The 72,089-nt window shown below is 38.9% G+C and overlaps 3 protein-coding genes and 2 long non-coding RNA genes across 7 annotated transcripts; 2 read left to right on the top strand and 3 right to left on the bottom strand.

Annotated features, from left to right (window-relative positions):
* Nucleotides 1-10,047: 10,047 nt before the first annotated feature.
* LOC141655930 (jasmonate-induced protein homolog) lies at nucleotides 10,048-11,116 on the bottom strand. The gene is made up of 3 exons (XM_074462922.1): nucleotides 11,041-11,116; nucleotides 10,562-10,894; nucleotides 10,048-10,432 (listed from the first exon to the last, which is right to left on the bottom strand). The coding sequence occupies exons 2-3, from the start codon at nucleotides 10,886-10,888 to the stop codon at nucleotides 10,241-10,243; spliced, it is 519 nt and encodes a 172-aa protein (XP_074319023.1). The 5' UTR covers nucleotides 10,889-10,894; nucleotides 11,041-11,116; the 3' UTR covers nucleotides 10,048-10,240.
* Nucleotides 11,117-27,281: 16,165 nt separating this feature from the next.
* Nucleotides 27,282-28,299, bottom strand: LOC141655929 (jasmonate-induced protein homolog). Its single transcript, XM_074462921.1, has 3 exons — nucleotides 28,251-28,299; nucleotides 27,775-28,107; nucleotides 27,282-27,644 (listed from the first exon to the last, which is right to left on the bottom strand). The coding sequence occupies exons 2-3, from the start codon at nucleotides 28,099-28,101 to the stop codon at nucleotides 27,453-27,455; spliced, it is 519 nt and encodes a 172-aa protein (XP_074319022.1). The 5' UTR covers nucleotides 28,102-28,107; nucleotides 28,251-28,299; the 3' UTR covers nucleotides 27,282-27,452.
* Nucleotides 28,300-41,633: 13,334 nt separating this feature from the next.
* Nucleotides 41,634-42,998, bottom strand: LOC141655928 (uncharacterized). Of its 3 annotated transcripts, XR_012548248.1 has the most exons (4): nucleotides 42,751-42,998; nucleotides 42,009-42,105; nucleotides 41,816-41,884; nucleotides 41,634-41,692 (listed from the first exon to the last, which is right to left on the bottom strand). It is a non-coding gene; the product is annotated as an uncharacterized LOC141655928 (long non-coding RNA). The 3 variants fall into 3 exon arrangements; XR_012548246.1 differs by lacking the exon at nucleotides 42,009-42,105; XR_012548247.1 differs by lacking the exon at nucleotides 42,751-42,998 and having other exon boundaries at nucleotides 42,009-42,220.
* Nucleotides 42,999-48,393: 5,395 nt separating this feature from the next.
* LOC141656801 (jasmonate-induced protein homolog) lies at nucleotides 48,394-49,413 on the top strand. Its single transcript, XM_074463854.1, has 3 exons — nucleotides 48,394-48,438; nucleotides 48,582-48,914; nucleotides 49,044-49,413. The coding sequence occupies exons 2-3, from the start codon at nucleotides 48,588-48,590 to the stop codon at nucleotides 49,233-49,235; spliced, it is 519 nt and encodes a 172-aa protein (XP_074319955.1). The 5' UTR covers nucleotides 48,394-48,438; nucleotides 48,582-48,587; the 3' UTR covers nucleotides 49,236-49,413.
* A 21,049-nt stretch (nucleotides 49,414-70,462) lies between these two features.
* LOC141656798 (uncharacterized) lies at nucleotides 70,463-71,485 on the top strand. Its single transcript, XR_012548567.1, has 2 exons — nucleotides 70,463-70,515; nucleotides 70,662-71,485. It is a non-coding gene; the product is annotated as an uncharacterized LOC141656798 (long non-coding RNA).
* The last annotated feature ends 604 nt before the right edge of the window (nucleotides 71,486-72,089 follow it).

Raw genomic sequence — 72,089 nt, 5'->3', positions numbered from 1 at the left:
TAATGAGTAGATAGTGACCGCCTCCCTGTCGAGATCGACCCTACTTACCGCTGACTTCTGTTAGTAGTACTTAGATATTTATTTTTGGTACTGTAACGACGGTATCAAATTTTTTCTCCTATATTAACATAAATCTGATATGTTATTTTGTAGTTACTAATGTTTTAGAAATTAATAATATTAATAGGAAGGCGAAAAGAATTGGGAGGTGAAGGGTTTCCTTTTTCCGAAACTATGATATTCGTTAATACATCGAAAGGTATAAAGTAAGAATATGTGGTCAAATCTAATTTCGTTTCAATTCGATTTCGGTATGATTCATTTTAATTAGACACCTTAATCCGGTTGTCCTATTTCCAATCGGTGATTGGGTCGGGTCAATAGTCGATCAAGCAACTTCTGGGTCATCGTTTAGGGGTTAATGATTTTCTTCAACATTCATTATCATTGTTAATTCAAACGTTTTACCTTAAATTCGTGCAACTAAAATACAATTAACGAGAAAACTCATAACTAGGCGTCCTTGTGCAAGAATCAAAACTTCTGCAGTGCTTGTCAATTTGTTGAGTTAGACGTGTTGAAGTGTATTAGATGACTTACCTTGTTCCTACTAAATTAAGTCACTAGTGAGTAGTCCATATCTTGTGACAAACGTGTAACAATTAATGGTATGCCCAAAAATAAATTTTGCTTTAGCAAACTTTGTACAAGAAAGGAAATTAGCCTTGATCATGGCATGAACACCTACAACATATGTAATACCCCGTATTTTATATATAATCGATTAAACGGATATTATTATATATTAGCTATTATACATTTTATATTGGTTGCATCGTAATATCGTGAATGTTATTAAGTCGGGTTTATATCGTATATGTTGAGTCGGGTTACATCCGTATTTTATATCGCTAATTGAGTCGAGTTAATTGTTTAGTCGTATTGATATCGTAAAATCGAGTTATTCGTAAACTTGTTGAGACGGGTTTAACTGAACGAAGTCACGATAACTAGTCCTTTTACCAACCACGCTGACCCATGTCACTTACCCTTTTACCCAGGCACGATTACCCATGACCCATTTACCATCTAACCTAATTTTTTAACCTAATTTTACCCTAGCACTACAAAACCCTACTCCCTCACCCGCCTCCCTCATTTCATCGGCATCAATCTCAACCTTCACGCAAATCGAGAGAGAGAGAGAGTGAGTGTGGGTGTTGACGGCGCAGCAAGGAAGAGCATAGGGTGGTTGTCGACGCTGTGAGGCGGCCTTGGTGGTGGTTTACGTGGCGGTTTAGGTAAGCAGTCACCTTTCTTTTCTTTTTTTTTTTTAGTTTGTCGGGTTGTGGTTGTTGTCACCGTGTGTCACAGGGAGGTGATAAGGGTGGTTGGTGTCGGGGAAATGGTATTGGGTGGTTTGACTCGCCCCTATTGGTGGCGGTTAGGGAGGTGTTAGGCGGTGGAAATGGCGGCAGGAGGCATTGTCGACAGAGACAATCAAACGGGTTTAAACAGGGGTTTTCAGGCGGGTTTAGATGATTAGAATTGGGGTGGCGCCACCGTGGACTCGGGGGAGGTCGAAACGGCGGCGCCACGGCGTATGTGTGCTTTGTTTGACGGCGAGCAGAGTGGTGGTGGTAGCATAGGAGGATGTTGACGACGGTGGTGGCTATAGGGTTGCAAAGGAAGGCTGTTGGTGGCGGCAACCCCTGATAGGCGGTACAGCCCTGGTTCGACTCGCCGACGGCAGTCGACCAGGTTGGGGTCGGTTGTCGGTGGTTGGGTCGAACTGGGGAACGGGCCTGGTGGTTGTCGTGGTAGTTCAGGCGGCGCGTTAGGGGTTTGGGCGAGTGTGAAGTCTCGGGTTGTGGGAGTCGGGTTGTGGGGATTGTTCTATGTTTGTTTCGGTTTTCTTAATCGTATAATTCGTTAATCTTTTATTTATCGTATTAGTTATTAAATTTAATTCCCGAGTCGTTTAAATAATTAGAGACGGGTTTTGAGTTGGGTTGGTTAAAATGGAAAACTGCTATATCGGGGAAGTTTTCATTTAAGGAAACTTTACATGTTAGTGAGTTTCTATTTTTAGTAACCTTCTATTTTGGGAACGGGAATAGTTAAGTAATCATTTATCATTTATTTACCTTTCAGAGGGCGAATTTGTTTGGAATATTACTGAGCACCGACTATTTGACTGCAGTACTGAGGTAGGGAAATATACTTGACTTATCAGCGTTGTTGTTAAATTGTGTTGACTTGTTGTGTTTCATATGACCAAGCTGTGAACGTTGACTTGTTACGTGGTTGTTGATTTATGTTATGATTCATATACTGGAATGTGGATGACTGAATTGATCGTGTTGAGTATGTTATCACAACATTTGGTAGCTGGCATGATTTCATTCATTGATATACATATTGTGTTGCATTGATTACTGTTGAGCATTTCATATGCATTGGAGTTGGAGGATGGTGTGGTAGTGACGATGTTGAGATACGATGTGATGTTGTGATAAGGCCCAGGCTGGTTCTGCAGGACTTGCCCTGGTGTCCTCAGCTGTTGAGCTGGTATATCGACGACGGTCGATTGTTGTGCCTGCCGGGGATCGGTATGGCCGGGCGTTCCGGGTTATGAGATATGAGTTGAGATGGAGATGGAGGTGACGGAGGAGCATGCATATCATATTTTGTTGTTTCCTTGTATTCCCTACTCAACCTCGTGGTTGACCCTGTGTATTCGTGAACGCCTGTGATGATCCAAATATTGGTGAGCAGACTTGACAGGTTTATGAGATAGGATGGGAGCTTGATGGGCGTGAGACACTGGATCAGAAGACTTAGTAGCTAGATCATTATTTAGAAGACTTTCACTTTTATTTATGTTAGTTCTTGTAATTTGATGTAAAAGAGGTTTTGTAATAATTAAGTTAAAGTAATTATATAATTCGCCTTGGAGTTTAATTTGTTATTCACTACCTCGGGAAACCGAGATGGTAACAGTCCGGTTTATTAGGGAATGTCTTGCTAAAGGCTCCTTCATAAATCGGGGTGTTACAAAGTGGTATCAGAGCGAACGATCCTCAGGCCTAAACCAATGAACCCAATGAACATAGGATGTGTCTAAATAAAATGAACCCCTGGGTAGGAACTGTTAGGAGCTCACAGTGCGGTTAAGAAGGCGCCCTTAATACGTGCTCTTTTGCCCTCTCAGTTTTGAACCAGGTAACCCGAGAGAAATTGAGTGAATGGGGTAGTTAGAAGGAAAACCTTGGATATAATCGAGTAGATGTACACCTTGAGACCCATATATTCTAACCATGCTGCAGGACAATGCTACGGTAAGTATTTTGTATGAATGATGGCGTGATCATATGATGTTGTGGAGATGAGAAATAAAATTTTCGTGTTCAGGTTGATAATCAATGAAGTGTTGGATTGTGGTAATCGCGAGCGTGAAAATAATTGCGAATTGATGATATTTATCTGGATGGATGTTGAATGATGTGTTGATAGTACTATTACGTCTAGTGATATGCGGTTATGTGATCCCGAAGCCATGCTAGTATAGTATTGTGATAGTAATGAGAAACACTATTGAATTGCATGTTTCTAGTCATAGCAATCGTGATTTAGATGTAAGGAGTAGATCGAGATACGAAGGGATTCTATGGGGTAGATGTTACGAAGGTACACAGTGTGAGATTTAAGTTAGGATGGGTTAGTATCGATAGTGTGGTTGTAAGAGCTTGGAACATAGTATATGAATGACCTAGTGCTGAAACACGTTTTGTTTGATTTTACTCTCTAATTGATCTTACTGCCATTCGTTTTCTGTTTATCGCCTATGGATGAAAATTTTATGGGAGGTAGCCTGGTGAGTTAGCTTTCATTTGGCATTGGTTTCTTGTTCATAGGATATACGGTTAGGAGTAATAAACATTTTAGTGGTCTATGGCCAGAAAGTTCCTGTACAATTATGTTTCGACCAACAATTTTGTAAAATTTCTCATTTAATTTGTACTCATGATTATTGCATAATTCCAATTGGAGTGATTAGAATACTCGCACGTGTTTTCAGATTGATAAGCCACGAAAATTCTTGATACTTCAATATTAAAAGGTAAGTTTTGCAAACTGACCCAAGTTTCGGACCAATTGTTGTTACATGCTGTTTGGACCAACGGAGTTTTAAAATGCCTTAAAAAATTGAATTCTTGAGCTTTGGACCTCATTATTTCTCTCACGTATTATTAACTCTCTGTATGTTATAAAAAGTAATATAACTCAAGTTTTCGTTGAACGGTTATTTATTCGTTATTTTTGGAAGTTACAACGTGAATCATAACTTTTAGAATGTGAATTCTATGTTGAGTTTATTTCATACAGTTGTTTGATTATTTCATGAGCCTTATTAATGTGAATTTATAATGTTCTTATATGATGATAGTAGCACACATATTCATTGGTTATGTATCTTAACAAGTGATAAAAATTAAAGTTTAGGTTATAACATTGTTGGCATGATAGTATGTGTGAAATTGAATAGCTGAATATGATTCTTAATCAAAGGTGACATGTTTTATACGAGTTCAGTTGTTTGCGTACCTTAGATGTTGTCATGTCGTAATGTCTCTTGTTGTTCATAATCTCTGTAATGGCCGGAATATGTACATAAATACCTATGTTGTCTTATCTTATTAAAGTTAGTGGCAGGTAAGCATTAAATCCAGATATTCTAATATATGTTTCTTGATTGTTATCATCGTTATTTTCTCTTGCATAGACAATATATGCTACGGATGTTGGTGGAAAGCTGGAATCGCACCTGATAGTTGGATGTTGCCAATTTATTGTTGTTTCCGCATGAATGTTTTATGATAATATTAATCATGTTTAAATGTTTACACACGTATGGTAGTAATGATTTATGTGTAACTGTCCACACATGTAGTATGCCATCTGAGTTCTAATGTCTTTCATGTGAGTTTGTGTGCCCATAGTTATATTTATTACCTTCATCGCATTAAATTATTTCAGTTGAACCTAAACATATGACATGATAATAAACAGTGTTGTTATTCCTTATTGGATATGTTCGTTATTATATTGTCATAAAATGCTAAAGTGATTCTTGCAATTGTATGGGCGTGATATAAAGGAAACTGTTTGATGTAGCACGACATTTGACATATCTATATTCTCGAGTCGTTGCTATCAATTATATTCTAATGAAGATTGCTTATGATAACTATGTTGGCAATTATAATGGGATAACCCTTTGATGATTCACATGATATGCGTTGGTTTAAATGATAGTCGTTATAGTTACGTTTACTTGAGCCTACGAGTTGCCTAATTATTCAAATCGTGCAAATCAGAGAAGTTGTTCAAGTTGCTAATCTTTTACATAGATAATGTTCTACAAAGTATATGATGGCAAATGTATATGTTTAAGCTATTTATGCGATATCTTTTGTTTTGCTAAAAATGAGTTATACTAAGTTGCTGGACACGATTGAATGATATGGTTGCTAAAATGTTAAACACATGTGTGATATGGAAGTAATGTTGTCGTTGTCATGGATCATATGTTGTTACTTTTATTGGGAAATATGTTTTCAGAATTGATATCGTGCAAACAATTTAGATAATTTAAAATATGAATTATGAGTATGTTGTTGATTGTTTAAATTCATCGGTCTAATTCGTGACCTAAACCAGTGAGTGAGTAAATGGTTGTATGGACATGTCAATAAGATCCTGTGATTGTGATGGATAGTAGAGGTAGATCTATTTTTTGTGATATGTTTACAAATGTGAGAAGTTTCTTAAATTGTTTTGTTATTTTTACTCTCGCTCGTTCATGGTCTATAATTGATCATCAAATTTGCTTAATTACATACATGTCCATTGCCCTCGTGCCTACTCTATCCCAACACCAACTTTGATTATGAAGACCATTAGTTAGTGAGCTATTTTCGTCATATGCGAGGACGTGGTTGAGTTTTATTTTCTTTATCGAGGTAACACGATATTACTGTCCCTAATACTTTTATTATTGTTCGGGGTTGTATGTGTATGTGTCATTATTTGTCATCGTTTTATGATATCAATTTATACATGGTAATTGTGAATTTCTGATGATTGTCATTATTTCGGTTTGCAATTATATAAGTACGTATTATATATCTTATTGTCAAGAGGGGGATTTTGGTGAGATGGGTTTGGTTAGATTGAATGACATATATGATTGGTTGAGCACAAGGATTGGAAATCTATAAGTTTGTAAAGGAAACAATTAGATTTGGTAATGGTTTGCAGTAATGGCTTTTCGTTTGGTTGCTAGGAGATAATGGAAGTACTACGTATTAACTAGGATTGTGTTGTGCTATTGATTCTCATAATATGGAGCTTAAGTTATACTACGATATACCGTGTGGACTTTGGCCTTGAGTTGAGCCTTATTTTATTCGGATTTTCATATATTGATTTTGGTTCGTATTGTATTTAAATTGTCTAATCTTTGACCTGACTCGTGGGTGAGTAGCTTAGAGTTTTACTCTAGGTGTTGAGCACAGTTCTTTGAACCTTTGACAATATCGATATTGAAATTGAGATGGAAAGATGACGGTGTTCTCAGGTGGTTATTTAGTTGTTATACATTTGTGTTCTCAGGTAGTTATTAGTTGTAGTTAGTTGGGCTAAGTGAAGATGAGTTAAACTTCGGGACGAAGTTTATTTTTAGGAGGGTAGAATGTAACATTTCGTGTCTGTTATATTTAATTGATGTGTTAAAAGTGTGTGTTAACTGTGTTAGAAATGCGTGATGTCCGTATGTACGATATACAATACCCCTTTTGATGTTTGAGTACGGGAGCGAACTTCGGGACGAAGTTCATTTTAAGGGGGGAAGACTGTAATACCCCGTATTTTATATATGATCGATTAAACGGATATTATTATATATTAGCTATTATACATTTTATATTGGTTGCATCGTAATATCGTGAATGTTATTAAGTCGGGTTTATATCGTATATGTTGAGTCGGGTTACATCCGTATTTTATATCGCTAATTGAGTCGAGTTAATTGTTTAGTCCTATTGATATCGTAAAATCGAGTTATTCGTAAACTTGTTGAGACGGGTTTAACTGAACGAAATCACGTTAACTAGTCCTTTTACCAACCACGCTGACCCATGTCACTTACCCTTTTACCCAGGCACGATTACCCATGACCCATTTACCATCTAACCTAATTTTTTAACCTAATTTTACCCTAGCACTACAAAACCCTACTCCCTCACCCGCCTCCCTCATTTCATCGGCATCAATCTCAACCTTCACGCAAATCGAGAGAGAGAGAGTGAGTGTGGGTGTTGACGGCGCAACAAGGAAGAGCATAGGGTGGTTGTCGACGCTGTGAGGCGGCCTTGGTGGTGGTTTACGTGGCGGTTTAGGTAAGCAGTCACCTTTCTTTTCTTTTTTTTTTTTAGTTTGTCGGGTTGTGGTTGTTGTCACCGTGTGTCACAGGGAGGTGATAAGGGTGGTTGGTGTCGGGGAAATGGTATTGGGTGGTTTGAGTCGCCCCTATTGGTGGCGGTTAGGGAGGTGTTAGGCGGTGGAAATGGCGACAGGAGGCATTGTCGACAGAGATAATCAAACGGGTTTAAACAGGGGTTTTCAGGCGGGTTTAGATGATTAGAATTGGGGTGGCGCCACCGTGGACTCGGGGGAGGTCGAAACGGCGGCGCCACGGCGTCTGTGTGCTTTGTTTGACGGCGAGAAGAGTGGTGGTGGTAGCATAGGAGGATGTTGACGACGGTGGTGGCTATAGGATTGCAAAGGGAGGCTGTTGGTGGCGGCAACCCCTGATAGGCGGTGTGTCAGGGCTGTTGGCAGCCCTGGTTCGACTCGCCGGCGGCAGTCGACCAGGTTGGGGTCAGTTGTCGGTGGTTGGGTCGAACTGGGGAACGGGCCTGGTGGTTGTCGTGGTAGTTCAGGCGGCGCGTGAGGGGTTTGGGCGAGTGTGAAGTCTCGGGTTGTGGGAGTCGGGTTGTGGGGATTGTTCTATGTTTGTTTCGGTTTTCTTAATCGTATAATTCGTTAATATTTTATTTATCGTATTAGTTATTTAATTTAATTCCCGAGTCGTTTAAATAATTAGAGACGGGTTTTGAGTCGGGTTGGTTAAAATGGAAAACTGCTATATCGGGGAAGTTTCCATTTAAGGAAACTTTACATGTTAGGGAGTTTCTATTTTTAGTAACCTTCTATTTTGGGAACGGGAATAGTTAAGTAATCATTTATCATTTATTTACCTTTCAGAGGGCGAATTTGTTGTGGAATATTACTGAGCACCGACTATTTGACTGCAGTACTGAGGTAGGGAAATACACTTGACTTATCAGCGTTGTTGTTAAATTGTGTTGACTTGTTGTGTTTCATATGACCAAGCTGTGAACGTTGACTTGTTACGTGGTTGTTGATTTATGTTATGATTCATATCTTTGGAATGTGGATGACTGAATTGATCGTGTTGAGTATGTTATCACAACATTTGGTAGGCGGCATGATTTCATTCATTGATATACATATTGTGTTGCATTGATTATTGTTGAGCATTTCATATGCATTGGAGTTGGAGGATGGTGTGGTAGTGACGATGTTGAGATACGATGTGATGTTGTGATAAGGCCCAGTCTGGTTCTGGACTTGCCCTGGTGTCCTCACTGTTTGTTGAGTGGTATATCGACGACGGTCGATTGTTGTGCCTGCCGGGGATCGGTATGGCCGGGCGTTCCGGGTTATGAGATATGAGTTGAGATGGAGATGGAGGTGACGGAGGAGCATGCATATCATATTTTGTTGTTTCCTTGTATTCCCTACTCAACCTCGTGGTTGACCCTGTGTATTCGTGAACACCTGTGATGATCCAAATATTGGTGAGCAGACTTGACAGGTTTATGAGATAGGATGGGAGCTTGATGGGCGTGAGACACTGGATCAGAAGACTTAGTAGCTAGATCATTATTTAGAAGACTTTCACTTTTATTTATGTTAGTTCTTGCAATTTGATGTAAAAGAGGTTTTGTAATAATTAAGTTAAAGTAATTATATAATTCGCCTTGGAGTTTAATTTGTTATTCACTACCTCGGAAAACCGAGATGGTAACAGTCCGGTTTATTAGGGAATGTCTTGCTAAAGGCTCCTTCATAAATCGGGGTGTTACAACATAAGTATGAGTTTAACTATCAACTAAAAGAGCTGAGTAATGAGTAAACTCATCCATTCAAAATGAAATAGCTATAACAAAGGCATATCTCCTCGGAGACGGAGCTCTTCCCAGGTCCGCTTTGCCATGGCCTAGGCAAGAGTGAAAAATTAGTCAACATTATTTTTGATGGATTCTATTTTAAAAATCATTATGTGATATTTGCTTGTTAATTAATGTCATATTAGATGTCAATGCATAATAAATATAATATCATATTTACAATTAGTCTACATTTATTTTAATTAGGGTTAGGTTCCCAATATGCATTTAATTTTGTTGGAATTAGCTACTTTGACTTGCTATTAGTGACATACGCTCTTCTAAACAACATCACTTAAACAGACGTCGTAGAAATATATTGATATTAATATTGCTCGTTGAAGTTTGTTACATGGAACACTACATCAATAGTTATGTCCCTATGAAGGAAGATTGGTAAAACATTAAACGAAATTGATGATAAATTTCGGCCCTAGCTACTATTTGTCCCATGAGTACATGCTCTTATTCATATATTGTGGTTTGAAACACTATAGATGTTGAGATTATGAATAAATGAAAAATTGCGGAAATTGTTTTTTTTTTAACTTCTACGAAAAAATTATTCGTAGGCCACAAATTTCTATACTTGTAGTCTCAAAGGGGGCCATTATTGAAAGCCAATCAATTAGTTTAAGGCTATATACGAGCGTTGGCTTCAATATCGCAAACTCATCCTCATGCGTTCTTGTACAAGTAACTAGGCTCGCAAATTTGACAATGTAAATAGACTACAATAAAGTTTATGGTCATAATTATTACTCACTTTACTGATTTATTTAACCTTCTTAATAGGTAATAGTATTAGCAACCAGTGTACATGCACCGGAAGCAAACATGAAGGCATAGATTACACGGTAATTTTTCGACCCTTTATTATTACAGTACTTTATATATATGGACAACTATGGTCCATGACTTTACTGGATAAGTTTAAAGTCCGCGATAAGAGTAGCAATGTCTGGGACTGTGTCACTGATGTTGCCGTCAGCACGTGTCTTCGTAGCTGCGTCGGTGGAAGTGTCAAAAGTTAATGCAGTGTCCAACTTTTGCTGAATTTGATCAAAGGTCAGATTGGCAATGACTTGTTTTGCGCCACATACAACATACACCTGCATTTAAACCAAGTAAAAAAAATTAAAATGATCCAAGGAAAATAAACTACAACCTAATAAAATGATTAATCAACTTATCATCACCAATATAATTACGTGCGTGCGTTTAAAATAATTCATATTTACCCTGTTAGGAGTCTGAGGTGATGTGTTATCTGCAGGTGCATGCCATGCCAAAACCCATGAACAATCCCCGCCTGATGCATTTTTCCCATTATACACCACTGCCGCTTTGGAACCAAAAAAGTTTCCCTTCAGGTGGGTAAATATGGCACTGTTATTGGGAAAAATCTTCTCCGGAAAAGTGCCAACCGGAGCGCCTGACCAGTTATGAGATCTAGCTAAGGTCATAGCAAAATGGGTCTGGTTATTCATGGTGGCTTGGGTACCATTTTGTGGCTGCTTGACTTTCTTCTCGCAAACCGCGACATTTTGTTCTTGCATCGTAGCCATATCGAGCTTTAATGGTACATATTACACAAGAATCTTAATCACTTAGTTTCATTCAAAACAATGAAAGTAATAAAACCAAATCAAATAGCATGTAATTTATTTAAAAAATAACAACAACAATAATTAGTTTCATGCACCAAAAGTCTTCATACCTTGAAATTTGTGAAGATGCTAATAATTTCAACGTTGCGTCTCGCTTGCCCCAACCATACTACCACCTAAGCTATTTATATAGTATTCGAAAACATCTATGCGCAATAACGGATATAAAAAAAAGTAGATTCATTATTCTAATTTACACCATAGCGTAAGAATTTTCCATCACCTCCTTTAAACAAGAATCATATTCTTCGTTTCTTTTTTTTTTACTAAAGAGACTACTTTATGATAATCGTAAAAAAATGGGGACTCAAGTTAAATAGCTAACACTTATTTTCTACATACTTTTGTAAGTACAATACAAAGAGTTGTGCAATCATTAAACGTGGTAATCCCTCCATCCCGATCATTTGCTACCTTTGAAATTGGCACAAAGACCACGGAAAGAGTAGGAGACTATTTGTGATAGAACTGGGAATCAATAAGAACTGAATATATAATACATTGAACATGCATGAAAGCAAAATTGTTGTCCAAAGGAAAATCCTATAGCTAGCTGGTGGCTATTAATTTGAATGTTCATGAAAACTAAACAGAAAGATCATCATAGGCTTATAAATCATCTATGTTCCTAGTTATCGCATACAGGTCGGTTTTATCCTCTTTTTAACAGGATATATTTTGTTTTGTTTCATAATGTGATAGTTTTTGCATATGTATTTTCTTTTCTAATGAAATACAATGATTATTTTTGAAAAAAAAAATTGTACATGACAACATTATTTATACAAGCTTGACTAACAAAGCTAAGAGCCTAAGAGACCTAAACCTAGCCTCAACAAACAATCAATAATGGATATTGAGTACAAGCGAATTACGAAAAGTTATATGGACATGAATTATTAAAATAAACAAAAAGATATGAATAGATAACTCAGAAGATAATGAAGATATATTTTGAATAATTTGTGGGTATTATTATTGAGTGACAAGTGGACAATAAGTGGTGAGGGTGATCACATTACCCTTCATAAATATTTCTAATGTAGAAAGATAAATAAATGAATGAAACACAAACAAATGAAATAATTAAGTAAATAAATGACTACGACGGATAGCATATTAATCCAATTTTAAGATAAAATGAACTTCGTTCATAAAAAATAGAGTTGAAAATTTGTTAGATAAGTTACCCTCGAATTTAAGAAAAAAGAGTAAAACATAACTCTCTGGAAAAGGATTGTGGTGGTGTGTTGGTGACTTGGACTATAACAAGCAAACGCTTGTATAATTTTAATTAGGACATCCGATCCGGACTATTCTAAACCCACCTAGTAAAACTCAAAATTTGGTTGAGTAAACCGAAAGGACACGACTCCAGGTTAAACTTATATCTGAATTAATTTTCTTTGTACCAATCAAAACAAAACCTAAATCAGCCAGCGACACAAAATTGATTCACACGGATGGATTCCCCGATAATGCATGAATAGGACTAACAATGGTCTAAAGTTGATCTTAATTGTTAATTAAGGGGTGTTTAAGGGGTCTTTGTAATTTGGTAACCCCTCTAAGTACGGTTACATAAATCATGTTGTGTGTGCGATGAACTGATATATAAAAAACCAAACGACACATGCAAAGATAATATACTACTCTAAGACGTTAAGTCTACCATTAATTTGGGACTTCATATATATGACGTGGACCTTTTTAGGACCTTCGTAGTTATCTTGAAGGTATAATTACATCCACGTTTGATGACTGTTGCATCTAGTTTGTTGATGATGACAAGTCCTTCATTTTTATATCCCGCCTAATTAACAGTATATGCTAGACATGTGTATGACAGGTCCAAAAGTATTTCATACGGGCTCGGAAATGAAGACGGGTGGAGCGTTGGATGAGTCTTGGTCCGTGTCTAGATAAATTGTAAGAATATATATCTTGTGCTTATTCTTATTCGGTCCGATAAAATTACGGCTTATCTTTTGGACAAATTAATTTCCAAGATAAAATATTTTTGCTAAATAATTGTTTTTGGAAAAATTTATTCCGTTGGAACTTCCTATATTTGCTCAAAATAATATCTTAACTTTTTGAGGAGTTTGTGTCTTTGAAGGCAACTAAATTACCACAGTCAAAGATTTTGTTGAAAGTTGGTTGCTTGATTGAAAAGATTTGATTTATTCAATATTTGAATATCTATATAAGACGAACAAATCTTGGCTGCAAATATACACAACAAACACACGAGAATATTTTTGAGTGCAAAACTTGTTTTTCAAAGTTTGAGGAAATTGCTTTTGTCTCATTTTGTTTCTGAAAGAAGCTTTTGCAAAATTGTTTTTCTGCGTAAATTTTTCAGTTTGCAAATTCTTTTTAAAGCCGTGATTGTGTATTGAGTTTTGAGTACGCAAGTTATATATTCATAAGGCAGTTTTTTGTTCTCCATTGTTCCTATTGTTGAACCATATAAGGAGACAAATCTTTGTGTAATTTTCACTTTGTGAGAGAGAGTTTTTGGGGTACGAGGTTGTACTCGAGTAGCACGATCGGGGTTGATCGTGGGGATTTTCTTTGTAATTGAGTTTGATTATAAAGAAAATATTAATAAGAGAGAGGTGGACGTAAACCTTTAGAGTGTAGGTCGAACCACGTTAAAAATCTTGTGTCTCGTGTTTTTATCGCTCTTTATTTTGTTTGGTTTTAGTTACTTCATAACTCGTTGCAATCAGAACAGTACAGCACGATTTACTTCGTTTAAACAGACATCGCGACTGTTTAATTAGCCCGAGTACTGATTCTTAATTAAACGAGTCTATTGCTTCCGCTTGATTTTTTAATAGGTACTTAATTCACCCCCTCCCCCTTTTAAGTACCGGGTCAATAAACTCAACAAGTGGTATCAGAGCCTCGTGCTCTTGATTGCCTTACCGCATAGAGTTTGATCCTTTGAGTTTATTTTCGTCTTCAAAATGAATTCCAAATCTGTCAAATGTCCTGTCTTTGATGGCACGGACTATGGCTGGTGGAAAAATCGCATGATGCACTTCATTCAAGGAACAGACTATGAATGTTGGGTAATCATTCAGAATGGTCCTCTTGCCATCACTACCACTAGTGCTGCCAATGTGGTTAGTGCAAAGGATCCAAAGGATTACACCTCTGATGACTATAAAAAAGCAGAGAAAAATTCAAGAGCTATATCACTTCTGCAATCTGGTATCGGCGAATCCGAGATTAGCCGGATTGCGGGGTGTAAAACAGCCAAAGAAATTTGGGATAGTTTAGAATTAGCGTATGAAGGAACTGATAAGGTCAAGAAACAACGCATTGACATTCTTATGACAAAATATGAGTCATTTAAAATGAATCCAAATGAGTCTATAAACAGTATGTCTTCACGTTTTTCAAGCATTCGTAATGAACTTGCAAATCTTGGTAAGACTTTTGAAACTGAGGAAATTATCAGAAAAATCTTAAGAAGTCTTTCACAGAAATGGTTACAAAAGGTCACGGCCATTGAGGAGGGAAGAGACTTTCCCACTCTTACCTATGAAGCATTGATGGGGAATCTTATGGCACACGAGTTAAAACTTGAAGGACATGCCGATGAGGAACCTAAAGCTAAGGGAATGGCCCTCAATGCCTTCTCAAGTGATAATGAAAGTGATCCTGAGGAGGAAGTAGCTCTTGTTGTCAAAACGAATTGCTAGAATTATTAGAAAACAAAATCAAGGAAAAGTTGACAATTTTAAATCAAGAAAGTCTGGCTCTTCAAATTTTTCAAATTCTTCTTCTTCTTCTTCTACCTCACGATCTATCTCTAGAATGGGTTGTTTTAAATGTGGCGATCGTGATCACCAGATCCGAAATTGTCCAAAAAGGGATGAAGAAAAATCTAGAGACAAACGTGAGAGAACTAAGCAGGAGTACAAACGTGCTATGATTGCTGCTGTTTGGGGTGAGTCCGATTCTGAGGACGATGAACCTCCCAAAGAAGAAAAAGAAGATAAGTTTTACCTCAGGACTACGTACAAGCCGAGATCACAAAGAAAGACTCAAAATGACTCTCTAAGATGTCTAATGTCTAATTCAGAAGCATCAGATAGTCAATCAGATGATGAGGTAAGTCTTTCAAATCTTAAAGTTCAAATTAGGACCTTGTCTAGAAATCAAATTATAAAATTATTAGATGAGACACTAGACACTAATTATGAACAAAGTAGACGTCTTGATGCTATGCAAATTGAAATAGAGAGTATTGCGAGTGAGAACATTGATTTAAAATACGATCTGAAGAGTATGTCGAGTCAAACAGTTGACCAGTCTGTCCATGATAAGCTTTCTGCAGAGAATGAAATGTTAATCAACAGAATCCACGACTTAACTAATGAACTGAATGAGATTAAAACTCGAACAGTCGACACAATGTCTCCCGAACAAACTTTCTGCAGAAAATGAAATTTTAGTCAACAAGATCCGCAACTTAACTAATGAACTAAATAAGATTAAAGCTGTACATGTTACAAGTTCAACCACCTACTCTGAGATTTGTTCCAAGTTCGACAGACTTAATTCTGATTATGATGCTCTTCTCATCAAAAACAAAGATTTGCTATCTCGAGTAAGTAACTTGGAAGTTGATTTGAAAAATGCTCGTAATGTGGCTGCTAAATGGGAAGGAAGTGGAGTGGTGTTAGATTTTCTAGTAAATCAGTCTAAAAACAACAAGAAGCTTGGATTAGGCTATGACTTATGTTCTGATTCCACGCAATACGATCATCAACATCGTACTGTTTGGGTCCCTGAACAGAAAGTAAACACTTCTCGTGAGTGTTTAGAACAGAATGACTCCTGTTTCGCTAGCATCAAAAGACCTAAACCATATGAACGAGACTTTCGCAAACGTAAATATGTGGGCCTGCCTGAATATATTCTTTGCAAATTTTGTGGTAAGACGGGACACGTATTTAATGCTTGCGAAAAACGATGGCACTATCTAGATCAGAACTTTAGAGTCGTAAAGAAGATATGGATTAGGAAAGATGTCTTGGATTTGGTTCGTCACAAGAAGGGACCCAAACTTGTTTGGGTTCCTAAAACCTCTAACTAATTTCTCTTGTAGGGCCCTAAGAGAGGAAGCAGCCGTTGGTATCTAGATAGTGGTTGTTCACGTCACATGACAGGTAATAGAAACCAATTTCTCTCTTTATCGGCCTATGACGGTGGAAATGTGACATTTGGAGACAACAAAAAGGGTGAGGTTATTGGTATTGGCAAAGTCGGTAAGTCTCTTTCACTTTCCATTGATGATGTGCTGCTTGTTAGAGGTCTAAAACACAATTTAATTAGTATTTCCCGATTATGTGACAAAGGAAATAAAGTTGAATTTCATGCAAACCTTTGTTATGTAATCAAAGAAAGTACTAATGAAATTGTACTTCAAGATAAGAGAGTAAATAACATTTATGTGGCTGACTTAGGAAGCACTCCTAGGGAAACCATTAAATGTTTGTCGGTATTGCAAAACGATCCTAATTTATGGCATAAAAGGTTTGGACATGTTGGCTTTTCATCTCTAAACAAACTTTACAAACTCGATTTAGTGGAAGGCCTACCTTCTATGAAGTTTGAAATTGACGGAGTTTGTGATGTTTGTGCTCGATGCAAACATGTCCGAAGTTCTTTTAAATCTAAAAGGGTTGTTAGCACCACCAAGCCTCTAGAACTCATTCACATGGATTTGTGTGGTCCGATGAGGATTAGAAACCGAGGTGGAAGTCTTTATGTATGTGTTCTAGTGAACGATTATTCACGGTTTGTTTGGACTTTATTTTTACATGCTAAAAGTGAAACTTTTGAAGAATTCCACGTTTTGATTAAGAAACTCCAAAACAAACTCGGTCACAAATTGATCTCCATTAGAACCGACCATGGAAGAGAATTTGAGAATGATTCGTTTATATCTTTTTGCAGGGAACATGGTATTGATCATAACTTTTCTGCTCCTAGGACACCGCAACAAAATGGTGTAGTGGAAAGAATGAATAGAACTTTGGAGGACATGACCAGATCCATGTTACTTTGTAGCGAGTTACCTAGAAACTTTTGGGCCGAAGCTGTGAACACAGCTTGTTATATTCGTAACCGTGTTGCTATTAGATTTATCCATAAGAAAACGCCTTATGAGCTTCTATATGGGCGAAAGCCAAACATTTCACATTTCCGCTGCTTTGGATCAAAATGCTATGTTCATAACAATGGCAAAAATAATTTGGGAAAATTTGATCCAAGAAGCGATGAGGCGGTTTTCATTGGATATTCAAACGAAAGCAAGGCCTATAAAGTTTACAATAAAAGAACTATGTGTTTTGAGGAAAGTGTACATGTTATTTTCGATGAAACTAATGTGCTTAACGCTGAATTGCAGGATGATGATGACTTTGAGATTGGATTTGTAAGAGATGATCCACCTGAACTAGAGAAGGAGCCTTCATCGTTGGAAGGAACAGGTGCAGAACAGTCCACGAATTCAGGGGAAATGAACAGAACACAGAACTGTCTAGTCCTGGAAAATCACCAAGTTCAGGCGTCTCTGAACAGACGGCTGCACGGTCTAATGAGACAAATCAGGCATCCAGTAGATCAGATACGTCGAGAAAGACAAATACAGATGTTGAGCAGAATCGAACATAACCCAGTACTGTTCAGTTTACAGATACAAATGTCGAACAGAATCGGACAGAATTCAGTACTGTTCAATCTACACTAGAAACATAAACATTTGTTCCTCGACGTTGGAAGCATCAAAGTTCACATCCAATGGATAACATTCTGACTGACATTCATGAGGGAGTCAAAACTAGATCTTCATTAAGAAATTTTTGTGCTCATTATTCATTTTTATCAGAATTAGAACCTTCTAATATTAATGATGCTTTAACTGATCCTGATTGGGTTATTGCTATGCAGGAGGAGCTTAACCAATTTGAACGAAGCAAAGTGTGGCACTTGGAACCACGTCCAAGAGATCGTTCTGTCATAGGAAATGAAATGGGTATTTCAAAACAAATTGGATGATGCAGGTGTGATTGTGAGAAATAAGGCTAGACTTGTAGTGCAGGGATACAATCAACAGCAAGGGATCGATTACGATGAAACCTTTGCACCAGTGGCGAGACTTGAAGCCATTCGTCTCCTTATTGCTTTTGCCACTCATATGGGTATCAAACTCTTTCAAATGGATGTTAAGACCGCGTTTCTTAATGGCTATTTTCAAGAGGAAGTGTATGTTGAACAACCTCCCGGTTTTTTAGATAGTAATTTTCCTAATCATGATTATAAATTAGATAAGGCACTTTATGGTCTTAAACAAGCACCTAGGTCTTGGTATGATAGACTATCAAAGTTCCTTATTGAAAATGGCTTTCAAAGAGGTTCAGTTGACAAAACACTATTTCTAAAACCGGTGAAAGAGGACTTATTAGTTGTTCAAATTTATGTAGATGATATCATTTTTGGAGCAACTAATGATGTTTTATGTGCATATTTTTCCAATCTTATGCAATCGGAGTTCGAGATGAGCATGATGGGCGAGCTAGGATTCTTTTTGGGTCTTCAGATAAAGCAAACCACACATGGCATAATGATCCATCAAAGAAAATATATCAAGGAGATGCTAAAGAAATTTGGTATGACTACAGCTAATCCATTTCCTACACCTATGTGTTCCACACTCAAGCTTGACAAAGATGAAAAAGGTAAAAGTATAGATGAAAAGGTGTATCGAGGTATGATAGGTACACTCTTATATCTCACAGCTAGTCGTCCGGATATTCTTTATAGTGTTTGTTTGTGTGCCCGGTTTCAATCAAATCCCAAAGAATCACATTTAACAGCTGTCAAGCGCATTCTTCGATATTTGATTGAAACTCAGGACTTATATTTATGGTATCCTATGGATTTCAATTTCACTCTCACGGGGTATTCAGATGCAGATTATGCAGGTTGTTCAGTTGAAAGAAAGAGTACATCTGGTATTGCCACTTTTGTAGGACCGTGTCTTATCTCTTGGGCTTCCAAGAAACAAAATACAGTTGCTCTATCTACTGCTGAGAGTGAATATGTCGCTGCTGCTCAATGTTGTGCCCAAATCCTATGGGTAAGACAACAACTGCGGGATTACGGTATGATTATTAATTGTGTTCCCATTCTTTGTGATAACACTAGCGCAATTAGTATTTCTAAAAATCCCGTCCAGCACTCCAAGACAAAACATATTGACATTCGTCATCACTTTTTTCGTGATAACGTGGAAAAAGGGAACATAAGCTTAAAATTTTGTAAAACAGAAGATCAGTTGTCGGATATTTTTACTAAACCTTTAGCTAGAGAACAATTTGAGAAAATTCGGTTGGAATTGGGTCTTCTGAATGATAGCTCGTAGTCTATTTGTCCTAAAATTTATCTTCCAATGATTGACTAATTTGGAGAAGTCGTGATTAAGTGTTAGTAATTTGTCCTATGTTTTTGAGGTCAAGGTGCAATCTACTTACTCTAGTCGTTTCTATGTCTCATATAGATTAGTAGCGAGTTGACCATAGTGGAATATTGACGTATCTGTCTTATGCATTTTTTTTGTGCAAAATAAATCCCTATTTAACTCATCTTAAATACCCTCCAACCGTCCCACCTCATAAACCCTCACCTAATACCCGAACCCTCATAACTCACCTTCTACCTTTCCCTCATCAAAGCAACCCCTACCAAATTACCCCCAAAATCAATCATAAACCCTTATTCCCTTCAACGGCGCCATGGCTAAAAAGAAAGCTCAATCCACCATTGCTAAAGCCACGACCACCCAAAAATATGCTACCACCACCAGATCTAAAGCCGTCCTCACCAAAACTGCCAACAACACCTCACCCTCCGACAACCCCGAAACTCCAACTGAACCCGCCACCAACCCTTCACCAGAAAACGACACCATACCCATCAACACCTCTCCCAAATCCAATATCCCACCATCAAAACCCAACCCTTCACCCTCCGTTATATCCACCCGCTCTAAAAAATCGCATGCAATTAAAACTGAGCCACCGGTCACGGAAGTCGAGGAGCCGTCTGCTGCTGCACTAGATTCGAGGAGCACTATGCCTATAGTCACAAAAGCTAAGCGAACTCGGAAAGGGGCAAGCAAAGGGGTTATCATCAATGAACCCAATGAGCCCGAGAACCGAAAGAAAGATCCGATTGTGTTGGGTAAAGGGAAAGGAAAACTTGTGGAGGAAGACGATATTTGTGATGATGATTGGGATGAGGAAATAAATGATGTGGTTAAAGATGATTTCAAAGAAAAGGGTCGGTCTTTAAAACGAAAGAGGGCTAAAGATGATTCGGATGATGATGATGTTTCTGCTACTCTTGGCACCTCGATTGATCAAGACCGAGTCATTGAAATTCTAAAGGGTGTGGGAATGTCAGAGACGGCGCTACAACATTGCATTCGCCTAGTTGAGCACTCTATTCTTCCGGGTCGCTATTACCCGCAACATTGGCTACAATCTAAAAAGGCTCTAAATTTCTTCTTGGAAATTCTTAAGGCTCAAAATTGGGTTGGTATGTTCTCTGTTCATTCTGTGGTTTTTGTTCCTGAAATTATACAATTCTATCAGTCTGTTACTGTTCATCACTCTGGTGAATTATTGATCGCGGTGGTGAATGGGAAATCGTTTATGGTCAGTACTGATGAGGTTGCCCAAATGTTCCGTATTCCAAATGAGGGTCTTGAGCTGTCTGATTCGAATGGTTGGCCTCCTATAGACGGTCTTGGTTCTCTGGTTGTTTTGCGATATTTTGACCCGTCTACTACTACGGACACCCATATTCCTCCTAGTCGCTTGGATGGACCACATCAGTTCTTATTTAATTGCATTCGACGCACTATTTTACCCCGCACACACTCTCGCGGTTATTGTTCTATTCCTGATTTGTTGGTTCTGTTCTGCTTGATGACAGGGCGTCCTGTGAACTTGGCTTCTCTCATGCTCTTCCACATAAAGGAAGTTGCGGCCGAGGTACAGACGGGTGTGATTGCTGTCACTAAGAAGAAGTCGAGAAAGGTGACTCAGACTAAAAGAGAGCTCCCGTATGGTATGTGGTTGTCTCACATTATGTGGCAGAAGAAAATATTGCCCTCTGATGGTTACTGTGTCTCAATGAAGGATTGTATGACGGATGGGTTGCTGGGTCAAATGCATCTTCGCATTGTTGATGATAAGCTGGTTGGGTTGAGTGGTGATGGCTATGCAAGGGCGGGGTGCAGTGCTAGTACTATTCGTGGTATCTCGTCTCAGTTGAGGGCTCTCCATGACATCTTGACTGGTCGCTTGGGGACACTTGCAGCTGATGTCGAGCTCATCAAATATGTCCTTACCCCACTTATCGCTTTACCTGACCTTATTGAGCGCCTTATAGCTCGTCTACCTCCTCCACCTTGATTTGACCTGACCTGACCTCACCTCTTTTATTTTGCTTATGTTATCTTTTGCTAAGACTGTATGTTTAATACTCTGTCTCATGGTCGGTACTAGCTATAATGATGTCTATTTTGACTGTGTCCGGTAGTTGCATTGAGGCCTCCTTGACTGTGGTACTCTGCGCTAACATTTTTTTTTTGATCGTCTCTCTCCTTTTGATGATGTCAAGAGGGGGAAAGATTTAGGACCTCTAGTACGTAGTAGCTATCTGGATTTAGACTTATGATTGCGACGATCTTTCTCACTGTGTTCTAAACTTTGGTTTAGTTATTTTACTGATCATGTTTGTTTCCTATTTCTATTGTTATTACTGTCTTGGATTTTGTGGATGTTTGCAGGAGTATTCCATTATTGAGGGAGAAATTTTATTTAGGGACTTGCCATCATCAAAGGGGGAATTTGTTGCATCTAGTTTGTTGATGATGACAAGTCCTTCATTTTTATATCCCGCCTAATTAACAGTATATGCTAGACATGTGTATGACAGGTCCAAAAGTATTTCATACGGGCTCGGAAATGAAGACGGGTGGAGCGTTGGATGAGTCTTGGTCCGTGTCTAGATAAATTGTAAGAATATATATCTTGTGCTTATTCTTATTCGGTCCGATAAAATTACGGCTTATCTTTTGGACAAATTAATTTCCAAGATAAAATATTTTTGCTAAATAATTGTTTTTGGAAAAATTTATTCCGTTGGAACTTCCTATATTTGCTCAAAATAATATCTTAACTTTTTGAGGAGTTTGTGTCTTTGAAGGCAACTAAATTACCACAGTCAAAGATTTTGTTGAAAGTTGGTTGCTTGATTGAAAAGATTTGATTTAGTCAATATTTGAATATCTATATAAGACGAACAAATCTTGGCTACAAATATACACAACAAACACACGAGAATATTTTTGAGTGCAAAACTTGTTTTTCAAAGTTTGAGGAAATTGCTTTTGTCTCATTTTGTTTCTGAAAGAAGCTTTTGCAAAATTGTTTTTCTGCGTAAATTTTTCAGTTTGCAAATTCTTTTTAAAGCCGTGATTGTGGATTGAGTTTTGAGTACGCAAGTTATATATTCATAAGGCAGTTTTTTGTTCTCCATTGTTCCTATTGTTGAACCATATAAGGAGACAAATCTTTGTGTAATTTTCACTTTGTGAGAGAGAGTTTTTGGGGTACGGGGTTGTACTCGAGTAGCACGATCGGGGTTGATCGTGGGGATTTTCTTTGTAATTGAGTTTGATTATAAAGAAAATATTAATAAGAGAGAGGTGGACGTAAACCTTTAGAGTGTAGGTCGAACCACGTTAAAAATCTTATGTCTCGTGTTTTTATCGCTCTTTATTTTGTTTGGTTTTAGTTACTTCATAACTCGTTGCAATCAGAACAGTACAGCACGATTTACTTCGTTTAAACAGACATCGAGACTGTTTAATTAGCCCGAGTATTGATTCTTAATTAAACGAGTCTATTGCTTCCGCTTGATTTTTTAATAGGTACTTAATTCAATTCCTAAGTACCGGGTTAATAAACTCAACAATGACGGTTATCAAATAGAACAACCGATTTCGTATAAGTGGTATGCCCTTATTTTCATACACAAAGATAATAGCTAGTGTGAATACTAGCAAAATAGTCGAAATCCGTGGTTTCTTTAAGTGAGTTATATATTTTTACTTTATTTTGTTTGATTTTATTAAATATATATCGTTGCTCATTTAAGACGCGTCTTTTTAGAAGAATATTTACTTTTTTTGTTCGTATTAATCAAGAATTTTTATCATTTTGGTGGAGAATTTATTCCCTATATGGCCACTGACAACCAATCTACGCTTAAAACATATCCACACCCGTAGTAATGCATGGTAGATTCAATCCCTTTTGAAACAAATAGTAAATCCACTCGTATGGCACATGATTCCGAAATGCCAAACACTTCATTCATTGATATAATGTGTTTTGCCCAAAATCCACTTGTGATGTTGTCACATAACACGCTCGCGAGAGATGGTACTATAAGACGGTCTCACGTCGTGAGACGGTCACTTTTATAAAAACGTTATTTATTTATTATTAATAAATGGATTATCTTTTTACATAAAGGAAAGTCTCATGTGTGACACGGTTGTACACAATAAAAATGTGGTTTTAGTTATTCTACTCATTTATATAAATCCGTATATTAATTTGATAACAGAGTTAAGAATTTTTTTCTCCTATATTTACATAAATCTGATATATTATTTTGTAGTTACTAATCTTTTTAGAAACCAATAATTTTAATAAGAAGGCGAAAAGAATTGGGAGGTGAAGGGTTTCCTTTTTCCGAAACTATGATATTCGTTTATACAACGAAAGGTTTAAACTAAGAATATGCGGTAAAATCTAATTTCGTTGCAATTCGATTTCGGTATGATTCATTTTAATTAGACACCTTAATCCAGTTGTCCTTTTTCCAATCGGTGATTGGGTCGGGTCAATAATCGATCAAGCAACTTCTGGGTCATCGTTTAGGGGTTAATGATTTCCCTCAACGTTCATTATAATTTTTATTTCAAACGTTTTACCTTAAATTCGTGCAACTAAAATACAATTAACGAGAAAACTCATAACTAGGCGTCCTTGTGCAAGAATCAAAACTTCTGCAGTGCTTGTCAATTTGTTGAGTTAGACGTGTTGAAGTGTATTAGATGACTTACCTTGTTCCTACTAAATTAAGTCACTAGTGAGTAGTCCATATCTTGTGACAAGCGTGTAACATTTAATGGTATGCCCAAAAATAAATTTTGCTTTAGCAAACTTTGTACAAGAAAGGAAATTAGCCTTGATCATGGCATGAACACCTACAACATAAGTATGAGTTTAGCTATCAACTAAAAGAGCTGAGTAATGAGTAAACTCATCCATTCAAAATGAAATAGCTATAACAAAGGTATATCTCCTCGGAGACGGAGCTCTTCCCAGGTCCGCTTTGCCATGGCCTAGGCAAGAGTGAAAAATTAGTCAACATTATTTTTGATGGATTCTATTTTAAAAATCATTATGTGATATTTGCTTGTTAATTAATGTCATATTAGATGTCAATGCATAATAAATATAATATCATATTTACAATTAGTCTACATTTATTTTAATTAGGGTTAGGTTCCCAATATGCATTTAATTTTGTTGGAATTAGCTACTTTGACTTGCTATTAGTGACATACGCTCTTCTAAACAACATCACTTAAACAGACGTAGAAATATATTGATATTAATATTGCTCGTTGAAGTTTGTTACATGGAACACTACATCAATAGTTATGTCTCTATGGAGGAAGATTGGTAAAACATTAAACGAAATTGATGATAAATTTCGGCCCTAGCTACTATTTGTCCCATGAGTACATGCTCTTATTCATATATTGTGGTTTGAAACACTATAGATGTTGAGATTATGAATAAATGAAAAATTGCGGAAATTGTTTTTTTTTAACTTCTACGAAAAAATTATTCGTAGGCCACAAATTTCTATACTTGTAGTCTCAAAGGGGGCCATTATTGAAAGCCAATCAATTAGTTTAAGGCTATATACGAGCGTTTGCTTCAATATCGCAAACTCATCCTCATGCGTTCTTGTACAAGTAACTAGGCTCGCAAATTTGACAATGTAAATAGACTACAATAAAGTATATGGTCATAATTATTACTCACTTTACTGATTTATTTAACCTTCTTAATAGGTAACTAGTTTTGGCACCCGTGGAAATCACGGGTTTTTTTTTTTAAGTATTCTGTGTTTGTAATTTTTTGTTTGGGTTGTTTTATAACCGTATTTTAGTTTGTTTGTTTTTGAGGTTTTTTTGGGGGGGTTTTGCCATGGTTTATCGTTTTACTTTTTTATTGTGTTTTTATATGGGTACTATACTCGTTTGGTTTTTATTTATTTTTTCTTTTACTGCCGACGGTTTAATGTATATATGAATATGATATGTTCCGGTTTTTTAGTTGTTGTTTTGGTGGGTTGGGTTCGGTTTGGTGTATACGGTTTCATGACGGTTTTTGTTTGTTTGTTTTTTAAAATTGTGAAATTAATGTATTATTTTAAACTAAAGAATTCATTATGTTAGATGGTGAGACACTCGTTACTCAGCCACCTAACATTTCAGATCTCCCACCTTGCTTGCTAAAGTCATTAGATCCCCAATTTTTGATCCCTAATTGTTCGTTTCCTGCATCTCGTGTTGATGTATTGTCTTGCCATTCCATCCCGTCTATGATTCTATCATTCCGGCCCATTTGCCGAATCCCCAATTCATCCACCATTTCTCGATTATATCCCCATTTTGTGAATCGTTATACGCACACTACGAAAAACACAGGCCAAATGAGAAGAGAGGGTAGTAGCAGGGTAGGTTCTGGTTGGTAGTTAGATAAGAAGTCAGGGTAGGAGGAGCTGTGGAAACAGAAACCTGTCTAAGTGCTCCAACAGTCAAGCAGTCAAGCATGATCAGAGGAAAAGACGAATAGCTATACCAACAGGCAAGATATAATAGGACATAAAAATCACCAAATGTTCACACAAGCTATCTGTCAAGATAATCATATATGTGGAGACGTCAGAATAGCGATTCCTTAATTTTTCTCCCGGAATCCAAATCGAACGAAATTCGGAATTATTAGCTACAATTTTTGTCAGGCCGATTCTGTCTGCATTTGTTCTTAAACTGGATTTGCGGATAAATTTTGTCCCTCTCAAATGTTCAGGTAATTCATCTTTTGTATGCTGCAGAAAACGCATATAAGTGTACTAACCCGCTGCAATTTTGGAAGGAAAAACCGGTACAATTGAACCTTAAAAAAAGACTATAAAACAGAAAATATGTGGAAACAACAGAATAGCGGTACCTTTGGTTTTTTTCCGGAAACCCAATCCAACGGTATTCGAAATTAGTGGCTTTAGTTGTTCTCAAGCAGATTTTGTCTGAAATTTGAGGCACGGCAACAAATTAAAGCGAGTTACAATAAAAAAGAGAGAGCAATCAGTAGGCAGCAGGAATGAAGTTCGTGAAATTGTATACATATATGAAACAGACCACAGTTCTTGTGTTGCAACTGGTGGATGAACTTACCTGTGGGATATAATATGAACCAAATTCACAATTTGTAAGAGTAGTAACCCGTTCCCGTGACAGATTCGAATAACAACAGAGGGGTATACAAAGCTGCCGACAATCACAGATCCTAATTCAGCCAAAAATTGTTTGTTGTTCCATTGCGGTTCCGTCTGAAAACGGGTTAAGACGTTGATGGTTTCGAAGTAATAGACGTGTTTTTTGATTTAAACTTCAATACGGAGATGAATATGAGTGAATTTTAATATAGAATAGAAGAAATTTAGGGGATAATGCTGTAATTCGATGGTCAATAATGGCTATTTCGGTTACGGACACAGGTATACGAAGAGGGTTAAGATTAAGAGTTGTTTTTTGTACTGTTTTATGAAATATAATCACTGTGGGCTCTGATGAGTTTGATAACCGAAACATTATAAATAGTATGCAGTAAATAAGAGCTTTTAATGAAGTAAACCGTCTGAACTGAGGAGGAAGATGAAGGAACAGAGGTATAATGTTTGGGTAGCTTTAGAAAGGCGGTTAGTCAATTAATTAGGCTAGCTTTCCTTAAGAGGCAGGAAACTTAGGATGGCATTTTACGTGGATAAAACGTGGAAAGTAGAAGTCTAGGTGGCTTTTTTCAGTCCTACGTGGATTTGTCCGTTTGGCGTTTAATAGCCATTTTAGATGAGGCTTTTAATTATATTTATAGATAGTATTAGCAACCAGTGTACATGCACCGAAAGCAAACATGAAGGCATAGATTACACGGTAATTTTTCGACCCTTTATTATTACAGTACTTTATATATATGGACAACTATGGTCCATGACTTTACTGGATAAGTTTAAAGTCCGCGATAAGAGTAGCAATGTCTGGGACTGTGTCACTGATGTTGCCGTCAGCACGTGTCTTCGTAGCTGCGTCGGTGGAAGTGTCAAAAGTTAATGCAGTGTCCAACTTTTGCTGAATTTGATCAAAGGTCAGATTGGCAATGACTTGTTTTGCGCCACATACAACATACACCTGCATTTAAACCAAGTAAAAAAAAATTAAAATGATCCAAGGAAAATAAACTGCAACCTAATAAAATGATTAATCAACTTATCATCACCAATATAATTACGTGCGTGCGTTTAAAATAATTCATATTTACCCTGTTAGGAGTCTGAGGTGATGTGTTATCTGCAGGTGCATGCCATGCCAAAACCCACGAACAGTCCCCGCCTGATGCATTTTTCCCATTATACACCACTGCCGCTTTGGAACCAAAAAAGTTTCCCTTCAAGTGGGTAAATATGGCACTGTTATTGGGAAAAATCTTTTCCGGAAAAGTGCCAACCGGAGCACCTGACCAGTTATGAGATCTAGCTAAGGTCATAGCAAAATGGGTCTGGTTATTCATGGTGGCTTGGGTACCATTTTGTGGCTGCTTGACTGTCTTCTCGCAAACCGCGACATTTTGTTCTTGCATCGTAGCCATATCGAGCTTTAATGGTACATATTACACAAGAATTTTAATCACTTAGTTTCATTCAAAACAATGAAAGTAATAAAACCAAATCAAATAGCAAGTAATTTATTTTAAAAATAACAACAATAATTAGTTTCATGCACCAAAAAACTTCATACCTTGATATTTGTGAAGATGTTAATAATTTCAACGTTGCGTCTCGCTTGCCCCAACCATACTACCACCTAAGCTATTTATATAGTATTCGAAAACATCTATGCGCAATAACGGATATAAAAAAAGTAGATTCATTATTCTAATTTACACCATAGCGTAAGAATTTTCCATCACCTCCTTTAAACAAGAATCATATTCTTCGTTTCTTTTTTTTGACTAAATAGACTACGTTATGATAATCGTAAAAAAATGGGGACTCAAGTTAAATAGCTAACACTTATTTTCTACATACTTTTGTAAGTACAATACAAAGAGTTGTGCAATCATTAAACGTGGTAATCCCTCCATCCCGATCATTTGCTACCTTTGAAATTGGCACAAAGACCACGGAAAGAGTAGGGGACTATTTGTGATAGAACTGGGAATCAACAAGAACTGAATATATAATACATTGAACATGCATGAAAGCAAAATTGTTGTCCAAAGGAAAATCCTATAGCTAGCTGGTGGCTATTAATTTGAATGTTCACGAAAACTAAACAGAAAGATCATCATAGGCTTATAAATCATCTATGTTCCTAGTTATCGCATACAGCTCGGTTTTATCCTCTTTTTAACAGGATATATTTTGTTTTGTTTCATAGTGTGATAGTTTTTGCATATGTATTTTCTTTTCTAATGAAATACAATGACATGACAACATTATTTATACAAGCTTGACTAACAAAGCTAAGAGCCTAAGAGACCTAAACCTAGCCGCAACAAACAATCATTAATGGAGATTGAGTACAAGCGAATTACGAAAAGTTATATGGACATAAATTATTAAAATAAACAAAAAGATATGAAAAGATAACTCAGAAGATAATGAAGATATATTTTGAATAATTTGTGGGTATTATTATTGAGTGACAAGTGGACAATAAGTAATGAGGGTGATCACATTACCCTCCATAAATATTTCTAATGTAGAAAGATAAATAAATGAATGAAACACACACAAATGAAATAATTAAGTAAATAAATGACTACGACGTATAGCATATTAATCCAATTTTAAGATAAAATGAACTTCGTTCATAAAAAATAGAGTTGAAAATTTGTTAGATGAGTTACCCTAGAATTTAAGAAAAAAGAGTAAAACATAACTCTCTGGAAAAGGATTGTGGTGGTGTGTTGGTGACTTGGACTATAACAAGCAAAAGCTTGTATAATTTTAATTAGGACATCCGATCCGGACTATTCTAAACCCACCTAGTAAAACTCAAAATTTGGTTGAGTAAACCGAAAGGCACGACTTCAGGTTAAACTTATATCTGAATTAATTTTCTTTGTACCAATCAAAACAAAACCTAAATCAGCCAGCGACACAAAATTGATTCACACGGATGGATTCCCCGATAATGCATGTATAGGACTAACAATGGTCTAAAGTTGATTTTAATTGTTAATTAAGGGGTGTTTAAGGGGTCTTTGTAATTTGGTAACCCCTCTAAGTACGGTTACATAAATCATGTTGTGTGTGCGATGAACTGATATATAAAAAACCAAACAACACATGCAAAGATATTATACTACTCTAAGACGTTAAGTCTACCATTAATATGGGACTTCATATATTTGACGTAGACCTTTTTAGGACCTTCGTAGTTATCTTGAAGGTATAATGACAATAAGAAATTGAGTCTTTAATTATTCAAGTTGATACTTTGACTAAAGGACGAGACTCATTGCTAGCTTACCTTACCTCGTGTCGAAATGATAATAAGCAACTCGAACAAATTGCTATGTTGCTTAGTGATGAATGTAGTCATGCTAAATCCGTTTTTGACAAAGTAGGCAAACTAAATCTTGACCATCTTGCTAAAACTGAAACATTGACCAAAGAGTTGCATGATGAAAAAGAGTTTTATAGGAAATGGGAAGGTAGCCAAAATATTTTAGACTCGCTCATAATTGAGTCCCAAAAATCTAAAGAAAAACCTGGACTTGGTTTCAAAAGCAACAGTTTAGTGAACTGTAACTTTCGAAACCAGGAACCAAGCAAGACTGATTTTCGACGGAGAAAATATAGAGGCCTTCCTGAGTATATTGTTTGCAACTTTTGTGGTAAGACTAGTCATGAATTTAATGGTTGTCCTAATAGATTAAACGACTTAAACAAGAAGATCAAGGTTTCTAAAATGGTGTGGGTTCGCAAAGATTTGATTAACAATGCAACTCACAAAAAGGGATCCAAATTCGTTTGGATTCCTAAATTAGTGAGAGACAGCAACAATTAGTACTTGGACAGTGAATGTTCAAGTCATATGACGGGAAGTAAAGACCAAATTATCTCACTAGAAGCCTACAATGGTGGCACCGTGACGTTTGGTGACAATAAGAAAGGTGAAATTATTGCAATAGGGAAGGTTGGTAAGTCATCGTCACAATGTGTCGACAAAGTGTTGCTTGTGAAAGATTTGAAGCATAATCTCTTTAGCATATCTCAAAAGTGTGATAATGGTAATATCGTTGAATTTTGTGCTAGTGAATGTCGTGTTCTAGATGGTTATACAAGGGAAATTGTTTTAAAAGGAAAACTGTTAAAGATGTTTACTTGACTAATCTTTTTGCATTGTCTAGTCGTACCATGTCTTGTATGGGTGCTTTGAAAAAGAACGACCCATGGCTTTGGCATAAAAGATTAGGTCACGTAAATGCTAGAACATTAAACACCCTTAAGCGACTTGACCTAGTCGACGTCATTCCTAACATAAAATTTGACTTTAATAGCTTGTGTGATGATTGTGCTAAGGGAAAACAAGTAAGAAGCTCATTTAAATCCAAAAAGTTTGTTAGTACATCTAAACCTCTTGAGTTACTTCATATTGATTTATGTGGTCCAATGCGTATTAGAAGTAAATGAGGTAGTCGTTTCTTATGTGTGATTGTTGACGATTTTTCACGATTTGTTTGGCTTCTCTACTTTAGTTCTAAAGATGAATTATTTGATGAATTTTTAATTTGGTTGAAAAAGGTCCAAAACAAGTTTGATAAAAAGATCATTTATTTGAGATCCGACCATGGAACCGAATTTGAAAATTTCTCATTTATTACTTATTGTGATGAGCACGATATTAGCCATAACTTTTCCACGCGTGCTACACGTCAACAAAACGGGTTGTAGAGCGTATGAACCATAACACTTGAAAACATGGCAGGACTATTCTCATTAGTAGTAAGTTGCCAAATAATTTTTGGGCCGAAGCCGTCAACACATCATGTCACATTTATAACCGTGTTATGATCCGAAAAATGCTAAACAAAACACCCTACGAGTTGCTTAAAGGAAGAAAGCCTAATTTATCCTATTTGAAACGTTTTGGAAGAAAATGTTTTTTTCACAACAATGGAATGGATAATTTGGGTAAATTCGATGCTCGTAGTGATGAGACCATATTTGTCGGTTATTCGGATCATAGCAAGGCTTATAAAGTGTATAATAAATGAACCATGAAAATGGAAGAAAGTGTGCATGTCATATTTGATGAGTCTAGTCTTTTTCATTCTAATACACAGGAAGAGGATGATGAAGATGATGAGGACCATGAGCTTGGAATGATCCGACATGACATGGATGATGTACATGAGGAGAACGAATAAGAGGAGCAGAATCAACAGTCGGATCAACTGTTGATTGAAAAAACTGGCCAAGAGACAGGGGGAACATAACCACTTGAACCACAAAATGAGGCTACGACATCCAGGGGGAATGAGGGTACACTTGAACAAAACGAACAAACAGAAATAAACCCTCAAACACAAAATAAACCAGAACCAACAGTTGAGTTAACTGTTGAGTCAGAACCCCAAGAAGCCTCACCATCCTTAATCATAACAAAGAAGTGGAAACACCAAAAATCCCCCCCCCCCCCCTTTCAAACTTGATCAGTGACTTGAATTCGAGAAGGAAAACAAGATCGTCCCTCAATGATTTCTTTGCATTTCATGCGTTCCTCTCACAAATTGAACCGGAAAACATCACCATGGCACTTGAAGATCCGAGTTAGGTGATGGAGATGCAAGAGGAACTTAATCAATTCAAAATAAATGAGGAATGACATCTTGTTCCTAGACCTACTGGTTGTACCGTGATTGGTACCAAATGGGTCTTTCGCAATAAGCTAGATGATTCGGACAATATCGTAAGGAATAAAGTTAGACTAGTGGTGCAAGGATATAAACAACAAGAAGGTATTGATTACAATGAAACCTTCACACCAGTAGCTAGGCTTGAAGCCATACGTATGCTAGTAGCTTTTGCAGCTAACAATAAAGGCATCAAAGTTTTTCAAATGGATGTCAAAACGGCTTTTCTAAATGGTTATTTAGAAGAGGAAGTCTTTGTGGAGCAACCATCAGGTTTTATGAACAATGAATTTACAAACCATGTTATTAAATTGGATATGGCGCTTTATGGTTTAAAACAGGCTCCAAGAGCTTGGTATGATCGCTTGTCAAAATTTCTTTTGGAAAATGGTTTTGTGCGTGGATCGGTTGATGATACGTCTGTCGTGTACCTATCAAAAATAAACTAAATAAACTAACTATATAGCTAGGGAAGTCAGTTCGATCTCCTCAGGGAGGCAAGATATCTGTAGAAGTCCGTCTATTTGGTCACAAATGGGGGGGTTGTTTGAATTGTTTTCTAAACTACAAAGTTTAAAGGAAGAGAAGTAGAGACAAGAGCAATAAAGGCAAGAAAATAGGATTAAACTATCAGATAGAGAAGGGACATGTCGGGAATTCGGTTCACTACGGTAGTCCAGTGACTCAGCTGTAAACAACTCAGACGAATTAATGCAAGACGGATGTGGAAAGGTCCTTTCGGTCCACTTTCTATCCTAAAATACCACTAACTTAACTTTCATCCTCGTCAAGGTAGTCTACTGTTCATAGCAGGCCTATTTAGTCCAATCTTTCGATCTAGGATTAATTTTAGCCAGATTAAAGGGATGACTCAGAAGCGTGCACTCAACTAAGTCGATGAATACAATTAAATTGCTATGGTGACAGGATCTCACAATTAATTCATCTATTTCATTTACTACATCGTCACATTCCTACCGCAGATCCCCTAATCCCAACATGCATTAAATTTAGCTACTCATATCGCTATTAATATCAAAACTAATAACAAATGATGAATTAACAATAAACATAATGAAATAACAAATAAAATGCATAAAAGTAAATTAGGGCAAAGGAATAAATGAAGTAAACAAGGAATTAAAGCAAACAAATGATTGATTATTATTAAGAGAAGAGAAAGGAATTAGAATCGTGCGAATCCGGCGTAAAGAACAATCAAATCCGAGCGAAATAAATCCCAAAGTAAAGTTACAGTAAAGAGAAAAGTAACGCAGTAATGTTGATAAACTTTGATAGTAGAAAATTAGATAAAGAATAGGTACTAATGACCTAGCTAATGCGTGCTTAAATAAGAAAATAACTAAGTTTATCGAAATAAAACAACTCACGGGCTAATTAAAGCCCACGCCAGTAGAAACCAATCGATCGAGTGGAATAAAACCACTCGATCGAGCAAAACTCAGCATAATCTACTCGATCGAGTAGAATAATCACTCGATCGAGTAACCTCACTTTATAGCACTTCTGGGTCGAGTAGAAAAGCACTCGATCGACCAACCATGGATGCAGAAACCATTCGATCGAGTAAATAAACCACTCGGTCGAGTCTTCTGTCTTCAATTCAGCTCTATCTCGTCACCGACTGCCTCGTAAACCGTGCCTTGATGCTTCCCAATGCAGTATCTCACTCTGGAAAATCCCGTCTCCTCTAAATGCATGCAAAAAGGACGAAAAAGGGTACGATTCCACTACTTTCGCGTTCATCTCTACAAAACAGACAAAACGAACCAAAGTAGCCAATTCGGGGCAAAATCCTATAAAAACAGTATAAAAATGCATGGAAATACGTGCTGAAATAGGCTAAAAAGACTATACATTAGGCACGTATCAAATCTCCCCAAACCGAACCTTTACTCGTCCTCGAGTAAACTAAAATGCAACTAATGGAACGGAAATGAAAACTCAGAGCTAGCTTAACTTGTCTACTTGAACCAATTTAATGCAACAAAAACTAACAGTTATAGCTAAGCAGTCAATACACAAACGAGTTATAAGCTGTTCAGAAATATAGCCAACCTATCAACCTTGCAAGACCAACAAAATCGGACTCTCTCGTGGTCACTCTTCTCTCATGAAGCAAAGGGTGAATGTTATATGTAAAAGAGAGAAGAAAAGACAGTCACACACCTAACTGCGACCTACATAGCATGCATGCAACAAAAATGAAAGACAATTCAAGTACTAATGCACACACTCCAACCAATAATGTCCGTCACAGCCGAGGGCTTACAAATAATATGGGAATAGTGAGGTTCAGGTGAGAAAAGGCAAAACAAGTTATGGTAATGTGGGGGTAAAAGCGTCAAGCTAGTTCCTAACAGGACCATAATAAACCATTAGAATCTCAACTAACTGAAAAACTAAGTACAAGTGCCCTTTATTTGGCACACAGCTCACTAAACTCAAACACAATCTCCTCAAAAATATGGAATAAGAATGGAGGAGTTAGACGGTCACAAACTTCCCTTTTTTAATACCGTCTAAATGAAACAACTGAAACAAATCAAACTTTTCAAACTTCTTTTTTTCTTTTTCTCACGTATCAGCTTCTTTTTTTTTCATTTCTTTTTTCTTTTTCTTTTTTTTCTTTTTTCATTTTTTTTTCTCCTTCTTCCTCTATTTACACCAACTCCATACAAAAGATACGGGCCAAACTGCAGACGGAAAATCATACCACAAAAGGACATACTAAACTAGCTTGACTAGGCAGGCTTAATTTTGGATGTAGCTAATGGGTCAAAAAGGCAAGTTTTGGCTTATGTGGAGCTAAATGGGTGAAAATTATAAGGAAAAGGGAAAATTTGCAAGCACCTCCCTGCATGTGACACCAACCACAAACCCGAATATGTGCATTTGATAAGAAATTGAATGTCATAAAAGTGCAAAAATGATGAACATGCTATGCAAGGAGTACTACTCTCAATTCCTAATGAACTGGTCATGAATGTCACCAGTTATGGGCTCTAAAACTCAGAATTTATCAAGTAGTTTGCCAATTTAACAGGTCAAGTCTAAACAGTCAGCTATATTTGAACAGAAACTCGTAGATTATGCGTATGACAAAGCTAGTAACCATCAATAAAGTGCAAGGCTCAAGTGAAATGACAAGTTATAGTGCATTATCATCACGGAAATCTACCGTTCCGACTCAACCTATATGCAAAAATAAACGTGAATATTTTTGGATTTTTTGAAATTTTTCTAATTTTTTTTGGATTTTGGATTTTTGAAATAAATTAACAATGCAAGCTGAAATAAATAAAAGTGAATGCAAAACAAATGCAAATGCAGACTCAAAAGGATGCAATACCCTCCCCAAACCAAAACGGACAACGCCCTCGTTGTCCTCCAGCATACACCTGCAGATATATACAGGGGAACGGGAATATACAACCAATAAAATAATAAAAACAATAAAATAAAGAGGAGACAAAAATAAAAGAGTAAGAGATACATACAAAATACGAACTTCCCCAAACCAGCCAGAAAACTGGAGAAGTGAGTAGACCAGTAGCTACTCATCAGCGTCGTCGTCGCTGTCGCGAACGTCCTCCACCCTGAACTCTGGATCCCCCTCCTCCTCTCTCCTCCTCCGCTCCTCAGCGCGAGCTCTCTCCACTGCCACCTCAGGATCCTCGTCCTCCTCCTCCTCAGAAGACTCCGGGTACCCCTCAGCTGGGTACCGGTAGAAAGAAGGGTGTGGCCAACCCTCTGGGATCGGACGGTGTCGCCTCATGTGGTACTCGTACAGAGGGTGCAAGGCCAGGGCGATGTCCCTCTCCATACGGGCCTGTCTCTCTGCAATCTCAAGCAATAAACCGTCATGGTGCCCTTGGTCCATGACCACGGACGCCACAAAGGGTGGAGGTGGTACGAAAGTAGCCGGTAGGACCGGTTGTGCCTGTGTCTGGTCGGTGGGTGGAGGAATAGGAGTAGGAGTAGGGGTCGGGATGGGAGTAGTCGTGGAAGGCTGGGCACTCCCTGAAGATGTGGACCCCTCTCCAGTCTCAAGTCTACGCCGCTTCTTGGCGGCTGGTAAAGTGGGAGGTGGTCGGAGTGTAAGGTGGTAGTCAGGTGGAGGTGGCAGTCGGTCGCCCCTAGCGACATTAGGCAAAGGGGCTAGACGGGAGAGAGTGTCACAGGGTAAGTCTACAGAAAAGGAACCGTCTATCTTCCATGTCTGGTAGTCTGGGGTCAGCCAATGCTGAGAAAGCATGGCATCCAGACTCAGATACCTCTCCCCACGGAGGTACAACAAGTCACGAGGCCAGACGGGGAAAAGGGCACTGGTAAGAATGGTGGCTATGCCACCGCAGGCAATAGATCCCGTCTCCTTCAGTCCCTGGGTCTGAAAGTACTGGGCGGTCAAGTAAGCAATGTTGAGGGTAAAGGGACCCTCACAGTCAACGTTCAGGTAACCGCCCAAGATGGAGAGCTCAGTGTTGGTGATGTTTTTCGGCTCCTTTCGGCCGAAAATGGTGCTCCCCATCAATCTAAGAAAGTAACGGGCAGGGGGAAGGTGGACCTGTGCGAGCTTTCGCTTGGAAAAGTTGGTCTGGGCCAAAGTCCGCCAAAGCTGACGAATGACTCTCCTAGGGGCAGTAGCGTCGCCCGTAGAGGAGAGTCCAAGTCTGGTACCAAAGTTCTCCAAAGTCATCTGAAAGGTCTGGTTGAACAACCGGAAAGACACAGAAGAAACAGTGGGGGCAGCGCCGTGTACCCCGGAGGAGAAGGTGAAGGAGCTGAGAAACTCAAGGCTCAGCTCCAGAAAGGTACGGCCACTCATAGTAATGAGTCCAACCATCCCTGTGCCACGTAATAACTCACAAACTAACTCGTAAATGTCGAGTCTGTCAAGTGCCGGTTTATCTAAAAACCCGGAAGGTACATGCTCACAGCCTAGGAGGTTATAAAACCTCTTACGGTGTACACCGTTGACGAAAATTACCTGTGGATAGTCTGGGTGAGAGTCGAGGGAGGTGTCTCCTCGGACAGTAACCGTACCAGAAGTAGAAGCAGCTGAAGTGGAGGAAGCGGCAGAAGTAGAGGTAGCAGGAGCTGGTGTAGAATGGTAACGTCCACGACTTCGGCCCCGGCCTCTAGAACCCAAAGCAGAAGCCCGTACAAAGGATGGGGCATGTGAGGAACTAGGGGCTCTAAAGGCAAAAGAATCGCTGGCGAGTCCGCCACAGTGTGAAAACAAAACAGCGGCTGGAGTAGAAGACGTGGCTCGCTGTGGCCACCACCGACGAAAAAGACTAACGGCGGTGCTAGTAGTGGTGGTGGTCGAATCAAAGTGGCAGCCAAACAGAGCTAGCAAAGAGCTAGGCTGGGTAAAAACGGACTTGGCGGTGAAAAACTAAGAACACGGGTGCTGCGGTACTAACTAAAGTGGAGGCGGTGGTAACAGCAGGGACCACCGTCTCAGTCAAGGATGGATTAGAAGACGAGCTAGTGGAGGGCAGAGAGCTAGAATCCATCCTGCATACAAAGGGCAGGGGACATGATAAGATAATAGTGGCTAAACAACAAGAAAACCAGCATGTGACAGCATGACAGTCCCCAAACAGTCGAAAAAAATTCGACATCAACCCAAAAATTCCCAAAATTCCTCAACAATTTCGAATGGCAGTATGTAAACAGCGATAGGGGTGGGGTAGCAGGCATCAACAGCAACAAATAAAGCGAATAAAGCATATGACAGACTAAATTCAACTGAAAACCCAGATGACAGTCGAAAATTCCGACTGAAAATCACCCCTTAATGCAAACCTTGCGCAAAATTCGAATTTAAACATATTAAAGCATTGAGGAATGGGGATTGATCATCAAGTAAGACAAAGAAGGGCAGCAATGACAGTTGAAGTCGAAAAATCCGACTAAACAATGAATTTCGAACCCTAATTTCAAATTACCTCATAAAAATTCGAAATAAACGAAATTAAAATGCAATGAGGATGGAGTAATTACTTACTTGATGAGAAAAGACCTACAAAGTGGAATTAATCTTCAAATAACAAGCAAAAATGGCGATTTTTTGATCAAAAACCGCGAACCCTAAACCCGCTAATAGACCATGTAAACTAGCACAAATCAAGGGGGAAATAAGGGGTTTTGAATGATTAATTAGCAAGTGACAATTTGTAGGTGACGGATTTGGTATTAGAGCAAGAAAAATGGGGATTTGGGGATGTTTTGATCGCAATTAGGGGAAGGAGACGAAAATTGGGGAAGAAATGAAATAGAAATAAAAAAGTAAAGAGTTAAAGGAGAAACTCCCTGCGTCCTTTCCCAATCTACTCGATCGAATGGTTTAGAACTGCTCGATCGAGCACTTTGATGATCCATCTACTCGATCGAGTAGAAATCTGGTCGAGAACTCCCCATATGTGCTTTACTCGATCGATTAAAAAGGAATCACTCGATCGACCACAATTCACTCGATCGAGTACAAAAAGTACTTGATCGAGCTCTTTTCTCGTGTCAGCTCCTTAATTCGTCTTTCTTCCTTTGAATTTGCGTAAAAATTCCCCAAACCAGCATAAAAACACGTGCAAAAATATCCCAAAATACCAAATACGCAAAGTAACAGTCTATAGTCTTAAATTTATGCTAAAAATTGTCTAAAATCTAATTGTCCTAGTTAAAAGTAATAAAAGAAATTCAACGGAAAATTTAAAAATTGTTTTTACAAGGTGTTACACGGGGCATTTCCCCGCTCACTTCCCAATGCAATTCAGTAGCCCCTTGGAGGGCTCCTGACTGGAGGACGTCATCTCAGCAACATTGATTGTCCTCTTCAGCTTCCATGAGCTTGAATTTGAATCATTTAAATCTTTAGGAGGGGAATAGTTCACATCCACATATGCACGAACTTTCCTCATCCTTGCTCCTTTATCACCGTCTTTAGCATCCTCACTTCCAATTTGATTGACATTAATTGCACAATGCCCTTTGACAGCTCCTTCATTGCTTTCATCTGTATCTGCAGCAAGGAAAACAGACGAACTTTCCTCCTTTTTGCTCTCAACTTGAGGCGGAGGGGTAACAATAGCAGCACAATACTCCAAATTTTCATCTGGAGTGTCAATAATAAGGTCAATAGAAGAGAGGGCATTGCAAGGCTGAGCTTGCATGGGAGCTCTCCGGAACTTAGACTGATGAAATATCCGCTCCTCGTCCCCTACCTGAAAAGTCAACGTCTTACCCCCGACGTCTATTACTGCGCGGGCAGTAGACAAAAATGGTCTCCCTAAAATAATAGGGGTGTGTGCATCTTCGGGGATGTCTAAAACAACGAAGTCAACGGGAATAAAGAACCTCCCGATCTTCACAGGTACGTCTTCTATTACACCTAATGGCCGTGATATGCTATGGTCGGCCATCTGGACAGTCATGTTGGTGCAATTAAACTTTGTCAAACCAAGTCTCTTAGCCAGAGACAATGGTAAGACACTCACGCTAGCGCCTAGATCGCATAATGCGTTATCAATCAAATGGGTACCGATATGACACGGAATTGAGAAACTACCCGGATCTGACTGTTTTGGAGGTAACTTATTTTGAACTAGGGCTGTCCCCACCTCAGTCAAAGCTACTGTCTCATTATCACTAATATGCCTCTTACGTGTTAAAATTTCTTATGTCAAGAGGGAGAAGTTGTTTAAAATTGCAGGTGGTGATTCAATAACTCTTAGGCTTGCATTCACCGTAATTATGTTAACTTGGCGACACTACTACATTTAGATTCTATAGCAACACTTTGCTATTGTTGCATAATGTCATATAAATGTTGCAATAGAGTTTATGCAACACTTAATCAAGTGCTACATCAGGTCTTGTTGCATTAGGTCATTGCAACGCTTAATGCAACACTTTTTAATCTGAAGCAACACTTTTGAAAAGTGTTGCATTGGTCATGTTTATGCAACGCTTTTTCAATTGCAAAGGCAACATTTTTTATCTTCTAATGCAACATTTCTTATGTAAAAAAAGCAACACTTCCTGAACTAATGCAATACTTTTCATGTTGATAAGCAACACTTATAACACTTATATCAAATTAATGCAACATTTTTATTTTGGAAACACAACACTCGTTACGTCCCAAAACAACACTTATAATAAACAAATGCAACACTAATTTATTCAAAAACAACACTTAATAAAGTGCAACGACATAAGGACTTGTAAGGCACGCAACAATTGTAATTCTCTCTAATTGTGCATTCAATTGATTCAGTCTCAAAAATATGTCAATTACATTTCAAAAAAGGATCAAAAGTAGAACTTCGATCGCAAATGTTCAATTATTTAACTAAAACAAATATAACAAATGTTTAAATAGAACAAATAATAATTCTTAACGACTATTTGAAAGCTAGTCATTATAAGTCTTCATTCTTGTATTGTGAGCATATATATGTTGCCAGCCGGACAAAAAATCAACCCGTCATCATTGTTAATACCTCAAATGCAACCTGTAACATAAAAAATAGAACATTATTAGATTTGAGGATTCAAAGGCTCAATAGGCATAGATGATACGTCACACTTAATTATCACGAAATAATAAATAATGCATTAAAGAACAACTAATTAACAAGGATGTGCGAAAAACTAGCCGCCCCTTATTTCTTCTACAGGTACATGATTTACCAGCTAATATTTCATTCATTTTACGCCAAATCTATTCACAAAAACAGCATATGTCAAACAATGTTAACCAAAAGCCATATTGTAATGCTACGTGATGTAATGGGACCTGTAATATAACACGGGCTGTCCTACTCCATTAACCCTTCCCTTCATTTCCTTACCTTTCCTTCTCCCCCTCTTCCCTCCATGAGTTTTCTCATAACAAGACGATAACAAAAAGCAGAAAGATATGATTCTAATAATCTTCAAAGTTCCAATTTATCAAAATAATGCGGATCAAAGATTAAGTTATATACTAACCTTGTCAAATGTAAGCAAAGAACCAAAGACCACAAATCAAAGCAAAAGCCAAAGATGCGGACACTGACCTACATGCAGCAGTAACAAAGAAAGAAGCGGCAACATGTAGCAGCAACATCTAGTAGTAACATCTAGTAGTAACAGTAATGTACGACGACATCGCCGAACTAGCAGGACATCGAGATGACAAAGGCCGCAGGCGCATAGCATCCATCATGACATCAACTAACAAATCATCATGACATCCTGGGTTCTGGCTTCTTTTCTTAATGTCGTCTTCTCATCCATCATGCTGCATATATTAGCCAATTAATTACAAATGGTCATATCAATTACCTAATTGAAATAAACAAGATTTCAAAACAAAAACTTGAGCAGTGGACTAGAATTCCGAGTCAAAGGTAACCGGATTTACAAGATGAGTGTCAATGTTGTTTAAGTCTTGCCCTTCCTCCCTCATATGTGAGTCCTTCGAGTCCTTTCCCTGAAACATTGAAGTCAGATTGAATCAAAAATATGAGATGGGAAATCATTCAAATATCAGAGGATATAAAAAAACTACGTTCAAAACTCATTTCTATGCATATAATATCCACAATTCTTCGAACCTAATAAGAGGACACTTCATGAGAATCGTCATTCAAAGAACAATAATTGATTTCACGAACTATTCAATATCTATCATCAACCATCTTGGGGACTTGTCTACAATAAAAGAGAAGATATTATTATATGTAAAAAAGAAACTTAGGTATCATTTGAATTGTGTGGCCTTCGACACGAATGACCCAAACAAGCTATATTCAGCCTACACACTAGCCACCAGGCACCAAGAACCAATAGAATAGCACTGTGCATCCTGCGGCAGCCAAACAAGCTACCAAAGATCCAACAGGCCGATTGCAATGAGTAGTCCAATCGTGTTACAGGAGCAAGGAATCACTAACCAATAGCCCACACCATTGCTGCAGCAGCCAACAACACCGACAAATAAATGCGTAACAAGCGATTTCGAAGTGCACATCGCAACACATTAACCCGCCACTACGGGCATACCACATTCATTGTATTTGTATCTACTCGTGATATAACTAGACATTATTTGATAGTTTGCTACCTAATAAGTTCAACAAATACTCAAGTTTTATTACTTGTCAAATTTTTTGAATGGCTTACTAAGAAAAAATAAAACACACAACTCGCCATCATGTTTAAGAGCTTAAGGAATATGGGGAGCAAGAACTTTGTCGAAGAATGAACTTTCATAGCTGAATCATAAGAATCATAAAAGATCACTTCTGATAAGGCCAAAGGATATAGGAATATCATAATAATAAATATATTCATTACCTGGTTATTGGAAATAAATTGAAGGGCACAAGTAAACACTCCATAATAAGACACCCCTTTATCTCGATCATTTGTTTAACTTTTTTATTCATTTTGACGGGGTAAACAAATGAATGGGACAGAGGGAGTATTAAGTGATGGAACTTATAAATATTAACATCGCGACAAAGTTCATGAAAAATGTGAGTTGGCAACCATAACAAACCTTTTCAAAACCAACATTTTCATCGTCAACCATATGATTAATGATGTAAAAGCGAAAATATCAATGAAGTAAGCGAATAATTAGAGAAGCATTGGGGAGAATATAAGCTCGCCCACCCAACCTTTAACCAGCAACATAATGTCTCCAGTGGTAGTACTGTCACTACTAGCTGAGATTTACTTTGCCACTCCCTAGTATAAATAAGAAATAGGCAATCATATGTAAGACCTTATTCTCCCATTCTTATGCAATCCTACCCTTTCTTTTTGTTACACATTGTCTTGTAATATTATTTGCTAGTTTCTACTTCATGATACAACAAGCATGGATGACCTAGATAACCATTTTACTTCATCACATTCCAAAGCTGAAGAGCACCGACTATTTGGCCTAACATGAAATGGAGACAAGGTTTAGTCCATTTCAACCTTTGATTTTCCCCTTCATTTTCTCTCGCTACCTTTCTCGGGTGAGAGGTGAGTGTCTTAGTTGAGGAAAACAATACACTGGTAGACGAGAACATAATATTGTTGAAATTTTGTCATTCAAAGAGAAAGCACGGTGGTTCAGGGGACAAGCATGATAGCAGTGCCATAACTAAGGTATTATTTCCAGCCTCTCATTGACAACTAACATAAACGGCGATTTGTTATTGGCAATCCAACATATATCAAATCAACTATTGATTATCGCAATTATATAAAACGCGATAGATCTAGCAAATTAGGAAATTAAGAAGCAAACCCTAAATCTCAAGCTACAAATTAGAATGTTAATGAATAAAAAATGCATCAAATATAAATAAAACTAAACCAATTAGCCTCACAAAGAAACTGAATATAGCAAAAATGGCGATTAACGCAAGTTGGAAAAGAAATTAAATAACCTAATTAATGAACTTCCCCAAATTCAACACTAAAACTATAATTAAGAAAAGAATTTGCGGTGGTGGTGAGACAGAGCAGCAGTGGTGATCGGCGTGCGGCTTGGCGAACGGCCAAGATAATGACGGTTTTGCAAGGTTTGATTGCAACTAAATCAATAAACCAACAACTCAAACTCAAAGATAAAAAAAAATTGCAATTGAAATAATAAACAAAATTAGGGTACAAACCTAATAAGAAAAGTCGCGAACGATGGTTGCTTCGTTCCCAATATGCCTTCGCCTTTTCTGGGTGAATCAAACTTGAGATTGAATGATTAGAGACAGTGGATTGAATGCATGAAAGAGAAACGAAGAAGATCGAATGAGAAAGGAAAAGCAAAGAGACGGTGGAAGTGTCGAATGAGAAAGGACGAAGAATATCGAAGAGTTTTTGTTACTGTATCAAATAAATGAATTGAATGACGCGTGATGGAAGGAATTGAAAGATTGAATAATAATATTGATTATTGATGGGAGATTCCAAAAAATAAAAAGTGGCGCACAAACAAAATTTTCAGTAAAATGTTATGAGCGGCTGAACAAAAAAATGAAATTTTTATAAAGGGTTTATAACTTATGTGATATAAGTGTTGCACAAGTGTTGCGACAAAATGCAATATTTGTATAAAAACGTTGCACTTCGAGTAATACATTGCAACACTTATATTAAAGTGTTGCCCTATGTAAGTAAAAGCAACATTTATAAATTAAGCGTTGCTTAATTAACTGAAAATTGCAACACAAACCGTAAGTGTTGCACACGAAATGTTGCATTAGGTCTATTTTTGTAGTAGTGCGAATAAATGTTCTACTTAGGCTAAAGAAAAATTTGACTAATTTTCAATGACCATGTATTTATGCATCTTATTTTGATCATGTTTTGACTTGTAAACCTTGAACATGGATTAAGGAGGAATGACACACTCAATTTTACTTGTCTTGCCATCATCAAAGGGGGAAATTGAAGAGACCCAATTTGATTAGTTAATGTTGATGATACCTTAAGACAAATTAATCTCATTGTTATTTAATTGTGTGCCTCTTAAGTTTTAACCATGTAGCATGAAGCTTCAATTATCAATTCAAGGTTATCAAGATAGTCATCATGAAGATCAAAGATGAAGATTGTCATTAATGTTAAAGTCATGTGTTGTAAGGAGATCCTTAACTCGAATTTACGTTTAGGTGCAAAAACAACAGTTCAGTCAACTATTACTTAAGACTCGTCTTTGAAAGAAATATTTCGAAATTATTTGAACCTTTGTTAAAATGCTTTCAAGTATCACAAACAATTTCTGGAAATGTTTTGAAGTCTTTTGAAGAAAATAAAACTTTCAATATCTTGTTAAGGAGTTTGCTTGCACAATAAGACACTTTCTATAAAAGGGTTTTTTGCTTTTTACATTTATAGAAATGTTTTTGGTTCCCAAAAACACAACCATTTATGTTTGTTTCTTGATGAAAAACTCAACCCATTTTTGTGTGTGTGCACCATCTGATTTCTTGCATTCTTAGGCACCGATTTCTTGAGGAAGAATACTCGGTTTGCTTGGTGAATAATTCGGTTGACTTGTGCATGTTGCCCAAGCAAACTACTTACAACATTTTAATCACTTGTGCTTATGAGTGTAAGATATTTTAATGTGTAAAGTATACTACTTGGACATTATAAATAGCTTGCTTAATTCATTTTTACAAGTGTGCAACAACGAGTTTAAAACTGAAAAAGACTTAAACTTTCAATCGAGTAAATTAACTTTGCAAAATCATTTGTCATTTCAAATCTTTGAATCATTTTGCAAGTTTGTTTATTTTTCTTTGAGTCTTTTATTGTGTTGTTGTATTGCACCTAGTCGTTTAGTCGTGTTCAAGGATCCCGTGTTTTTTACTGAAACTTTATCTCCTTCGTTCAATTGAGTGAACAACATTGAGATAAGTGCAGTCTTGAAACAACCGGGTAGAATCAAACCAAGTCTTAGGAGAGAATTATCTTGAGCATGAAGTCTTTGAAGCGGAGTAGCTTTTGAGCACGGAGTCTTTCGGCGGAGTAGCCAAAAGCAAAAGTCTTGGAAGCAGAGTTGCTTTTAAGCATTAGCAACCGGAGTAGATTGGGGCGTTGTTTTATTATTCGGGGTGGTCTTAGTTCGTATGAGTTTACTTCTAAGACGTTTAATAAAATAGCGCTGAATGTAGGTCGCGGAGTAGTGACTGAACCAGTTTTTAAAAACATCGCTTGTCGTGTCTATTTCGTTTTATTTCCGCTGCCACTCTATACTCACATTTTTATTTTCAGAATCAATAGTTAAGTACACGGTAACTTCTGCTTGCTGAATCGTTGTTGATTACTTCTAACTCTCTAGTTCTAAGTATCAACTTCTCATTTCATCTAAGCAGTGTTTAACGTGTTTAAGAGTTTTTAAAGAAGCTTTCATTAAGCTTAAATTTTTAAATAGACACCTAATTCACCTCCTCCCCCTCTTAAATGTTCTCGCCCTTGACTCTTCAGAATCATATGCCATATGAGTGGTTTTACTATTTGTTCCAAAAGGGATTGAATCAACCATGCATTACTACATGTGTGGATATGTTTTAAGCGTAGATTGGTTGTCAATGGCCATATAGGGAATAAATTCTCCACCAAAATGATAAAAATTCTAGATTAATACGAACAAAGAAAGTAAATATTCTTATGAAAAGATGCATCTTTTAATGAGAAACGTTATATATTTAATAAAATCAAACAACATAATGTAGGAATAACTCACTTACAGAAACTACGGATTTCAACTATTTTGCTAGTATTCACACTAGGTATTATCTTTGTATATGAAAATAAGGGTATAACATTTATGCGAAATCGGTTGTTCTATTTGATCACTGTCGGCAAACGTGGATGTCTGTATACCTTCACGATAATTACGAAGGTCCTAAAAATGGTCCACGTCAAATATATGAAGTCCCATATTGATGGTAGACTTAACGTCTTAGAGTAGTATATTATCTTTGCATGTGTTATTTAGTTTTTTATATATAAGTTCATTATCGCACACACAACATGATTTATGTAACCTTACTTAGAGAGGTTACCAAATTACAAAGACCCCTTAAACACCCCTTAACTCACAATTAAGATCAACTTTAGACCATTGTTAGTCCTATACATGCATTATCGGGGAATCCATCCGAATCAATTTTGTGTCACTGGCTGATTTAGGTTTTGTTTTGATTGATACAAAGAAAATTAATTCAGATATAAGTTTAACCTGGAGTCGCGTCCTTTCGGTTTACTCAACCAAATTTTGAGTTTTACTAGGTGGATTTAGAATGGTCCAGATCGGATATCCTAAATAAAATCATACAAGCTTTAGCGTGTTATAGTCCAAGTCACCAACACACCACCACAATCCTTTTCCCGAGAGTTATGTTTTACTCTTTTTTTTTTTTAAATTCTAGGGTAACTATCTAACAAAATTTCAATTCTTTTTTTTTTATGAACGAAGTTCATTTTATCTTAAAATTGGATTAATATGCTATCCGTCCTAGTCATTTATTTACTTAATTATTTCGTTTATGTGTGTTTCATTCATTTGTTTATCTTTCTACATTTGAAATATTTATGGGAGGGTAATGTGATCATCCTCATTACTTATTGTCCACTTATCAATCAATAATAATACCCACAAATTATTCAAAATATATCTTCATTATCTTCTGAGTTATCTATTCATATCTTTTTGTATATTTTAATAATTCATATCTATATAACTTTTCGTAATTCGCTTGTACACAATCTCCATTAATGATTGTTTGTTGCGGCTAGGTTTAGGTCTCTTAGGCTCTTAGCTTTGTTAGTCAAGCTTGTATAAATAATGTTGTCATGTACAATTTTTTTTTTCAAAAATAATAATTGCATTTCATTAGAAAAGAAAATACATATGCAAAAACTATCACACTATGAAACAAAACAAAATATATTCTGTTAAAAAGAGGATAAAACCGAGCTGTATGGGATAACTAGGAACATAGATGAATTATTAACCTATGATGATCTTTCTGTTTAGCTATATGATTTTCCTTTAGACAACAATTTTGCTTTCATGCATGTTCAATGTATTATATATTCAGTTCTTATTGATTCCCTGTTCTATCACAAATAGTCTCCTACTCTTTTTGTGGTCTTTGTGCCAATTTTAAAGTAGCAAATGATCAGGATGGAGGGATTATCACGTTTAATGATTGCACAACTCTCTGTATTGTACTTACAAAAATATGTAGAAAATAAGTGTTAGCTATTTAACTTGAGTTCCCATTTTTTTAAGATTATCATAAGTTAGTCTCTTTAGTCAAAGAAAAGAAATGAAGAATATGATTCTTGTTTAAAGGAGGTGATGGAAAATTCTTACGCTATGGTGTAAATTAGAATATTGAATCTACTTTTTTTTATATCCGTTATTACGCATAGATGTTTTCGAATACTATATAAATAGCCTAGGTGGTAGTATGGTTAGGGCAAGCAAGACGCAACGTTGAAATTATTAACATCTTCACAAATTTCAAGGTATGAAGACTTTTGGTGCATGAAACTAATTATTGTTGTTATTTTTTAAATAAATTACATGCTATTTGGTTTTGTTTTATTACTTTCATTGTTTTGAATAAAACTAAGTGATTAAGATTCTTGTGTAATATGTACCATTAAAGATCGATATGGCTACGATGCAAGAACAAAATGTCGCGGTTTGCGAGAAGACAATCAAGCAGCCACAAAATGGTACCCAAGCCACCATGAATAACCAGACCCATTTTGCTATGACCTTAGCTAGATCTCATAACTGGTCAGGCGCTCCGGTTGGCACTTTTCCGGAGAAGATTTTTCCCAATAACAGTGCCATATTTACCCACTTGAAGGGAAACTTTTTTGGTTCCAAAGCGGCAGTGGTGTATAATGGGAAAAATGCATCAGGAGGGGACTGTTCGTGGGTTTTGGCATGGCATGCACCCGCAGATAACACATCACCTCAGACTCCTAACAGGGTAAATATGAATCATTCTAAACACACGCACGTAATTATATTGGCTATGATAAGTTGATTAATCATTTTATTAGGTTGCAATTTATTTTCCTCGGATCACTTTGATTTTTTTTACTTGGTTTAAACGCAGGTGTATGTTGTATGTGGCGCAAAACAAGTCATTGCCAATCTCACCTTTGATCAAATTCAGCAAAAGTTGGACACTGCATTAACTTTTGACACTTCCACCGACGCGGCTACCAAGACACGTGCTGACGGCAACATCAGTGACACAGTCCCAGACATTGCTACTCTTATCGCGGACTTTAAACTTATCCAGTAAAGTCATGGACCATAGTTGTCCATATATATAAAGTATTGTAATAATAAAGGGTCGAAAAATTACCGTGTAATCTATGCCTTCATGTTTGCTTCCGGTGCATGTACACTGGTTGTTAATACTATTACCTATTAAGAAGGTTAAATAAATCAGTAAAGTGAGTAATAATTATGACCATAAACTTCATTTTAGTCTATTTACATTGTCAAATTTGCGAGCCTAGTTACTTGTACAAGAACGCATGAGGATGAGTTTGCGATATTGAAGCCAACCCTCGTTTATAGCCTTAAACTAATTGATTGGCTTTCAATAATGGCCCCCTTTGAGACTACAAGTATAGAAATTTGTGGCCTACTAATAATTTTTTCGTAGAAGTTAAAAAAAACAATTTCCGCAATTTTTCATTTATTCATATTCTCAACAATTATAGTGTTTCAAACCACAATATATGAATAAGAGCATGTACCCATGGGACAAATAGTAGCTTGGGCCGAAATTTATCATCAATTTCGTTTAATGTTTTACCAATCTTCCTCCATAGAGACATAACTATTGATGTAGTGTTCCATGTAACAAAGTTCAATGAACAATATTAATATCAGTATATTTCTACAACGTCTGTTTAAGTGATGTTGTTTAAAAGAGCATATATCACTAATAGCAAGTCAAAGTAGCTAATTCCAACAAAATTAAACGCATATTGGGAACCAACCCTAAAATAAATGTTGACTAATTGTAAATATGATATTATATTTATGGCAAATTTAACAAAAATAACCCAACGTTTGTCAAGTATTCTGAAAATAACTCAACCTTTTTGTTCCGGGTGTAATTCCAGAGCAAGTATGGTTACCACCCGTGGCTAGTTGAATGATGTCTTGAGTTGGATTCTCCCTTGGTCTTAATCGTTCCTCTCGGCCTCTCCTGCAACAATGAACGAACTGAGGGCTTGGCTTTGTGCCAAGCGTACCCACTCCGACGCCCAAGTCAGTAAACTTAGATGTATAAGTTATATGCTAATTGGCTAGGAATATATTGTAGAGAGATAAGGAAGATTATACCAGATGAATAGAGTATTTAGGTCAAGTTGTGTATTTCTGGATTGGATCCTTTCCTCAATGAAGGTTGAGGAGTATTTATAGACTTCACCTTTTGTCACGTAGTGGCCAAGTGGCCAAGTGGCTAGCAGGTGGAAAGACTGATCTACCCCTCGGCCGAGGGACCTATGGCAGGCCGGCGGGCGCTGGTGACCCGCCGCCGAGGGGTCTTGGATATGAGTACGCGGATATGTGTCCCGGCTGGCAGGTTGTCATGCCGGGACCCAGGTTGGCAGGCCGATGGGCCGCATCGGCTAGGCTACCTGAGTCGTTGACTTACTGTGGACATCTTTGACCTTGCTCAATATGTTGACCTGGTCAGCGGTGCAGAATATGCCCCATCAATTTGCCCCCAGCGTAGTCTATGCCGTGGTATGGGCTTCGATGTACGTCTGAGCGTATATTATGCGCAAGTAGTTTGTAGAAAATTTTCCTGCGTCGGCTTCTTCTGCGGCGGCTTCTTCCGCTCTGCCTAGTCTATACACATCCATGTGGAAAAGAAAGGGACGCTGGCCGAGACCGGGGTTGAGACTGCCGGTTATTTATGATTGCCCCCGGCCGGCGGTGTCTAGCTTGGTTGATCATGTGGCCGGCGGAGAAAAGGTGCATGGGAATTTGTTGAGGAAGGTGAATAGGCGGAGAGATTTGAATAGGCGTGTTGAAGACGTTTGGTCACTGTTGCATTGATTGACACAACTGTTGCAACGATTGACATCCCGTGGTTGCATGTCCGACACGTGTCTGCATGCTGATTGGTTGACGCTTCATGGGCTGTTCTCTGATTGGTCTTGCTTCATGGGCTTTTCCCTATAAATAGGGCAGTTGCTCCGTGAAATTGGTCACCAATTTCATTCTCCAAAATTTTTCTTCTCTAAACTTTCAAGGGCTTCTGTCTTCTAACATTCAGAGTTGTTATTCCGGCGAGTGTTTTTCTTCAAGGTAAACAAACAAACTTCTTCTTTTTATTTTGTTAAATAATTGTTGCTATTATGTCTGCTACTAGCGCCGGACTAGTACTTCGCACGGAGGATTCCGGTTGCGTCTTGATGGGGAGGAGATACTAGACGCCATTCCGATAAGGTTTGGGGGCCCTAGGTCTCCTTCTCCCGTAGTCGATCCACCAATTTTGGAGGGACGGGAGGACGAGGTGAGGATGCTCGATGAGGATGAGGGGACCCCTTCCGATGGTGGGAGGTCGTCTGTCCCCGGATCATGGCGAGCCCTGTACGACTGGTCTTGAACGTGGTTGGTTCCATAAGTTCGGCAGTTGTTCCGGCGAGACATTTTTCGGAGGCCATTTCTCGTTCGGTGAGAGGTATAAGATCGTTATTCCTAAAGAGGGTCAGGGCGGTCTGTTGCCCTCCACCGGTCACACCGGCGTGTACATCGAGGCATCCGGAGTATGGGTGCGGTTTCCTCCGAATAGATACGTCGTTGCCATTATCAGAGCTATGAACGTCGCGGTGGCCCAACTACATCCGCTGGCCATGAGGACGATAGTTGGCTTTGTGTGGCTTTGTCTCTTTAGGGGGGAGATCCCGACAGTCAACTTATTCCGCCGACTTCACAGTCTTCGACCGTCAATTGCTGGTAAGGTGGGGTGGTATACAGCATGTCTGACGGAGCTGAGCTATGTCTCCGTGAACAAGCTTACTTCCCGCAAAGACCGGCAACGGTGGGTTTATGTCCAAGTGCCGGAGGATTACCTATTGCCCCGGTCTTTCCAGAGCCCTGTTTACTTGCGGTGTGAGAACCGGGAAGAGTATGAGGAGTGTACCTCCCGGGGTAAGGTGAAAATGGACGCTTCGAAGGTTCCTCTTACTGAGGATGAGGAGCGGGCGATGCAGCTGTTTGATGCTGAGAAGGGATGGCTGCCCCCGACTCAGATTATTCTTCAAGATGAGCTGCTCGGTCACGTCGGCCTCATACCGGCCCTCAGCCAGGGTGAGTGGGGTCGGTGTGAGGCCTATTTTTGCCTGCTATGCTCCTGTTTTTTAGAGCTATGTTCTATTCCTGTCGTGTAATTCTTGTTTGGTTTCCTTTTTGCAGACCGGTTTGGCCAGGATCTGTCCGAGAGTACCTTGAAGCGGTTAGGCCTTGATAAGGACGGGAAGGTAGCTGTGCGGCATCCTACGGCTGAATTGCGCGATCGCAGACCGTCTCCCAACGAGCTCATGGATAAGCAGTTAAAAGGGGTGGATCCGGTGGCGGCCCAGGCAAGGGTTTTCGGAGGCGTGCCAAAGAGAACGAAGAGGGCTGCGTCCAGGGCGACGGCGGCGTCTGTGCCTGCTCCCTCTTCGACCCCAGTGGTTCAGAGGGAACCTGTGGAGGTCGTTGATATTACCGGGGGGTCGGTGACCATTGCTAAGGAGCCGCCGCTTGCTTCTACCGTTGTTGGGGAGAAGAGGAAAGAGCCACCGTCTTCTTCCGTTGTTGCGGGGAGAAACCGATCCATCCGGCCCTCGAACAAAAAGGGCCCAAACTGTACGGATCTAACTTGTGGTTCGGATTTAGCTGGTTTCGGGACATCCCAGACGACCGGCTTTCTGATGTGTCAATGCACGGTGACATGGATGCTTTGTGCAAATTTTTTGCAGATCCTTCCTCGGCGACCGCCGTTCTTATTGAACGGCAATCAGGGAAGCAGCCCGAGAGGGCTATCGAGACGGCGGGTGACGGAAATATCATTGTTGACTCCTCCGCTCAGAGCATCTCTGCCTCCGAGCTTGTGGCGGAGGGTGTGAAAATGTATAAGAGGCTGGCGAAGTGGACCCAACAAGCCGGCTCCTATATCGCGGAGCAGGAGAAAACCATGGGCCAAGCTGCGCCGCCGATGGCGAAGCTTAGACTTGACCTCTCTCGCGCAAAGGGGAGGCCGCGAAGTTTAAACGGGATTTCTTTTTCGCCAAGAAGCGCGGAGGAGGTTGAGAAGGCTGGCTGGGGGCCGAGAGGGCCAAAGTTGAGGAAGCGATGGCGCTACGCCAAGATGATGGAGGAGCGGGATAGGTACAAGGACGCTCATAACGCCGCGGTTGCCGAGGGGGAAAAGTGGAAGAATCGGTTCCACAACCAAAGGCGGAGGCGCTTAGGACGCGCAGTCGTCATTGCTCAAAAGGAGAAGGATATTGCCATGCTCCAAGATGAACTTCTCCCAAAAATGTGTGCCCAATTCCGGGACCAGGCCGAGGAGGCGACCAGGGAGGCAATAAGGAAGCTCGTCCCCGAGGGCTCTTTCCCGTGGGATAAATTTGAGAAGCTTTTGGACGAGATGGTCGAGGTCATGGGATGAAGCGGCGGCGGGGAAGACGGAGGCTGAGAAAGCACTTGAAAATGTAGAGCCCTCTTCCGAGCCGGCCACCGGAGAAGCTGCTGCTGATGGAGGACAAGAAGGCATAGGAGAGACGGCGGTCGTCACCGACTCACCCGGCGTCTCGGATAGCTTTAGCTGTTCGGGGCCAACTATTGAGCCTTCTCTCCCCGCCATCTTTTGGCGCTTCAAATCCAAGTCCGTAACCTTTTGTTTTCCTTTGTTTCCTTGCTTTTTGTAAAGCTTTGGTAGGTAGAGTTTAGGCTATCCTCATGGGGACGGCCGTCGTCTGTACTCTCCTTGCAATCATTTTTAACGATTTTATCTTTTGGTCCTTGGCTTTGGCCGGGACTTCGATAATCATCCTTCATTTGTCTCTTTGCGTTTTTTAATTGAGTGCCTTTGTTTTTACCGTCGGCACGGCCGAGGCAGTTAGTACGCGCATCACAACTGTGTTAACGTCTTTAGTATTTACTCTATCGTCGGGTCATTGTGTCCCGTCGCTCTCGGCTAGGGCCGAGGTAATCGGGTTATGGCTCGATAGCATTCGTAACTGTAGGCATATTGACCGCCAGACTCGCGTCTCAACTGCACTGAGTATACGTTTCTTCTAGCATATCGGTCGTTGTGTCCCCGTCGCTCTCGGCTTTGGCCGAGGTAATCGGGGTTACGGCTCGATAGCGCTTATCGGTCATTGTGTCCCCGTCGCTCTCGGTTAGGGCCGAGGTAATCGGGGTTTAATGGCTTGATAGCATTCGTATCTGTAGGCATGTTGACCGCCAGACTTGCGTCTCAACTGCACTGAGTATACGTTTCTTCTAGCATATCGGTCGTTGTGTCCCCGTCGCTCTCGGGCCGAGACCGAGGTAATCGGGGTTACGGCTCGATAGCGCTTATCGGTCATTGTGTCCCCGTCGCTCTCGGTTAGGGCCGAGGTAATCGGGGTTATGGCTCGATAGCGATTCTTCTAGTGTACCGGTCATTGTGTCCCCGTCGCTCTCGGCTTTGGCCGAGGTAATCGGGGTTAATGGCTCGGTAGCGATTCTTCTCTTTGAGTGACAAACACTTCGACGGAAAAGTTGGGTGATTCATTCGTTTGCTATGGTCATGCGTTGGGGTGTCCACAATGGGTTTGGACACCTCCGCCGCTATACAAAGTATTTCCTCAAGTTGTCGGTGTTCCAATGGCTCATCAAAGGCACACCTCCCATGTCCTCACACCGGTATGTGCCCGGTCTCATCTCTTCAATCACCTTGTAGGGCCCTCCCGATTGGCCGTCGTTTACCATGAATATTTCCTTTGTTGGTGGCAGCCGACTTCCTTAGGACTAGGTCTCCCACTTTTAAATCCCTCTTATGGACTCTTCTTTGTAGGCTCTTTTCATCCGGCTTTGATATACGCCAAGTTGAGGCGTCTTTGTATCTCGGCTTTCTTCGACCAGGTCTAAGGAAGCTTTCGCCATCCTCGTTTTCAATCAAATTTGAAGGTAGCCGTTCAATGTTGGCACCGTTGCTTCAATCGGTAGGGGATCGCTTTCTGAACCGTAGACTAGGTGGAAAGGGGTGTACCCCGTTGCTTCCTTCTCCGTGGTTCGAAGGGACCATAGGACGCCGGGTAGTTCATCAGCCCATCTTCCCTTAAGGTCTTCGACTGTCTTCTTCAAACCGTTGAGGATCGTTTTTTGTTGGCCGCCTCCGCCCGTCCGTTGCTCTCGTGGGTGGCGGACGGAGGAGTATGCAAATTTGATACCAAGCTCTTCTAACCAGTTCATTATCGTGTCACTCCAAAACTCTCGGCCGTGGTCAAATACTATAACTTGGGGTAATCCAAACGAGTTATAACATTTTCCCAGTTACCTTTCGACGGCCGCTGTGGTCTTCGCCAGTCGCTACGCTGCTTCAACCCATTTGGTGAAGTAATCAACAAATGACGATCAAGAACTTCCTTCCTCCGGAGGCTGTTGGGAATGGTCCTAGCATGTCCATCCCCACCGTGCGAAGGAAGAGGGCCGAGCACCGGTTGTAGGTCCCCGGAGGGGGCGTGTATTACACGGGGCATGCATCCGACGGTTCGTGCACTTCTTGGTCTTTGTTCTGGAATCTTGAAGCATGGTGGGCCAGAAGTAGCCGGCTCGTAGAGCTTTGTGGGCTAGCGTTCTTGCCCCCATGTGGTGTCCACAGATGCCTTCGTGAATCTCTGTCAGTATTAGCTCTGCGTCGGGCCGGACCGACACACTTCAAAAGTGGTCTTATTACGGACCTTCCGCAGTTCTCCTTCGAACACTAAGTACCTGGCGGCGATCCGTTTCATTTTGGCCGAGGGATGGCGGCCCTCCGTGTAATTCACCCAGTAAGTTTGTATTTCATTATCGGAGTCATCCATGTTGTCTCGGCCTCTACGTTGCCCACCATGCCGCTTCGGTCTCGGTGATGCTCTTCGCATTCGGATATCTACCAAAGACGGTTCGGTGACGTTCTTGATGGTTGAGCTGGCAAGTTTGGAGAGAGCGTCGGCCCGGTTGTTCTCGGATCTGGGAACGCATTGGATTCGGAAAGACTTCAATTTCGCTATGTCGGCCTTTACCCTTTCTAGGTACCTTACCATTCCGTCGTCCCGAGCCTCAAACTCCCCTCTGATTTGGTTAGTAACCAACAGTGAGTCTGTCTTCAACACAATGTGTTCTGCTCCGGCAGCCCTAGCTAGCTCGACTCCGGTTATCACCGCCTCGTATTCGGATTCGTTGTTCGAGGCCGAGAAGGTGAATTTCAAGGCGTACTCGAACTCGTCCCCGTTTGGGCTGATGATGAGGATGCCGGCTCCTGAGCTGTTCGTCGTGGAGGAGCCGTCGGTGTAGACCTCCCATACGCCTGGGTTTGGCTCTTCTTGATACGTGCATTCGGCCAGGAAATCTGCAAGTGCTTGCCCCTTTATCGAAGGTCTTGGTTTGTACTCAATGCCGAAGCCGAGAGTTCCACCGCCCACTTGTTGAGCCTGCCGGATTGCTCGAATTTTTCCAAAGCTTTCTCTAACTAACGGCCGATCGGTTAGGACCGTCACGGGGTGCGCGTCGAAGTAGGGTTTTAACTTCCTCGTGGCAACGCATTTACGGCCAAGGCCGATTTTTCGATTAGTGGGTAATTTCTCTCGGCGGCAACAAAGTATGGCCGACAAAGTAGATTGGGTGTTCTTGTTTGTCTTCTTCCCCGATGATCACCGCACCGACCGTGGCCGAGGTAATCGCTATGTATAGGTATAGCGTCTCCCCAAAGATCGGCCTGACAGAGTTGGGAGAGTCTCAAGATGAGCTTTCAACCGCTTGAAGGCCGTCTTTGTGCTCCTCCCCACCAAGTCTTTATTCCCTTTCAAAACTTTGAAGAATGGGGTGCTCTTGTCGGCTGACCGAGAGATGAAACGGGCGAGAGCCGCCATTCTTCCGGTCAAGATCATAACCTCTTTTCGATTCCTTGGCTCCGGTAGGTCTAAGATTGCTTGGACTTTGTCCGGATTTGCATCGATGCCTCGGGCACCGACAAGTACACCGAGGAATTTACCTGCCGACACCGTTGCATTTCATTGGGTTGAGCTTCATCTTGTACTTCCTTAGTGAACAAAATGTTTCGTGTAAATCGGCCAGTGTTCGCCGTCGGACTTGCTTTTTACAATAGCATCGTCGACGTAGGCCTCAATGTTTCGCCCTTTTTGATTTTGGAACACTTTGTCCACTAGCCTTGTATACGTTGCGCGGCGTTTTCAAACCGAACGGCATCATTTTGTACATGTATGTGCCGTTAGCGGTGATGAATGCGCATTTGGGCATGTCTTCCTCAGCCATGAAAACCTGGTGATATCCCGAGAAGGCGTCTAGCAGGCTCAGATGGTATAGCCTTGCCGTGGCATCGATTAAGCTGTCTATCCGTGGCAGAGGGTAACAATCTTTGGGGCATGCTTTATTAAGTTGGGTAAAGTCTACACACATTCTCCATGCCCCCGATGACTTCTTTACCATCACAACATTGGCTAACCACTCCGGGTAGGTGCAAGGCATAATAAAGCCCGCCGTAAGTAGTTTGTCTACCTCGGCTTTGATGGCCTCGTCTTTCTCGGCGAGGAGTTCCTCATTCTTTGCTTGACGGCGGCGGTGGGGAGTACGTTCACTTGTGAATAATCACCTCCCGGCTCACACCCGCATCTCGGCCGCGAGTAGGCGAAGACGTCTTTGTTTTCCCTTAGCAGTCCAGGAGTTTGGCTCAATTTTGGCTCCGAGGTTGGTACCGACGGTTACGGTGCGGCCTGGGTCAATCTCCACCTCTTCGGTCTCTGCTCCTTCGACCATGCCGATGGTTCGGTCGCGCTCGGCCTCGGGAGTGTCTTTGTATCTGGAAGGATTTTAATTTTGAAGCGCCGGCTCTCACCCTCTCTAGATACCTCGTCGTCTTATAGTCCCGAGCCTTGTATTCTCCTTTGATCTGGTTGGTCAATGAGAGCGAATCTGTTTTTACCACGACGTGTTACGCCGCCCCGGTTACGGCTAGCCTGACTCCGGTTATCATTGCCTCGTACTTGCATTCGTTGTCTGAGGTCGAGGAGGTGAGCTCCAAGGCGTGCTCAAACACATCTCCGTTCGGGCTGATGACAATGACGCTGGCTTTCGAGCTATCCGTCGTGGAAGGGCCGTTAGCGTGTATCTCCCATACGCCGGAATCCTTCTCGTTCTTCGAGGTGAGTTTATGAGCCTCCCCCCGGTCCGAGACGTATATTAATGTCAAGGCTCGGACGGATATTACGGCTTGGGTTTCACTCAAAGTGACCCGGCCTATGAGGACGTCGTGGGCAGATGTGTCGTTGATGACTATAAAATCGACATAACGTTCCTGGCATAGTTCCCTCGCCGAACCTTATCGGCGACCGACCGACCCCAGGGGTACCAGGGCGACCCCAGGAAAAGCTGTCAGCGGGTTGGTGCGGGGTTCAAATCTTCGACTCTCGGACGAGGCCGAGAAAGCATTCTCTGTACATAATGTTCGTGTAGGCGCCCGTGTCGATTAGGCACCTCTTCACCAAATGGTTGGCTATGTTCGGTGGACTTTGTGAGTGGGTCGTTTGTGAGGAGCAATGACTCCCTCGTAGTCCGCCATCCGATAGTCATATCGGGGATTTTGGGAGCGGGGTGGTGTGTTTGGGCACAAAGTTGACGGCCCGACATGGCTCATTCGATTGCCGTTTGTGTCCATGAGCGGACCCATCGTTCCCGTTGCCTCCGATGACAACATGGATTACTCCTATCCGTTCAAAGACGGATTCTTTGTTTGACCCGCCGCATTCGGTTTCGGCCTTTGGCGACATACTTGCCGAGGCTCCCCTTCCGGATCGCTCTTCAATGGCGTCCTTCGGATGTCGGCAGTCGTTGGTTAAGTGTCCTGGTGTGGCCGTGGTACTCACGATATTGGCTCGTGTCACCGTCACTCCTCGGCCTAGGGGCCTTTCCCACTTCTCGGCCTTCGCTCTTGCTCGGAGCGAATACCTCGGCGGCGACACGACTAGGGGGGTGTGATCGCTGCACCGTTTTTGTAGTACGCTCCCGAACTCCCCGCGCCCGTCGAGTCCCGTCTCCTGGCAGATTTGTCGACCGTGACCTATTATTGTCACGGCGTCTTTATCGGGGTTGCCCTCCCGCGGCTCTTCTTTTCCGAGTGCTCGGCCTCGTTGGGGCCTAACCACGTCTTGTGATAGTCTTCTACTTTGATGGCCTGGTCGGCCATTTTCCTGGCGGCATCCAAGCCCAGGCCTCCGCACTTGATGAGCTCATTTTTCAAATCTCCCCTTGGGAGGCCCTTCATCGGCGCGGCCGCCGATTCGGGATTAATCTCTCGAATCTGTTGGACCTTTCCGTCGAACCTCTTCACGTAGCTTCGTAGAGACTCGCCCCCTCCTGTTTGATAGTTAGGAGGTCCGATGTCTCCACGGCCCTTCTCTTGTTGCAAGAGTATCTTGGGCTAAAAGGCGTCCCTTAGGTCGGCGTAGTAGTACACCGAGCCGTCGGGAAGCCCCTTGTACCAACTTTGAGCCATCCCATGCAACGTTGTTGGGAAAACTCGGCACCACACTTCATCGGGCTGCTCCCATACCGACATGTGAGACTCGAAAGCCTCGGCCGTGGTCGGCCGGATCGCCTTCCCCTTTGTATGATATGGGCGGCAACTTGAGCTTAGTTGCACCGGACTTCTAGGACGTGGCGCCGAGGGGTCTGTCGATCATATGCCGGATGGCACGTGGCGATCGGCTCCAAGCATTCCTAACCCGGCTCCTCTCCTCGTAGCGGGAGGGGCTCCTTCTTCGACTTGACTTCTTCTCCAACTCGCCGAGTCGGACTCCTCTGGCTCCTTTGGGGTATGCCTCGTTCGTGTTGCGGGGACGCTGTCCTCCCATGAGTACGGGAAGGACTTAGGTCTACCACGCCCACTTTGGGCTCCCCGCGACTTTGTCTGGGTCGCTTCTCCTAGCGCTCCGTTCAAATTTCTCGAGTCACATTTTGGGCCCTGGTCTTCGGACGCTTTCCGCCGCTCTTGTCGGCGTGATGGTGTGAGCGGACGTATTACTAATTAGGTCCAGACCATTTTCGGCTTTGCTATGTCAACCACATGCCCCATGATGGTGACCTGGTTGGGTGGCAGCGGCGTGTCTGTATTATCGGCATCCCGAACTCCGGTTGGTTACCCACGGTGGAGGGCCGCACGACTCGAACTGTTGAAGGTATCATCTTGGTGGAACGCGGTTCCGTCGGTCACGACTGCGTCTTGTTGTTTCGACATCTTCTCAGCTTTTTGGGTGGGTTTTTGTTTTGTGTTTTTGAGGGATTTTATTAACTTTTAGTATGTCTCCCCACAGACGGCGCCAATTGTTCCGGGTGTAATTCCAGAGCAAGTATGGTTACCACCCGTGGCTAGTTGAATGATGTCTTGAGTTGGATTCTCCCTTGGTCTTAATCGTTCCTCTCGGCCTCTCCTGCAACAATGAACGAACTGAGGGCTTGGCTTTGTGCCAAGCGTACCCACTCCGACGCCCAAGTCAGTAAACTTAGATGTATAAGTTATATGCTAATTGGCTAGGAATATATTGTAGAGAGATAAGGAAGATTATACCAGATGAATAGAGTATTTAGGTCAAGTTGTGTATTTCTGGATTGGATCCTTTCCTCAATGAAGGTTGAGGAGTATTTATAGACTTCACCTTTTGTCACGTAGTGGCCAAGTGGCCAAGTGGCTAGCAGGTGGAAAGACTGATCTACCCCTCGGCCGAGGGACCTATGGCAGGCCGGCGGGCGCTGGTGACCCGCCGCCGAGGGGTCTTGGATATGAGTACGCGGATATGTGTCCCAGCTGGCAGGTTGTCATGCCGGGACCCAGGTTGGCAGGCCGATGGGCCGCATCGGCTAGGCTACCTGAGTCGTTGACTTACTGTGGACATCTTTGACCTTGCTCAATATGTTGACCTGGTCAGCGGTGCAGAATATGCCCCATCACTTTTGATTTTAAAAAGAATAATCCAACATTTGCTTTTATGTTACAAAAATATCCCAACATCTTACTTATATATATTTCCTAAATGATAATTTACTCATATATTAATTAATTTATTAACTTATTGACCATATATTAAGTAATTATATAATATTATGAAAAAAATAGAAAATGGAAAAAAAAAAAGTTGAAAAATATTTCTAGTACTGTTCAAAATCTTAAAAGATGTTAAATTGCTCAGTTGAATTTGTCCGATCTGAGTTGATATTGGGCCAAGTTTACAGCTGGACAAGCAAAGTTGCTCAGTTAAATTTGTCCAGACTGGTGTGAAAAGTGGGCATCACATGTGAGGGGGAGTGTGAAGAGACCCAAAGTCCCACATGTGAGGGTTGTCCCACATTGATAAAAGAGGAGAAGAATTACCACTTTATAAGGCAAGAGGTTACTCCCTCTAAGTTAATACTGGGCCATGTTTGCAGCTGGACGAGCAAAGTTGCTCAGTTGAATGAATTTGTCCAGTCTATGCAAAAAGTGGGTCTCACATGTGCGGGGGAGTGTGAAGAAACCCAAAGTTTCACATGTGAGGGTTGTCCCACATTGATAAAAGAGGAGAAGAATTACCACTTTATAAGGCAAGGGGCTACTCCCTCTATCGCCAATTGGTTTTAGAGTGGAACCCTCTTGGGCCTAAGTTGTGGACTCTTTCTCCTCTGTTTGGGTGCGGCCCAGGCCCGTTGTTGGAATTTAACATGGTATCAGAGCCTATGGCTAAAGACCTGGGTTTTCATGGGCCAAAGTTTGCAGTCGGACGAGCAAAAATTGCTCAGTTGAATTTGTCCTATGCGAGTTATCTCGGGCCATGTTTGCAGCTGGACGAGCAAAGTTGCTCAGTTGAATGAATTTGTCCAGTCTGTGTGAAAAGTGGGCCTCACATGTGCGGGGGAGTGTGAAGAAACCCAAAGTTCCACATGTGAGGGTTGTCCCACATTGATAAAAGAGGAGAAGAATTACCACTTTATAAGGCAAGAGGTTACTCCCTCTATTGCTAATTGGTTTTAGAGTGGAACCCTCTTTGGCCTGCGTTATGTGGACTCTTTCTCCCCCGTTCGGGTGCGGCCCAGACCCGTTGTTGAATTTAACAAAAGACGTAAATTACATGGTTTTAAAAATTGTGGGTTTATTAAAAAAAATTATATCTGTCATAAGTATTTCTACTTATTTAAAATCTATCTTATTTATTTTCAAAAAATTATATATTTGTCTTATTAATGAATTTTTCATTGTTTAATTAAGAAATTTCAGTTTTCCAGTTTTTTGGTTATCATTTTTTTTTTTGTATTTATAATCACAAAATAGACTTTAAAGATTTATGAAACTATTTTACAAAATATTCTTTCTCAATATTTGGTAAAAAAATTGTGTAGATGAGGTTTTGGGATATTTTTGTGACAAAAATGCAAAGGTTGAATTATTAATGTTCAAGTTAAAAAGTTGGGTTATTTTTGGAAGACTTATCAAATGTTGGGTTATTTTTGTTAAATTCGCCTATATTTATTATGCATTGACATCTAATATGACATTAATTAACAAGCAAATATCACATAATGATTTTAAAAATAGAATCCTTTAAAAATAATGTTGACTAATTTTTCACTCTTCCCAAGGCCATGGCCAAGCGGACCTGGGAAGAGCTCCATCTCCGAGGAGATATGGCCTCTGTTATAGCTATTTCATTTTGAATGGATGAGTTTACTCATTACTCAGCTCTTTTAGTTGATAGCTAAACTCATACTTATGTTGTAGGTGTTCATGCCATGATCAAGGCTAATTTCCTTTCTTGTACAAAGTTTGCTAAAGCAAAATTTATTTTTGGGCATACCATTAAATGTTACACGCTTGTCGTAAGATATGGACTACTCACTAGTGACTTAATTTAGTAGGAACAAGGTAAGTCATCTAAAACACTTGAACACGTCTAACTCAACAAATTGACAAGCACGGCAGAAGTTTTGATTCTTGCACAAGGACGCCTAGTTATGAGTTTTCTCATTAATTGTATTTTAGTTGCACGAATTTAAGGTAAAACGTTTGAATTAAAAATTATAATGAACGTTGAGGAAAATCATTAACCCCTAAACGATGACTCGGAAGTTGCTTGATCGACTATTGACCCGACCCAATCACCGATTGGAAATAGGACAACCGGATTAAGGTGTCTAATTAAAATGAATCATACCGAAATCGAATTGAAACGAAATTAGATTTGACCACATATTCTTACTTTAAACCTTTCGTTGTATAAAAGAATACCATAGTTTCGGAAAAAGAAAACCCTTCACCTCCGAATTCTTTTCGCCTTCTTATTAAAATAAAGGGTTATTTGATGGGATTAATCTTAACTATGCCTGTCCTGCCCAAAATAATCCAAACTTTGCAATAACTTAGAAAAATCCCAACTATGTCATCATTTAACTCTAATTGCTATCCTCCTCTAACTTACCTGTTGTCACCGGTCAGGCTAATTTTTTTACAGGTTACCTTTCCTAACCTTTCTTTTGTTCTTATAATCTTCATCCCTTCCCTTTGGTATTGTAATCATCTTACACCATTTCTATCCCTCCAAATTCACACTCCATTTCATTCCTCCAATTTTCACCCCTTAACTCCTCCAACTCCTCCAGTAGTCCAATCACCCATCACCAACCAGTCACAAGCACAAAAACCACCCCACCAAGCTTCTGCTACCACCATACCACTACCAACGCCAACATCTCACTCTCATCAGCATATTTGCTTCCTCACAAATTTTCAATGATTCCTCATATATATTCTCTCACAGAGTAATCGATTTGAACAGTAGAAAATTGTTGAAGATCTGGGTATATTGTAAAATTGGAGATGATGAACCCTAATTCAGGAATTTGGGGGAATTGAGGGATTTTGAATACTGTTACCAAACTGGGGCTGTTTGAACAGAGGAAAATCTTTGTTAAGTTTTTACTGCTACTATGTTTGTATTCTTACACTCTCCAAAATTTTGATGGGTGTTTTTCTTATTTGCTCAGCTCTGGAGTAGATTAAATGGCTTTTAACTACTGTATTAAGGAATTACCTTGCCGTCAAATTTTGGAATTTCTGGACTGATGTTGCATCTTTTCATCTATACAATTGATTATCTTCTTCTTTCTATCACTCCCAAAACTAAAAGTAGCTGACTTCCGTCTCCAATGTTCAACAAAAATCCTTGTCCACTTTTCAAACAGATTCCTTTATTTAATCTTTTCTTTCTTTTAAAACATCTGTGCTTTGACTATTGCTCCAAACTTCACTTTTCTTCAGTTTTTTGCTTAATTACTTTCCGGGCTTTTCATTTTCACAACTTCTTCTGGGTTTACAAAGTTTGATTTGTGTTCATATATGGGTTCTTGAGTTTGAACAGATTTAGTTTCTGGATTTTTTATTTTAGCTAAATTAATTTCTAGGTTTTTGATTTCAGCAAAATTTGTTTATGGGTTTTGGGCTAAAGGAATTCGACCGAGTCTGCTACAATGTTGATGGCAAAAAGGAAGAGAAAATGATGAAGATGAAAAACTTAGGAAATGAATAGGTAAATTAAGTGAAATAAAGGGTTTATAAACTGAGTAAATATGAAGGAGTGACCTTCTGAACAGGTAGCCCTTCACTCAAGGTAATATAAGTTAAATGATGGTATAGTTGAGATTTTTCAAGGTTATTGTAAAGTTGAGATTATTTTGAGTAGGAGAGGCATAGTTGAGATTATTCTTATCAATTAACCCTTAAAAATTATCTATACTATATAATTAAAAGGCTAGGTAAAAGCAATTAATTTTATTCCACATGTCACTAGCAATTAATTTAATCCCACATAGGATTAACAATTTTTTTTTTTTGCAAGAATGGTATGTCTCATATATTCCAAAAAGAAGGATTACATGAGATTTCTTACAAAGCTATATCCCCTATACAATTTTGGCTAGTATAGCTAGATCCCCTATACAACTTTTACTATACATTGTGTATTAACATTGAGCTGAGTTTAGAGCAGCCAAGACTTCATCATAGATGGTTTCAGGAGCAGAGTTTAGAAGTACTGCACTAACAGTGAACTGAATTCTGCGAATCAGGTTTGTTATAGGCAGTTCCTTTCCTTCTAAAGCTCGAGCATTTCGTTCCTGCCAGATAGAGTAAACCAGTGCACCAATACTGCAACTATTCAGACTGTACCTCCAAGCCTTTCTCTGATTCGTATCAGCAACATACACAAGGAGAGAGGACAAATCAGTGAAAGAAGTTGATATGTTCAACCACTTCATGATATGGCCCAGTAACTCTTTTGTATAATTTACTTTCTATACATTTTAATAAATTATTTAATTTATTTATTAATTCCCAAGCCAAAAAGAAGAACATAAAAAAGAGTAGCAAAGAAATGGAAAAGCAAAAAAATGACAAAAAAAAAGAGTAGTTTATTATTCACATTTCACCAAACCTCATCCAATTTCACTTCTAATTCCAACGACACCAAAATACCAATTTCACTCCCTTACTATTATGATATTATCTATCTCTGATTTATTTATCTATACAATTTACTTAAAAAGACTACTTAAACCAATTAATTTTATTTAACATGACATTTTTATAATCCATTCATTCATAAATTATTATTATTATTATTATTATTATTATTATTATTATTATTATTATTATTATTATTATTATTATTAAAGGATGTGCGCAGCTTTCATTAAAAGAAAAATAAAAATTTACATGAAATTGGTGGGGGAGCCGATAGACAATCTGGGCTCACACATCCTTAGCAACAGCAAAGCTAAGTCTAGTAAAAATGTAAGCGGCCACCCGAGCCCCCGCATCCTGAGATACCGAGAATTTCTGGATCCGTTTGAGCAAGACAACAGCATCCGAACCCAGCTCCCCAAGTGAAGAGAAAGTGAAGGGAAGGAAACCATAACCAGCTGCCCATGGGCGGATTTATAGGGGGTGATGGGGGTGAACCCTCACCCCCATTAATTTGAGAAATAACAGATATATATTTGTTTGTGTGTTAAAATTATGTTAAACCATAGTGGCTCACTGGTTGACACTATCATCCATCTTCAAAGCAACCTGGGATCAATCCCCTACAACTGCATTTATTTTTCTACTTTTAATTTTGCATAAATTTCTGAATGAGAAGCATATTTGGCAAGGTGGTAATACTTTATTTTTTTCATTTTCATTTTTTTCTAAAATTTCGACCTTTTCTCAATAATTTCGTTCTTGAAATTTTTTTCCTCAGTTTAAAATGATTCTTTCATTTATTATTTTGATTGTGTAAGCAAATTTTTTTATTTATGGAAAGCTTTCAAGTGAGATCTTTGCAAATGTGAGTATCTTTCGTTTTTGTTTGTAAAATGATGTCCCATATGTTATTGTAATACAGTCTAATCATAAATATATTGACATTCATAAATAATGTCGGGGCGGGTCTGATCGAGTAATTATATTTTGGCTTTTTTTATGTTATAAATTTTACTAAACACTCCCATTTCATAAATCCTAGATTCGCCACTGCAGCTGCCGCGCACAAATACCCGTACTTAGCACACTTACGCTGAGCAGCATCAGCGACAACCCGATCGGGCACAAAATCCATCATCCTAGTCTGAGACAAAGAAGACCCTATCATCATTATTATTATTGTTATTATATTATTATTATTATTATTATTATCATTATTATTATTATTATTATTATTATTATTATTATTATTATTATTATTGTATTATTATTATTATTATTATTATTGTATTATTATTATTATTATTATTATTATTATTATTATTATTATTATTATTATTATTATTATTATTATCTATACAATAAATAAAAATGATATTTTGAGCAATTCCTTAAGTGTCAAGTGACATCATCTTACTCTAACTAAGTGATCATTTAAGAACCTTTATAAATTCACTAAATTTTTCATAACCCCATGAATAATGATTTTGGTAACTAAAAAGACAAAGAAAGATGAATATACACTAAATTTTTCATAACTACATGAGTAATGATCTTGTTAACTATAAAGACAAAGAATAAAAATTGGTTAAATAAATGACTAAGTGATCATGTAAGAACCTTCACAAACTCTCTAAAAAAATATGCACAAGTACTTTTTCATTACTCCATCGTTAACGGTCTTGTATTAAAAAGACAAAAAATAAAAATTGGTTAAATTGACTCATTAAAATGTTTACATCTTATAACTCCTTATAATTCATCAAAGTCTAATTTCAAGAACTCTCATTTATCATTAGTACTAGGAAGGTTTATTGAGATCAATTATAAGAGAACTCAAGAGATATAAATAAGATCACAAAAAGGCGGCTGTACTTTCTTTCACCTATGCTTTTTTATTTGCATACTTTTGTTTGTTTAGTCTTTTACACTCTATTCAATTGGATTCTAATTTATTTTTATTTATTTTCAAAGTGTACTTACCAAGAATCTAAACGTGAAATGTCGAGGTATAAACAATTAGTATTTCATTATTTCTACTTTTATTTCACATATACCAAGTATTTTTGTTTCCCTTAAGTAAGTTTGATTTAATGGTTACAATCATCGAATATTAAAATGTAATACTAACTTAGAGGTTGTCATTAAGACAAATCAAACCATCATATAGATTCAAGGGTTTTGGTGCCATTCCTCATTACATAGTTTTCACTAATATCACAAAATTTCAAAATACCCTAACAATAATATATCTCCAAGTCAAAAAGAAAGTACAGGAAAAAACTGACACACACTTTCAGGAACAATACAACCAAAACAAAACAGCAAAAAAAATTCAAACCCGTGATTTTCACGGGTCACAAAACTAGTTGATTTCTAAAAAGATTACTAACTACAAAATAATATATCAGATTTATGTAAATGTAGGAGACAAAATTCTTAACTCTGTTATCAAATTAATATACGGATTTATATAAATGAGTAGAATAACTAAAACCACAATTTTTGTTGTGTACAACCGTCTCACACTATGAGACGGTCCCTTTATGTAAAAAGATAACCCGTTTATTAATAATAACTGAATTAACTTTTTTTATAAAAGTGACCGTCTCACGGTGTGAGACCGTCTTATAGTACCATCTCTCGCGAGCGTGTTATGTGGCAACATCACAAGTGGATTTTGAGCAAAACACGTTATATCAATGAATGAAGTGTTTGGCATTTCGGAATCATATGCCATTTAAGTGGATTTACTATTTGTTCCAAAAGGGATTGATCTACCATGCATTACTACGTGTGTGGATATGTTTTAAGCGTAGATTAGTTGTCAATGGCCATATTGGGAATAAATTCTCTACCAAAATGATAAAAGTTCTCGATTAATACGAACAAAAAAAGAAAGTATTCTTCTGAAAAGACGCATCTTAAATGAGAAACGATATATATTTAATAAAATCAAACAACATAAAGTAGAAATATATAACTCACTTAGAGAAACCACGGATTTCGACTATTTTGCTAGTATTCACACTAGCTATTATCTTTGTGTATAAAAATAAGGGTATACCACTTATACGAAATCGGTTGTTCTATTTGATAACCGTCGTCAAACGTGGATGTCTTTATACCTTCAAGATAACTACGAAGGTTCTAAAAAGGTCCACGTCAAATATATGAAGTCTCATATTGATGGTAGACTTAACGTCTTAGAGTAGTATATTATCTTTGCATGTGTTATTTGGTTTTTTATATAATAGTTCATCGCAAACACAACATGATTTATGTAACCGTATTTAGAGGGGTTACCAAATTACAAAGACCCCTTAAACACCCCTTAACTAACAATTAAGATCAACTTTAGACCATTGTTAGTCCTATACATGCATTTTCAGGGAATCTATCCGTGTGAATCAATTTTGTGTCACTGGCTGATTTAGGTGTTGTTTTGATTGATACAAAGAATATTAATTCAATTATAAGTTTAACCTGGAATCGCGTCCTTTCGGTTTACTCAACCAAATTTTGAGTTTTACTAGGTGGATTTAGAATGGTCCTGATCGGATATCCTAATTAAAATCATACAAGCTTTAGCGTGTTATAGTCCAAGTCACCAACACACCACCACAATCCTTTTCCCGAGAGTTATGTTTTACTCTTTTTTTTTTTTAAATTCTAGGGTAACTTATCTAACAAAATTTCAACTCTTTTTTTGTTTATGAACGATCATTTTATCTTAAAATTGGATTAATATGCTATCTGTCGTAGTCATTTATTTACTTAATTATTTCGTTTATGTGTGTTTCATTCATTTGTTTATCTTTCTACATTTGAAATATTTATGGGAGGGTAATGTGCTCATCCTCATTACTTATTGTCCACTTATCAATCAATAATAATACCCACAAATTATTCAAAATATATCTTCATTATCTTCTGAGTTATCTATTCATATCTTTTTGTATATTTTAATAATTCATATCTATATAACTTTTCGTAATTCGCTTGTACACAATCTCCATTAATGATTGTTTGTTGCGGCTAGGTTTAGGTCTCTTAGGCTCTTAGCTTTGTTAGTCAAGCTTGTATAAATAATGTTGTCATGTACAATTTTTTTTTTCAAAAATAATCATTGCATTTCATTAGAAAAGAAAATACATATGCAAAACTATCACACTATGAAACAAAACAAAATATATCCTGTTAAAAAGAGGATTAAACCGAGCTGTATGGGACAACTAGGAACATAGATGAATTATTAGCCTATGTTGATCTTTCTGTTTAGTTTTCATGAATATTCAAATTAATAGCCACCAGCTAGCTATATGATTTTCCTTTGGACAACAATTTTGCTTTCATGCATGTTCAATGTATTATATATTCAGTTCTTATTGATTCCCTGTTCTATCACAAATAAATAGTCTCCTAATCTTTCCGTGGTCTTTGTGCCAATTTCAAGATTAGCAAATGATCGAGATGGAGGGATTACCACGGTTAATGATTACACAACTTTCTGTATTGTACTTACAAAAGTATGTAGAAAATAAGTGTTAGCTATTTAACTTGAGTCCCCATTTTTTTACGATTATCATAAGGTAGTCTCTTTAGTCAAAGAAAAGAAATGAAGAATATGATTCTTGTTTAAAGGAGGTGATGGAAAATTCTTACGCTATGGTGTAAATTAGAATAATGAATCTACTTTTTTTATATCTGTTATTGAGCATAGATGTTTTCGAATACTATATAAATAGCTTACGTAGTAGTATGGTTGGGGCAAGCAAGACGCAACGTTGAAATTATTAACATCTTTACAAATTTCAAGGTATGAAGACTTTTGGTGCATGAAACTAATTATTGTTGGTGTTATTTTTTAAATAAATTACATGCTATTTGATTTTGTTTTATTACTTTCATTGTTTTGAATGAAACTAAGTGATTAAGATTCTTGTGTAATATGTACCATTAAAGCTCGATATGGCTACGATGCAAGAACAAAATGTTGCGGTTTGCGAGAAGACAGTTAAGCAGCCACAAAATGGTACCCAAGCCACCATGAATAACCAGACCCATTTTGTTATGACCTTAGCTAGATCTCATAACTGGTCAGGCGCTCCGGTTGGCACTTTTCCGGAGAAGATTTTTCCCAATAACAGTGCCATATTTACCCACTTGAAGGGAAACTTTTTTGGTTCCAAAGCGGCAGTGGTGTATAATGGGAAAAATGCATCAGGAGGGGACTGTTCGTGGGTTTTGGCATGGCATGCACCCGCAGATAACACATCACCTCAGACTCCTAACAGGGTAAATATGAATCATTCTAAACACACGCACGTAATTATATTGGCGATGATAAGTTGATTAATCATTTTATTAGGTTGCAATTTATTTTCCTCGGATCACTTTGATTTTTTTTTACTTGGTTTAAACGCAGGTGTATGTTGTATGTGGCGCAAAACAAGTCATTGCCAATCTGACCTTTGATCAAATTCAGCAAAAGTTGGACACTGCATTAACTTTTGACACTTCCACCGACGCGGCTACCAAGACACGTGTTGACGGCAACATCAGTGACACAGTCCCAGACATTGCTACTCTTATCGCAGACTTTAAACTTATCCAGTAAAGTCATGGACCATAGTTGTCCATATATATAAAGTATTGTAATAATAAAGGGTCGAAAAATTACCGTGTAATCTATGCCTTCATGTTTGCTTCCGGTGCATGTACACTGGTTGCTAATACTATTACCTATTAAGAAGGTTAAATAAATCAGTAAACTTCATTTTAGTCTATTTACATTGTCAAATTTGCGAGCCTAGTTACTTGTACAAGAACGCTTGAGGATGAGTTTGCGATATTGAAGCCAACACTCGTTTATAGCCTTAAACTAATTGATTGGCTTTCAATAATGACCCCCTTTGAGACTACAAGTATAGAAATTTGTGGCCTACTAATAATTTTTTCGTAGAAAAAAAAACAATTTCCGCAATTTTTCATTTATTCATATTCTCAACAATTATAGTGTTTCAAACCACAATATATGAATAAGAGCATGCACCCGTGGGACAAATAGTAGCTAGGGCCGAAATTTATCATCAATTTCGTTTAATGTTTTACCAATCTTCCTCCATAGAGACATAACTATTGATGTAGTGTTCCATGTAACAAACTTCAATGAACAATATTAATATCAGTATATTTCTACAACGTCTGTTTAAGTGATGTTGTTTAAAAGAGCATATAACTAAGTCATGTGTAACTTTCTCTCACTACAATCTAGTGAGAGCCTTTTCTCTCCACTGAGAGTTCCAAAAAAGTAAAATCAACACACTTTACAAAATACAAAAACAATTAAAAAATCCGCCGTTTTAACTTCTTTCTTCTTTCTCTTTCAAC

The sequence above is a fragment of the Silene latifolia genome, chromosome 5 (assembly GCF_048544455.1).
Source record: "Silene latifolia isolate original U9 population chromosome 5, ASM4854445v1, whole genome shotgun sequence".
NCBI lineage: Eukaryota > Viridiplantae > Streptophyta > Magnoliopsida > Caryophyllales > Caryophyllaceae > Silene > Silene latifolia.
The sequence above is the reverse complement of the archived record's forward strand: the minus strand, read 5'-3'. Positions and strand labels throughout refer to the sequence as shown.

Excerpts from the sequence above, each read along its gene's own strand:
- LOC141655930 (XM_074462922.1), bottom strand. The coding sequence starts at position 10,888 with ATGGCTACGATGCAAGAACAAAATGTCGCGGTTTGCGAGAAGAAAGTC. Across the intron at positions 10,433-10,561 it reads CACCTCAGACTCCTAACAGG|GTGTATGTTGTATGTGGCGC; the intron begins GTAAATATGAAT and ends GTTTAAATGCAG.
- LOC141655929 (XM_074462921.1), bottom strand. The coding sequence starts at position 28,101 with ATGGCTACGATGCAAGAACAAAATGTCGCGGTTTGCGAGAAGACAGTC. Across the intron at positions 27,645-27,774 it reads CACCTCAGACTCCTAACAGG|GTGTATGTTGTATGTGGCGC; the intron begins GTAAATATGAAT and ends GTTTAAATGCAG.
- LOC141656801 (XM_074463854.1), top strand. The coding sequence starts at position 48,588 with ATGGCTACGATGCAAGAACAAAATGTCGCGGTTTGCGAGAAGACAATC. Across the intron at positions 48,915-49,043 it reads CACCTCAGACTCCTAACAGG|GTGTATGTTGTATGTGGCGC; the intron begins GTAAATATGAAT and ends GTTTAAACGCAG.